Source organism: Cebidichthys violaceus, unplaced genomic scaffold, assembly GCF_023349555.1.
Source record: "Cebidichthys violaceus isolate CVI_PGR_0920_01 unplaced genomic scaffold, fCebVio1.0.p SCAF_14, whole genome shotgun sequence".
NCBI classification, from domain to species: Eukaryota; Metazoa; Chordata; class Actinopteri; order Perciformes; family Stichaeidae; genus Cebidichthys; species Cebidichthys violaceus.
The window spans coordinates 12,548,824-12,620,912 of record NW_027176307.1 but is presented as its reverse complement, the minus strand read 5'-3'; the positions used below and the strand labels follow the sequence as shown (position 1 = coordinate 12,620,912).

General features: G+C 41.4%; 3 protein-coding genes and 1 long non-coding RNA gene across 4 annotated transcripts; 3 read left to right on the top strand and 1 right to left on the bottom strand.

Moving 5' to 3' along the window:
- Window positions 1-31,739: 31,739 nt before the first annotated feature.
- Window positions 31,740-36,127, bottom strand: slc25a47a (solute carrier family 25 member 47a). The gene is made up of 6 exons (XM_068708941.1): window positions 35,974-36,127; window positions 35,424-35,467; window positions 35,264-35,335; window positions 34,050-34,229; window positions 33,532-33,796; window positions 31,740-33,294 (listed from the first exon to the last, which is right to left on the bottom strand). The coding sequence occupies exons 1-6, from the start codon at window positions 36,008-36,010 to the stop codon at window positions 33,011-33,013; spliced, it is 882 nt and encodes a 293-aa protein (XP_068565042.1). The 5' UTR covers window positions 36,011-36,127; the 3' UTR covers window positions 31,740-33,010.
- Window positions 36,128-36,692: 565 nt separating this feature from the next.
- Window positions 36,693-42,817, top strand: LOC137871223 (solute carrier family 25 member 29). Its single transcript, XM_068708940.1, has 4 exons — window positions 36,693-37,090; window positions 38,909-38,952; window positions 39,324-39,407; window positions 39,814-42,817. The coding sequence occupies exons 1-4, from the start codon at window positions 37,063-37,065 to the stop codon at window positions 40,582-40,584; spliced, it is 927 nt and encodes a 308-aa protein (XP_068565041.1). The 5' UTR covers window positions 36,693-37,062; the 3' UTR covers window positions 40,585-42,817.
- A 4,328-nt stretch (window positions 42,818-47,145) lies between these two features.
- On the top strand, window positions 47,146-47,982 carry LOC137870831 (uncharacterized). Its single transcript, XR_011102751.1, has 3 exons — window positions 47,146-47,204; window positions 47,597-47,643; window positions 47,729-47,982. It is a non-coding gene; the product is annotated as an uncharacterized lncRNA (long non-coding RNA).
- Window positions 47,983-51,164: 3,182 nt separating this feature from the next.
- vrtn (vertebrae development associated) lies at window positions 51,165-55,136 on the top strand. Its single transcript, XM_068708281.1, has 3 exons — window positions 51,165-51,207; window positions 51,859-52,190; window positions 52,330-55,136. The coding sequence occupies exons 2-3, from the start codon at window positions 51,879-51,881 to the stop codon at window positions 54,082-54,084; spliced, it is 2,067 nt and encodes a 688-aa protein (XP_068564382.1). The 5' UTR covers window positions 51,165-51,207; window positions 51,859-51,878; the 3' UTR covers window positions 54,085-55,136.
- The last annotated feature ends 16,953 nt before the right edge of the window (window positions 55,137-72,089 follow it).

The following is a 72,089-nucleotide window of genomic DNA, read 5'->3' as shown; positions in this document are numbered from 1 at the left end:
ATGTACTATTTTGCTCATATTGTGCTAAAGCAAAAGAGAGAGCCGCTTAAGGTGCTAAATGACATAAAACATAAATCTTCTTGATTTCAATTGTTTTCATCAGAAAATCTGAAAATTTGCATGCGTTTTTGTGTGATCATCTTGTGTTTCAGACCCTCGTGGGGCATCCCTGACAGGCTGCTGCCCCTTCAGATGTTCAGTGCCTTCATGAAATGTGAAGAGGAGGGCTGAATGCTGAACAGCTTCAGTTACCACATCGAGCCAGAGGGTGTTTATACTGCAGTTACTATGGAGATATACCTCTCCACTCTCTGTTATGTAATAAAGTTTTAAAATTCATTTTTCTGAGGATGAAAGAACAGTGAGCCTCAACCCCATAGAGGGAGAGAGAGAGAGAGAGAGAGAGAGAGAGAGAGAGAGAGAGAGAGAGAGAGGAGTTAACACAAGTGTAGCCATGTTTTTGTATTCTAATTACTTGCTTTCAAGAACATTAACACCATACATGTGTATATATTTAAGTTTCTCTGCAACACGCTGGTGTTCTTAGATGAATGAATAAGCAGCACATGCGGCATATTTGTCATTTGTTTTTGCGTTTGGAACATACTGAATGGATGATCAACAGGAAAGAAAGGATTATGTTTGCGGGAGGAGTTCGAGAAGGTTTATATGGACAGTGTCCAATGAGCATTCCTCGAAGCCGACAGGATATTGATATTGTTCTTTAAAAGCCCCTGCGGACGGGAAATAAATGGAAGCACGAGAGAGGGAGGATGACATGCAACAAAGGCCTCAGAGCGAGATTCTAACCAGGAAACGTCACGGTTATGCGGTCTGCATCTTAGACCCCCAAGCGGCTGCGATCGCACCATCTGCCTACCCTCCGCTGATTTAATTAATATGATGTCATCTCTCTTTGCTATTGCAAATAAGATCTATTGTTCAACAGCAGAATGCCCGAATCTCTCAATATAGCATTACAGTTAAATACAGTGGCAAGTGAGTTAGATTAGAGAGACTAGAGTCCACGTCATCTGATGGTTAAAAACTCCACAGGGTATCTTTAAGGCACTCGTATACGCAGGTATGTATCCATTGAAAAATAAGAAAAACAGAGTGACATGCTCAACATGTTCTACTTTTTTTTTTTCGTGTTTGACAATATGTTGGAGGTTCACCCAAATCCGTATTTGCTGTATTTTCATCAAACCGTGTTGGCTACCTACTACAACCTCCCTGCTGCAGGCTGGTGCTCTGAATCACTGTGTTTTCACACATAGTGTGATACACATTATCACGTTTTAAAGAGTGTCTGCTGAGGGCAACGCGTCACTGAAAAGCTACCGAGCAGCTGTTTTCAAGGCAAAGAGTTGAAGAAGGATTACTCATCAGTGTTCCGGGGAATACATGATTGATTCATGTTTGTTTCAGTGAAATTCTGATGGGAAAAAAAGAAAGAACTTTCTTTCAGTTTCTTATTCACCATCTTTGTTTCCCTTTCACCGTCACTGGGTTTGATCTGCGCAGGAGGCCCGGGGTCACACGAGACCAGGGTGTCTCTGAGGAACATCGGCAGGGAACAAGACACACTGCAGGCGTGTGGACGGGATGGGTGACATGCATAGGGATGTGGGTGGCATGACGTTAAAGGAGGGGAGCAGACGAGACTAAATGAGTCACAGAATAGGTATTAGCCTTCCACGGAGCAGACGGAGAGTTGTAGCTTTCAACCTCAGATCTTATCTGAGGGAAAAAGTTCCAACCACGGTGCCAGCTGCAGTGGCGTATTTCGTCTGCCTGTAGAGTGTTTTGAGAACGGGAACGTGAGGACTGCACACACACACACACACACACAGACACACACACACACACACACACACACACACACACACACACACACACACACACACACACACACACACACACACACACACACACTCCATATGCACAGCAGCATGAAGCAGCACAAGAACGAGGCTTGATTCGTAGTCATTTATGAGCATTGATAAAACTGCTGTTGCGCTTCGTCAGAGAACAGATTCATTTATTTGGCTTAGGGCATGACGTTACATAACGCTGGTGTTAAAGTAGCTTAGAGCGATGAGAGGGGATGACTGAAGATGGCGTTAACTGAACGATACAAGGAAAATGAAAGAGGCGTGTGCTGATAAATCACAAAACGTCCGGGTCGTGGAAAAACAGAATCTCTGTAGCTAGCACCAAGGTCTGAATACTTCAGTCAACTATAACATCTGTCGGATAGCCTGAGGAAAGTGGGTGAGAAACCACTTCATGGTCAATTTTTCTGGATTTTCAGCATCTCACAAGAAGGGGATATTATGGCTTATGGGAAATTTGGAAGAGCATACCATCATTCTTGTAGTTAGTGTGTCGTTTTTGAGAATGTGTGACTTTATTGATGATTTATAATATATATATATTACGTTGGTTTGTTGGGAATATGACAGTTCCCAACCGAGTAGACCCCTGCATCTTAACCACCTTTAGATCAAGGACCATGATGGAAATAAGCCTTGGACTTTTTGTTGTTGTTGTATGTGTTTTAATAAACCACAGAAATATATATTTAACTTCAAGGTGTAAAGAAATGAATATACGGTAGGTTACTCTTACATTACACGTTTTCGGGTCATTCATTTGGCTGAAACTAGTTCAGTCTTTACACCATAATCTTCACACTAGGGAACATGTGAGCCATGTGATGTTTTAACAGACCTGTCCCCTCTTGTCACACTGTGAACTGTTAATATGTAACCGCAACCCACAAAAAGACCACACAGCTGGGGCATGACCATCCGTACAAGAAGACAAAAAGACACGGGCGAGCATACAAAGCTCTGCAAAGCCAGGGATAATACATTATCTAATATTGGTTTTGTTGCTTGAGTCAAGTGTGTAGCTAAATACATACAGTACAATCTGAAACTAGGCCAATATAAATAGATATTGGGAGTGGGGTTGTCACTGATTTTAAGTCTCGGAGCAGGATGCAAACTGTTCCATGTAGTTAAGTAAAAATGTATACAACACAGTAGGGAACCAACTGCTCTTAAAGATCATCAGGCTGAATTCTTACCGCGTTAAAGCCTCCTTTGGGTAACTTAAACTAATTGGGGCAAGTAAGGTAAACACGCTGTCAAGTTTAATATAAAACAGTCAGCAACTATAATCCTGATCAAGGCAGCAGGAATAGCTAGAGACAATCCTGCCCTCCTGCCATGCTCCCCCCGCTATAAATACGTAATGCTGCCAGGATTAGCACCTTAGATACAGGACAGTGATCAAAAAGGTCTCATTTGTTACCCCCCATTCTCTGAATGAAGAGGCTACATTTCCTCCTTGTAACATATGCTAAATGAAAGGGGACTGACCTACTGGCACCACGTGGCCCGGATAAATATTTTAAGACAAGGATATTTTGGGGCACACACGTGCTCCTTTGTCCTCACGGGTCGCCATTTTGATGGAAAGAATGTCATTGTGGCCTTGAGGCTGAGCGATAGTCTGTTCTCAGAATGGTTGTGACTTTCCGTTCTCTCTTGTGTACGGCTAATCTTCCCCCGATTACACGTTCAGTATATAGTCTGCCTGACAGAAAGCTGACTGAAAAATGTAGACGTGGCCGCAGATGGCCTGTCTAAGCTTCATATTGAGAAAGTGACAATTCAGTGTGATTGTCAGCCAACACTTTTGACAACGATAGAGCAGGGTGCTCTGGCATGACGGATGTGACGGATTATTCAAGGCTTTAAGAAAGCGTCTGGTCAACAAAGACATTTGGAAGATAGATAGTTAACCCTTCGATGCGTAAAATCAAACCAATGTGATCTCCCCTGGGCTGTGTCCCTGAATCAGACCGGTGTGATTCAGATTTCACGCTGGAAGGCACAAACAATGAAAAAATGTTCACGGGATTAAAAAAACAGTATGAACCGTCTCCACCAAATATTGCAAAATAAACTCTCAACAGCATTTGGTACTTCTTTGAGTGGGTATTTATTTGATCACGTAGGTGGTCACACTTTGTAAGACATAGCAGCCGTTTTTTCCGCACTCGTGTTTCTATGCGTCTGATTAATGCGTCAAATGATTGAATCGTTGCTGAGAACACCAAGCAGTCCTGCTATCGAGGTAGAATGACTGCATCTGGCAAGTTCCACCGGCTAGTCAAACAAAAAAAAAAAGCAGCATAATATATGATGGGGGTTTATGATCGGGGCGTGGCATTTTCCTGCCTTTTGGACCTTTGCCAATCACGTGCCTGCCTCGTCATTCATTAGATCTTGGGGAACAGAAATGCTCGTAAAACCTGAGAGGAGTCCGGGGTCGATGAGTCTGCGCTAGTGTGCTAGTGTTTGTGACTCGAACCGAACGCGAGCCGCGAGTGGAGAGTCATGGAAAGGGATGCCATTCATACACGGTGTCACGGAGTCCTGTGAAAAACACTATTATTAGCACTGTCTGATGACACAAGGCATTGTACATTCAAATTCCTTCCTACATTCATACGCACGTCAAACTTAGCGAAGTGAACAGTGTAAAATCAGATGGATTCATTTCAGAGGATGAGGCAATGCCTGGTTCATCTGAGGTGAATCTTTTTTTATCAAGGGCATAGTAAAGGCAGTGTGCCCTTTAGTGCCCTGGATTTCCCTTTTGAAATGCTGCCAACATGTGCGTGCCATGACACGCTGCATGACCTGGAATCTATCTGGTTGTACGTGTGTGTACTTTACTAACACAAACAGCTGTTGCAAGTGTTTTGATGTTCCTGTGCGTAAGTGACCATATTACTAATTCTCCTGATTATTTCACTTTCGAGTTCAGTCAGTGTGTGTGTGTGTGTGTGTGTGTGTGTGTGTGTGTGTGTGTGTGTGTGTGTGTTTGTGCATGTTTGTGCCTGTGCCGCGTTGTCCTCTTCTGAACTTCCCCCTATCAACAACCTCAGCGAGTACATTCTGTGTTTGTTGCTGCGTCTTACGCAATCTTTATCAACCAGTAATTCGAAGTTATCTGAAGTAGCTCCCCTCCCTATCTGCACATCGTGTCAGCCGAGCCTGAAGTGCACTCGGTATCCCAGAAGGTTGATTGGAAATGCTGTCTGACGTTCGGAGCAGAACTTCTGTCAAGTCTCTCAGCAAACATCTGAGTCATTAGCGTAGCGTTATGGGAACAGACGGAAAAAATGTGCGGAATCTGATGTAACGTGTTTTCAGGATGAAACATGTTGGCGTCTTACGAAATTTCAAGGCTTTTTTACATTTTAACGGCTTCCGAATGTCTCAAATGTGTCTAATTTATGATTCTTTTTTTTGTTATTTCTGCCTCTGCTCCATGTTTGCCTTCGTATTTCTTTTAAACATTTTTTTTTTTTTTACTCACCTTGTTTCAGATCACCTCACTTCCTGTCTTTGTGTGTGTTTCCCTCCCTGATCAGTTTCACCTGTCCCTCGTTAGCCCTGCACTCACCAGACGTCCCGCTCACCTGTTCTCACTTCCCCTATCAGTCATTCGCTACATGTACCAGCCCGGTTCCTTTGTTCTGTGTCAGCGTGTCAGCGTAGTGTGGTGCTTAGTTGCCTGTAACCTGCCTGCTGCACTTTCTGTCTATTTGGACTTGTCTCACCTGCTGACGTGTTAATAAATCACTTAAATAATCCTGGTGTCTCTGAGAGGGAATTTGCTGAGGTGGTAAACATGCTAATATTTACTATTGCCGCTTGCTACTGAAATTTGCAAATTAGCAACAATTTGCTCAGCAGGAGCAGAAAGTAAGACACTCCTTGTTTCCATAGGAGTGTGTCACCTCTGCCAGCAGACAGGTGATTTCAATTTCATCATATATGTCCCGTCTGTTGGCAGCATAGAGTACACAATGTCTTTCACACCCTTGCCTTTTTATTTCACAAAGTTCACAAAGTTGAGATAAAAGGCAAGGGTGTGACATGTTCTTAATCTCTTGTCCTTAATCTAACAGAGATTAAGGATGAGTCAGATCCAATAATTGACAGACACCCTTATCTCTTTGAGTTTTACACTTGTTCTTGTGCAAGCCCTTGTTTCTGGACGTAAACGGACAAAAAATATACATGTCCAGTAAAGTCTGCCACGTCGGCAGGTCACTTGTGAAGATCACATGCTCCTAGATTGGCTCCTGTTGCTTAGCAAGGGCTTTAAAGTGAAGCCATTCATTGAAGGGGTAGGTTCATAATTTGGCAAATACTCTTATTCGCTAGTTAGACGAAAAGGTTGATGCCACACTCTGTTTAATATATAGTCTGACAAACTGTCACTTTGGAAAGACACAGGCTGTAGCTGATTCCCCTTTTTCCAGTTTTAATGCTTGATCTTCTCATTTGACTGCAGGCGAGCGAAGAAGTGTATTCACCAAAATGCATGTGTGAGTGTGAAGAGATGATTGAAATATGATTGAACTTGTATGGCTGACTCGCTGTATATGCAAAATACTATATAGATGCACGCATGTGAGGAAATAATGGAAGGATGCCAACTAACATACACGGTGTGACCAAGCAGAAATGTTAAAATACCGGTTTCGAGATCAACCAAGACATCAAACTTTGACGCTGAACACTGCATGACGTCTGGCTGACACGCTGCTAATCTCACAAACAGCTGGCCTCCTGGGATTTTATGTTACCTCCGTGTCTGGCTAAGAGTAATGCGCTAAATAAACATAAGTTGAGTCCCTTGATGTCAGAAGACGTCATCAGAAGACACTGGCCAGAAAGAAACTGCTGGCTCACATGTATATGTACTCAGTATATTTATAGAATGTACAGCTCACATCTACAGTGCTATATCTTTAGTTAGGGTACGTCTGAGATGGTCAGAGTGATGTCACCGAGGTTCATTTGTAACCTGCGCTATCTTTGTTCTTTCCTGGATCTGTGCCATGAGGAGTTCAGGCTCCCCTGGATGCAAAGGGATCACTGAACTGAATGTTGCACAATAATATCCTGTTGTTGAAGATGCTGCAAGTATGGATTCTTTTCAACTGTAAAACAGTTAGATATCAAACTTTTCCAGCACTGCGCAAAAAGATGTTCTGAGAATAAGGCTGCGGATGAGTCATGGCGAGCAGCAGACACACATTACAACACCCTCTGTCCTCGTTCTGTTGTGATGTTTATGAGAGCAGACTGTCCTGGTTTTGAGGATGTGGAACGTGTGCTTGATTCAGTGTCGTCGCTTGACCTCCGCTCACTTTAGCTGGGAGTAAATCTGTCAACCTCGTTTGAACTTTATGGATCCCCTGAGCTCGGGCCCACACTGAAGGAATCCTCCCCCTCCAAAACCCACTACAACTGTTAATGCTCACTGTGCTATGAATCTTCACACTGGCTGGAATGAGGCAGAATCCAAATGTTCCATTGGTGTGATTCGCAAGAACAACAGAGAGGGAAAAAAACAAAAACAGGCAGCTGTTTATTGATTGAGTTCAACCACGGCGAGCTGAACTCTGAATTAATTGTTGTTCAGTTACTGTAACAAACTAATTAACAACGCAGATTAAGTACATGTGCCATTTTATGATGTTATGCAATGGCCCTTGGTGGAGGAGGGGCACTGTTATGCCAGGTGGTCTGCAAATACAGCGGAAAATTACTCAGCTGCAACAACCGCAATTCTACGAAGACCCCATGGTCATTTACCAAGAAAACATAGCTTTCTCTGTTCTCCTTTCCCATCCTCTGTCCCCCTCTCAACCCTCCTCTTCCTGCTCCTTTTGTTCAGTCTGGCGGTCACGTCCTCTTACTTTCTTTTCCTGTCCTGATTTCTGGGATGTTTTACATTTCACTGCATCTGACAAAGCAATTCCCATGCGTCATTGAAATATGTGATGGTCTGTTATATGAAATGAGGACAATGCTCTCAACAACATGTTTGTAGGTATCCCGTCATCTGTTGTCTCCCATGCTCCCTGTCTGCTGGTCTTTCCCCACTCACTGGCCACTGTTTTTGGACCCAAAAATGGACTCTCTGAGCCAACAGTGAGGACGTGACCCCCTTTGTTGATGATGATGTGCTTTATTGATGTGGCTTTCAAGCAGTGACATCATAGCGGGCAAACAATTCACCTGAACTGACCCTGGAAAGCACACAAAAAAACTGCAATAGGAAAACACTGACGACCTCTGATGTAACGCTGTTTTAGGGCAAATACGTCAGTAAAAATGATGCGTGAGGGCAATACATTTCTAAATGGTGGCTACCTCAAGAAAAGTGAAAATTGAAGACAATGTGCTTTAAACTTGCATTCTCTCTACTGGCCAGCAGGGGGCGACTCCTCTGGATGCAAAAAGAAGTCAGATTGTATAAAAGTCTATGAGAAAATGTCTCACTTAATTTAATACCACAGTAAACATTGAAAACATGAGTTTATGGTCTCAATTACTATTGTCAAGTCGTCTTCAATACAGCATGATGTTAATTATGATGTAGCAAATTATGATCAAATTTAGAGTAATATTGCAGATAAAGCAGGGAATATTTAGGGCGGGTTGTGATTGACCGGTCGCTGCCGCTGCCAGACAGCATCTCAACATCACTTCTCCACAGTCCAAATATAGTCACTAACGTTTGGTTGCAAGAAACCAAGATGGCGGCGAACACGATCCAAGATGGCATTGGCAAATTGCCGAACTCGAGGCTTGAAAATTGCAGTCCACAACACAATCGGTGAAGTCAATTTCGGAATGCTTTAGAGCGGGGCTACCTTGTGATTAACAGGTGGTCTGGGAGTTGTCCGTGTTTTCGTCTTTCAACTTTAACCCTTTCAGAGTGTGTGTTAAGTTCATGAAAGTTAAGTTTTGATTGCCTATAAATGTCTTGTTCTTGTTCAGTTGTACTTAGTTCCACTCTCACTTATGGTTGCAAAAAGACCAAGATGGCGACGGTCAAAAACTGCCAAACTCGAAGCTTCAAAATGACAGTCCACAAACCAATTGACGACGTCACAACGACTACGTCGAAGTTACATATTGTAACACTCCAATGAAACTCTAAAGGGCATGTTTTGATTTAATTGCCAACCAGATTTCAGACATCCTAATAAGGAACTGCTGCTCAGCCGGAGTTGAAGAAGAGTGTAACTATATGCGCTTCACACAAAGTTGTCACACCTTGGCTGTCTCCAAAATCACTGCCTCATCGAACTGAACTTGGGCCCTAGAGCTTACTGCCATTAATGTGTTGAATGAAATTACCACACAGCAAAAATGAGGCACGGTAATATTTTAATTTGTACAGTTAGTGGAAGGAAGGAGGGGGGGGGGGTGTTAATGGAGCCCAATATGAGCTCATTCTTGCCCCGAGGCCTCAGCAGGTTAATCCGGCAATATCCTTGCATCTTTTATTACTTCATCCCTATAAATATACACTATACTAAACAGTAAATTGAGATTTCAGACACGATATGAATCATCACTATGTTGTGTCATCTCTAATGACGCATGACTGCAATTTCTGCATCTGCAAAATGTGATGCATTGCATGGTGGGATCGTTAGCAGAAAGTATTGTACATGTCATCAAATACTTTATGTGTTATTCAAAGCTACTCGTCTATAAATGTTAAATTAACATTTTGTCACCAGAAAAGCGTTGTTTTTGAATCTGTATCTGTATAAATGCCTCATTTTCTGCCAGATGACCGCATGCTATACTAAAAGGTTTTCCCATCAACTTTCAAGATTCCATTACAAAAGCACTCCCAATGGTAAATGTAAATGCTCACTGGACTCTTTTTTTTAATATAATATTAACACAACTGCAATTGCTATAACTTGTACTGGATACAAATGACACATAAATGTAACCCTCAGGAAATTGAGATAATACGAAGGTTATTGTTTAACGCTGTAACACCTCTCTCCACATGAGGGGAACTTTCACGAGAATCTGCCAGGCGTTACGAATGCCAGTAAAGAATTTATATGTAGCTAGGAAAAACATTCTTGCACATACGTATGTTTTTCCATAAAATCCATAAAATGTGGAAAGCTGCAATAAATTCTAAGGTTTTATGGGAATGCACAGAGTACATTGTGTTGACAACCGAGACCTTTGCTGTTCTGAGAGTAACACACAAGTTGCCAAATAAAATATTTCAGATTTTGTCTACCGTCACAGTTTTCAATTTCTAATCAATTGTTGATACATTTAGTAGTGGCTGTGTGAATGGCAAAGAGCCAACATTGCCATGTTAGTCTTTTGTGACATCCGTCTCCCTCCCTCTCTCTCTCACACACACACACACACACACACACACAGAGACTAGACCAAGAAAAACGTGACTAATACAGTACTTTTATGATACAATATCATATTGTACTGTCATGAGTGACACAAGAATGAAACTGTGTACGTCAAATAAAAATGAAATAATTTACAGATGACCGAGATAAAGAAAAAGCAATGAGCTGCCGCCACCAATTCACAGCGGTGGCCTTTGGTCTCGTCTGAGAGTGCAGGCAAGGGGTAGCAGCTGGGAATTAATCAGCTTTGACTGACCCGATTATTGTAATATTCAAAGAATTTAAACTGACACAGCGTTATTCTTCTGTAAACCTAGCAGGCCAAACCAAACACACAGCTTTCAATATACACTTCATAACAAATAGATCTATCATCACCCCTTAGAAGTGTCTGTCTTCAGTTTCTGAACTTTGCCTTGTTACATTTTGATGCTTTTGTCACATCTGCTATGACGATACGTGGAACTAAAAAGCTCAGATAGATAGGTTGGGAAACACATCCATCATAATACATGTCTCCATACTTTTGTTAACACAGCAGTTCCTGAAATAGTCACGGAATTTGATCTATTGATTTGTGTGCATGGACACAAATTTTCCTTTTTTTTCCCCCCCTGTGTCACTCAGCGCAACTTTCAAATGAATGTTAGGTTTAGGCAAAAAAAACCCACTTTAAGTAACAAAACAAACGTTAAGATTAGGCCTCTAAATCACTTAGTTAGGTTGAAGAAAAACGCCACGAATGCAACATTTTTGTGTAGTTTGTGACCCAACAAAACTTTGGGATACAATCAGCGGTCTCGAACACTGTGTCCCCTCCTGTTTAATACAACGTAACTCTGTCTGTGCATGGTCACATGGACGCCTTTAATCTGTGTGTCCACCACAAAAATCAATCCTAATTACTAATTACGTAATGTGTTGTTAACAGGTCGCGACCTTTTCTTTTATGTCTGTGAGACCGGGCAGGATTGAAAGCACGTTGTGGGGGAGAATCAATCTTGTTCTATTTGAACTGTTTGCAGCTGCATTAAATTGGCAGAGTAAACTAACAAGATTTGACCAGATTTTGATTTGTCACATCTGACCTGCAGGCTTTGAGTTTGACACATCCATCCAATATCAACTTACAATGGATTTACAGTATAATCTCATATTATACTGTAAATCCTTAGTACATTTCTTTTAGATTATCATTTGTGTATCAGATGAACTCAAAGCCTGCAGGTCAGATGTGACAAATCTGGTCAAATCTTGTTAGTTTATTCTTATCTTTATAAATCCATGTGGCTGACATCAGAAAGTCCACAATTCCAAAGCAGAGAGTTTTTCCAGGAAAGCAGATAGAGTTCACCCACTACTTTACACTTTTGTTGTTGTACGAATGTTTTCCACAAACATTTCAGGGCACTTCTCAGATATTGCAACGTGTCCTGCTGTTGTCATGAGCACTTCAAAAGCCTTTCAGTCGGCTTCCTCCCTCTGATGCCTGTATGAGCTCTAGCCCTTCTCTCTTCTGACATTTTCTTTGATGTCAAATATTTAGTTCAGAACCAGAAAAACAAAAATGATGAGGGGTTTCATTTTGTAAACTGGAGTCTTAATGTCTTCCCATATCCCGGTTTGAACTTTGTATCAATGACTTGTTTTATGATATGAAAGATCATGCGGATGACAAAATAAAATGACAACTTCTATATCAATTGAGATTTAAGTTCAATTGTAGATCACTTTTGATCAGCTGCAACATTCTTCAGATGGACACAATATCAAATTAAATTTGCATTGATGGGGCCCTCGTACCTTTGCGCATGTCGAGGGTGCGAGGCCACCTTGCACCTCCTTGACCATCAGACACTGCGTGCACGAGTCAGACGACGTTTCCTCCGTCGTCGGGTCCTTTTGCAGCTTAAACCTTGAATGTTTTGAGTGTCTCTGAATCCTATTTTAAATGTAAGTGAACGCTGTTGTTCATTCCTTTCATTTAGTCACCAGACTTCTGTCACTTTGGTTGTTCATTCCATAAGTCTGTTGTGTTTCCTGTGTGCTCTTCATTGAGCTTAACCAGAACCAGACGACAGTAGAAATAGTTTTTTTGTAGCGCCTGCTGCAGTGAATCATTTGTTTTTATAATTTCAAACATAAATACAAAGCTTTCTCAGTTTATTAGGACTGTCTGTCCAAAGCTAATCTTGAATTCTGCTCATTTATGACTTTAGGATCTCTCGTGGTTCAGGGGATTCAAAATGTTTTGTCAGTGACTGCTGACACCTCACTCCTCTTAGGCCGCGTGGCACCAGCAAGGATTCATTTAATCTGAGATTAGTTTTAATCAGTTAAGAAAAACTAGGTTTAAAATGAGTAAATCCAGATTTAGAATTTACAGAGCTCTGTTGCACAAATACAAACTAACCACTGTTCAGTAACTCCAAGTTCAAACCAAAATGATTCTATTTATATAGAAATGCTTACTTAGTCAAATTTACATAATTCATAATCCTCTAATTTCTCCGTCTTTGAGAAAAAAAATTGTGGCTGAATTAGAGGAGCAATATGACCATGTCAGTGATGACAGTAAAAATAAGTTTTTTTACTGTAGAATGTCATTATTTATTATACAGAACCAGCTCCAACACCTGAATAAACTGAATTTAAAGCTGCAGGACAAAGACAATTCAGTCATATAATTTTTTCTAAAATGAAGTACTTTTGAAAAACATTTTCAAAAGCTTTCTGTAATTTTTTAAAAATATATTTTTAAATCCAGCCCTTATTTTAATTGAAATGAAAGAACATTTATTTATTATTTATAATTCATCCAGTTAAATTTGAAAACTGACGATAAATACTGTTTAGATATTATTCAATTGAACTTTCAGTCAGTTGTTGACTACATACAGATGTTAATACAACTTCTAGACTACTTCAATAATTATGGCACTAAATCATAGTACAAGTCAGACATCATTTTGATGTTCCGGACCTTTGCGTGAGGAAATTCTCTCTAACTGGACCTCCTTGAGTTTGAATTGAATACCCGAGTTAGACGTTTATTTCCCACATGTAGTGTGTGAAGCTGGAAATAATGTATTGCAAAAACATTTCCTGTCTCCACTATTACACACAAACGTGCATTATGTTGCTCTATATCAGGTGTAGACCACATCATGTAAATGTCATGTAAATTGGATGCTGTTTGTTCGCCAGTGGTTGACTGTGAGTGAAAATAGGCTTGTCGACATTCTCAGGCTATGACATTCATCAAGCATGGCAATTTCGGGACAGATTTGATCAAGTCCAGTGGAGTTACATCAGCCTGGTGTTTAATAGTGAATCACATAAAATGGCCGCCACGCCACGGCTACGCCATTCCATCAAATGTAAAGCTTTTGCTAACTTTTAATCACAAAGGTCTTTAGATTGTACTGACCAAATTTGAAGCGTATCTGATAAAATTAAAGTATCACGCTAACAAATGGACAGAAATGTAAGGAAAAATCATACAAAATTAAAAATGGCCGACTTCTGTTTGATTTTAGAGCATGGAGACTTATTTTCAAGTCTTCATGTGATACAATGTAGCGCGCCCTAGTGGCTGAATGGAATGAAAATTTGAGGGTATGTTACAATATGTGATGTGGACATATACTGCAAATTTTGTGATGATAGTTCAAATGGTTTGGAAGTTATGTGTATTGATGTACAAAGCCACGCCCCTATCGGACCCAACCTTTAGGAGGAGTTTAGGAGGAGACAAATGTGTTTTTCCCCAAATTCAAAATGGCAGAACATTTTGGGAGGCGGACTTTAGGGATCGAATTGACTTTTTTGTAGAGCAGATGGAACTGAACCTGTGTGTTGAATTTCAAGTCAACAGCACATACGGGATGAGGGGCGTGGCCTTGCAAAGTTAAAATCAACTCTAGGGGGCGCTATAGAGCCATTCATACCCAAATGCTAGACCCCTAAAACATCACATTTTTCACCAGTCCTGATGTGCATGTCATAATTGGTGAGTTTGTGGGAATTAAAAAGCCCCCAAAAAGACAATTAATTGGCAGAAGAAGAAGAAGAAGAAACGTTACAGTTTCAATAGGTCGTTGCTCGGTCCCCACATATTCTTGAAGATGAACAACTATAGAGCTGTTCTGTCTTTTGTCGAGCACAGTGCTGCCCATGGCGCTCTCTGGCTCGCCAGCTTGGTGCACCATTAGAATGTGAAGGCTGTGCAAGTTAAATATTAATGTTCTCTATTGCAATGAACACAGATTAACCCTTTTAAATCACTTTGCCATTTTATGAGCAGTCTCTAAAAAGACTTGGAGTGTGAGGACTGAGATGTCTTTACAGAGACAGCTCCGGTAGGATTGTGACTTTACACATAAAGGAGTGGCTGGAGCAATGGAGCCATAGAAAAACAAGTAATGTAAGAATGATTTAGCAATCTGTGAAACATGTCATTAAAAGTTAACTTGGTGGAATCTGGATTTATATTGTAGAAAAGCTGCACTGACAGATTTTCTAAAGAAAAGAGCAAAACAGAAAAATTATCACAGATATATCTTTTGAAAGGTACTCAGACACTCAGTCTGTGTATCCTAATTTAACACTACACTACACTACACGGGTGTTCGTGGTAGTTTAATGGAGCTCCGATGCTCTGCACGGGTTCTGAATGTTTCTTCCCTAATGAGGCTTGGGTTGGTGGTCTCCTGAAGAAAAAAAAATGAGAAAGGCCTGTTGCTGGCAGAGTGCTATTTGCAAAAATAAGGCCCTGTATGTTCAAATACAGCAGTTAGACAAACAGGCAAACTGAGCAACGCTGCAGAGGTTGAATCAGGTCAGCGAGACGAAGGTTCATTGAGCGAGTCTAATGCAAGAGGGACTAACCTCCCAAAACAAATTAATTTAATCAAAGTCAATCAACGTTGCTATTTGTATTTTCCTGTGCCAAAACAGAATAACGGTGACAATTAGGAATAATAAGGCCCCTCCATTTGTTCTCACGCCCCTTTACGGGGTACAACTGAAAGCTAGAAACTAAACGACAGTTGGTTTCACAGACGTTTGAATTGTTAGACGTTTGAATTAACAAAGCATTGTTAAGTGGAGCAGAGAAGGTTTTGGAGCATTTGCTGACATGCAAATAACACCAGCATCAGTATGATGCAAGCTGTGTCAAGCCTTTGTATAAGTGAAATGTCGGCTTGTGTGACCTCTATACGTTCCGGTATGTTAACTCCATTGGCCTCATTAAAGGCTAGCCTGGTCCCAGGCATCTGTGACCTTACTTTAACTTTGTCAAGCAAAAACAGAAAGAACATGGACTGCATTACTCTTAGTGTTCATTATCGATTAAAATCTAAACTTGTCTCTAAGATTCTAATGTAAAGGTCACTTAAAAAAACCCAACAACAACAACAACAAACGCTCCATCATTTGATGGGACTCAATTAGATTCGGAACAGGCGGCAACCTCCGCATTTGAAAAGTGAAGCCAATGAGGAAGTGCCTTCATCTTGCATTCTCTCTACTGGCCAACAAGGGGCGACTTCTCTGGTTGCAAAAGTCTAGTTCTCACTTAATTCATTAGCTCAGTAAACCTGAGTTTATGGTTTCAATTGCAAGTTTCAAGTCTTCTTCAATAAAGCATGATGTTTACATAAAACAGGGTATGCTTTAGGGCGGGGCTACCCTGTGATTGACAAGTTGCGACAGCTACCAGAGCCTAAATAAAGAATCTCTACATCACTCCTCCGCAGTCCAAATATGGTCACTCGTGTTCATTGATTGCAAAAAGAAAAACAAGATAGCGTTGGCCAAATCGCCATACTCAAGGCTTCAAAACCGTAGTTCACAAACCAATCGGTGACGTCACATCGACTACGTCAACTTCTTATAAACAGTCTATGGCCACTCATCCTTGTGCTTTGGAATTATGCATGTGTAGCCACCAGGGACTGGTGAGTAGGGCAGGTGTAACCAGTGATTGGTGAAACTCTCCACCCACATAACAGGACATAAACAAAGGCATAGTCATGGCCAGCCCTTGTTGTCTGGGGTCCTACCACTTCCTGGTTTGTGGTGTATGCTGGTATGAAGACATGCGACAGGTATGTTACCGTTGGGCTTAAATTTAACAACTGAAACTGGTAGGCTTTAAACAGATTTCATATTCTTAGACTGTAGTTACAGCTTTTAAATGTTGCTCACATTTTTGCATAGATGAGGCTAGCAGTTGTAGCCTTTTGTTCTCCATGAACAAGTGGCAATCTTGACGTGTTCAACAAAAGTCCAGACTGTGGGACGCTGACAAATTCATTGGGGTAATCTTGCTTTGGTTCTGAACTATATCTTTTGCATTTTATCTTGTCTTTTGTATTCTATTTTGTAATGCATATTGTGAAGTCTTTATTATTTTGGTAAGTTTATGATCAGTATTTTGATGTTTTGGAGAGTAATTGCAATCTTTTCAAATTTCAGAGCCTTTCGCACAATGCCATCGGCCTGGGTTGTCAGCTGCTGTTTTAGGGTTCTTATAACAGTTTTCCTATATTTGCCGTTCCCTTTTGTAAACCTGGGCCACAGCACATAGCGTTTTAGAGTTTTCAAGCAATGTGCAACTTTGCCTAGGCGGTTCGCCACACATGTATGTGGTCTGCTGATCCCAAATGAACTCATTCAACCCTATTTGGCTACATATTTGAAATAGCATGCATCCACCCTGGTCCCTCTTCCTTCCCCGAGGTTGGATGCTTTGTTGGAACTGTGCCACAGCACAGCACACAGCTTGGGGTTAGAAGTTAGGACGGTACCACAGCTTTTTGTCCCTGAGCCAGCCAAGCCTCAGCCTCCTCCACCTCACCCATTGAGGTCGCCCTCTTGGTGAAACACCTTCATCACAACTTCTCGAGTTCTTTCTTCTTTGATTTTCTCTTTCTCAGCCACCCAGTCAGTCTGTGTGTGGCTGAGCTCGGACAAAGCCTCCTCGTGCTCTTCTGTTTCAGGCTTCACTTCCTTCCTCGCTGCGCTGGCCACAATGTCAGTGTTTACTTTAAACTTGGCTCACCAGCTCTCCTGACATGTCTCTCATTGCTCATCCAGCTGTCACAGCACCTTGACCTCCTTCAAATGGTTCTCAAACACAGAGGTGATCGTGTCTTTGTCCTCCTGCCAGGCACCTGCCATCCTTTCATTCTTACATCAATTAAGTGTTAGCTTGCTTCAGTAGCAACCTAAAAATGTAATCAAGTATTGTAGAGTTTGGCTACTTCTTTGCATTTTGTCCCACTTTAAAAAATGAAATGCACTGCTTTAGATTAAACTACCAGCTGCATTAAAAGGCTCCTTAAAGATTAATGAAACAATAATTCAACAGTCAGAACAGGCCCATTCTTCATAAAGGACACTTTATTTTTGATGCTTTAAGTACTGATGCTAACGCTTCATTTGTCACTGACACAATTTTGACGCAATGCGATTTCATTAGTCACATGAATCTCGATAAATATGGCCACTGAGTTGCTGAGGCAATATGCAAAATGAGGACTGAACTTGTAAACGACATAAATACACATTAGCTACACCTGTACAATCTGTTACAATTCAATGCAACAGCTCTGCTGTAAATTCTAACTTTACAAACGTAAAGAAGAGAACAGAAAGACATCTGAATTATAACTCTGCCCAGTATAATGTCATCATGGAATTAATACTTCTACGACAATGTGCTAAAAACAAAAAAAAATCCTGGACATCATAGGCACCATGAAAACTTTGCATTAGATTTTACAAGTAGTTGCTAAACCCTGTTTCATTGGGCACAAAGACACTCATTAATATATTCCTCTATAAATGAGAAAAATCTACCAAACCCATGCCTAACGTAGGTTGTTGTGTCTGTTTCAAATCAGATCCCCTTGTGCGGTCAGAAATAGGAATGTGGGTGAGAACGGAGACAATCAGCTTCAGGTTATTTCTCTCCAACACAGTTTGTTCTGTTCTGTTGAACGGAAGTTAGGCCAACTACTACTAAGATGTGCATGTGAATTTATCCCTACAGATCACAGAAAGAGCTGACCCGGTGTTGAAATGATTTCATTATATGTTAAATTACTTAACAGTGACAAAGGGACGAAGAGTTCAGTCTGTGTGTCAGCGCTGATGTTCTGATGCCAGTTTCTGACAGTCAGAAGAAAAAAGTCTTTCTCCACTATCTGTTTCTGTAACAGGACAGGACTAGTGTCAGGATGTGGAAAACAAGGTCAAAGCATTTAGGCATACATGTATGCACTTAAGTCAATGCAAATTAATGCAATTCCTTTTGTCTTTTTCCTTTTAGACACTCAACTGAAGGAGGTGTCCAACAATTTATGCTCCATCTGCATTGTCTATTTTCTGCCAGACCTTATGTAACTGTGAAAATGATGCTTTTATGTTCTGGGAGATTCCATTCAAATACCAGAGATAAGAAAAAAAAGACTGATGCTGTGGGTTGAGAAAGAACAATGACGCACTGCAGTATCTTGTACCTGTTATTACTCGCATCAAGTCCTACATTGCGTCATTATGTTGCATGACCTCTATTGCAACAAGCTTGTTATTATCTGATAATGAAACTTTAATGCTTTTTTCCATAGTCTGAACCACAGTGTGGTACTGTCAACAATGTCTCTTATCTTTACCTTCTCCAGGGAGAAATGGATGGGACTTCAACAGTTGAATCTAGATGCTTTCTATCACAGCTGTAGTTCCAAAAAAATAAAAATCCTCAGAAAAGTGTAGGGTACAGGCTGTGTCTTGGAGTGGTGGGTTAGCATCTAATTCTCATGTTTTATGTTGCTGATCCACTGACGAAGGCTTCGTGGAACCAAAGTCCTTAAAATATTTGTGTCAGAGGTTTAATGTAAGCTAGAGCAGCGTGCCCCATGTAGACATACAATCCCATCTAAATACAACTGTTTTTGGCTGTGTTTTGAAATATCATTCAATCAGACCCGAATACATTGTTCTCCTTCAAAGAAAACCATAACCCATTGGTCTATTTGACCAGCTCATGCCTGCATTGCGGACGCCTTTAGGTTGAGTGCAGTACCACAATTCATCCTCCAGATGGAGACATAGATGTGTTTTCACACGGAAGGCTGAGACAACACGTTCTCAGTCCCATGGCGTCACGTAACGCAACTTGGTCAGTGCTCCTTGGCGTTTGACAGCGACGCACATTTACTGTGTGTATGCAACGCACCCACCCGCTGCCTTACAGGCAGAGTAACTGACGTAGTTTAAAGAGCGAGATGAGTCCAGATGTGGCAGGTAGGAGGGGAGGTTGAGTCTTTTGTTCAGGAGAACGCTGTCCATTTCCCCATGCAGAACTAAGTGACATTTTGTGACGTGAATCGTTGTTGTTAGTCACATGACTCACGTCCAGTAGTCACGTACGTGGTTAAGTTAAGTCAACCACGCTCTTTTCCTCAACATAACTAAGTGGTTCTGTAGCTTAAACCTAACTTCCTGTGAAGACGGAAGTTTGTTTTGAAAAGAAGCTATGAATGAATCCAGCGTATATTGACACGCCGTCACTGAGACGGGCCAAAGTGATGCTAGAGGGGTAGTTTGAGTGTCATAGTTTGACACCTAATGCTACTCCCTAAGCTGCGTTAATTGACGCGTTGGTGTGAGAATGTGCCGTCTGAGGATAGGCTGAGGATAGATGCTGGTGGAAGGCAGACTGCAAATGCTCCTTCATGCCATGCAAATACATAGACGTCTCGAATCAACACAAAAATGATCCAGAGACATTGTAGTTGCCATTAGCAGAGTTAAGATCCCCTCAAACACGACTTTAGATCACAAGACAGCAAAAGTAAGACATAATTCATGGTTATGGCTGTATACGGTGAAATATATTTTTTTTTTCTTCTTCGACCACAGGTTCAGTCAGCTTTGGTGGTAGAGTCAAAAGAGTTACACCGTTGTAATGTGTGGAGTCTCAGCCTTGGTAATAACACGTCATGTGTGCAGGTAGCATGAAATGGCAGAATCGCCAGCACCACTATGTGTGCAGGCATGTAAACATGTTTTTGCTGTGTGCTCATTTAGTTGTTTGGTGTTGGAGTTGTATTTCGTTGAGGTGAACATTGTTGTCGTGAGCTTTAAACTGAGCTCCTTCCCTTTATGTGTGTATGCAGGCGGAATGTTGTCACATGTTGAACATGTCCTTAACTGTTGCTATGATAAGCACGACTGGCCCCAGTACAGAGTTCAAGAGTCAACCGACTTGAAAATTGGTGTAATATAACACAGGTTTGTTAAAGGTTCCCTCCGCTCAAACATGGGTTGTGCTTGTTGTTCCTTCACTTGCACGTGTTAAGCAGATTGATGTATGTGCAGGGTTGGATCCCAGAGGCCCGTTCACTAATTAATCTGCTGACAGAGGAAGGTTTCTCTGTGTTCCACTTAAATCTCACTTCAAGTCGCGCACGTGCAAGCAGGATTTGAGTCAAGTGTGATGTTGGACCTTGAAACGTTTGGATGTCTTCTGCTTTACTCAGTGTCTTTTGAAATTAAAATGATTTGCATATTTATAGATTCTGAAAAAAAATAAATCTTTAATCTTCACCACCCTTTTGATGGAAGCACACATTTTTCATTAGTTTAAAATTACATCTCACATTGAAAATATATTGATACAAGTTATGTAAAGTGCAAATGTATGGGCTATGTAGAGGAAAAGCACTGCCAAATGGTATTATCTACCAAACCAGCTAGCTATGTAGCTAACAAGCAAGGTATAAACAATCTGTGGGTGAGGGCTACTCAGGTCCAGCTACAATGTTACAAATACAAAGTCATGCATTTAAATGTATTAAGATTTAAATATACTTTAGAATGGCCCCGATCAGAATAATGTATATCATATCATTGGATTATAATTATTGATGTACTTCTGAAGCTGGTAAATGTGGGGCTTATTTTACACTGCCGGGTAGCGGTCAAGTCTTCTCTTTATCCATAATTGTATATCAAAATGTATTCATTAATATATTTGTATTATTGGTCTGAATCGGCAATGTAACTAGTAATTAACATGGCAGTAGAAATACTCAAGTACAAGTAGTCTACCTCAATTGGGTAAATGTTATCATGCTTGTTTCCACCACTGTAAAACACACACACACACACACACACACACACACACACACACACACACACACACACACACACACACACACACACACACACACAATCACAAAGTTGTGATTCCATGTGTTTTTACAACAAAACAATTACAACATCTGATGTTCTCCAGAATCATTAAAGAAATGTCATATAAGTTGTAGAATTTAACACTTTTAAAAGTCATACAAATTATTCCCACTGTTCGAATGAGATACACGGCATAGATAGAAATCCTCATCGAGTTCAGCTCTACTTCCTACGCCTCTCCTCTTCTTCCCTCTGCTTTACTCTGTGAGTTGGTCAACTGGACCACAAGACACAAAAGAGATCAAAGGTCTGATTTATAATCAGGGCGCCATTATCTGATAATGAAAGCCATCACCAGAGGAATGTCACCCATTAACCGTGCCAACTTACATCCTCCATATGTCCAATTCAGTGCTTCATGAGCCATGACTTGAGAACATTGGGTATTTCGAGTAGAATAAAAAAGCACTGGCTTTTTTTTCTCAATCATCTATGAAATGCTTTGTGAGAAATTATTTGTTTCAGCTCACCGAACACGAGAAACAACAACGTGAAAAGCTGACAAGCAGACAGACATGATCATATCGCACAATATAACAACGTTCATATCAACGTTTGTGTCTTGATATTCTCAGTAATGGACTAAAGGAAAGCCGTACTTGTACTGACTTGAATAAAACCAGCCACTACGAAAGTTTTTTACTCCAGGAAAGCTCAGTCTAACAAGAAGACTATTCACCATTATAAGGTGGCTCAGCAACAAAAAAAGGCACACAATGTTCTCACAAGGAACTAAACCAATGCTGCCAGTGCCAACAATGTATAATTGAGCGTCACAGCAAAATGGATGCATTTGGAGAAGATGTGATATATTCTGTAATTAATTGGGCTCAGGACGTTTATTTTGATGTCGAGTGGAGGTCTGCGTCAAGCAGCAGTTTGAAGCTGAGCCGAGGGAAACAAAAGGTTGTGGCCTCATGCGGTCTTCCAAAAGGATACAAGGCTTCTTTGTCAAGAAGCCCAATGTCCTCCTGAGCTCCGCTAGAACTACGGGGTTCATGAGAGTGCAGCAAACCGCCCCTATCACACCTCCAGGGCTCCCACCGGATCGCGTCCCCCCCCCCCCTTACTATAAGTCTGCACAATATGTTCCGACATATTTTTCTCTATATTACACTTGGCTGAACTACAGGATATTTCCTGCACAGTGCCATTGTGTTTGTTGGCTCACTGACTGACTGATTACTGGAGCGGAACCATCATTCATGGTATATCCTGTGGCAAAGTCCCATGTTTGGACTACAATTGAACTGCGTTAGAACTGAAATGAGTGGTCCATCCATAGATTAGTCAATCAAAATGAAATGGTACTTTCGGTTCTTCTCAGTCTTCTTTGAGAGACAACCGAATAGTTTGAAGATAAAACAAGTCCTTTGAAGACGGACATTTGTCCTCTTTATTTATCGAGAAATTCCACAACAGATTCAACAATGACAAACTGTTAGTTGAAGCCCTAAACTGTAAGGATTAACTGTGAGCATAAAGGCTGGTCAGAGCGGTCCATACATACGTAGTGGCACCTGATCATGCAAATGTACCAGACGTTCATATTTCCTTGCCTTGTCCCTACAACCAACCCACAATCTGTTTGTTCAGCCCGATCCTTATTAGCAGCATGCTTGTTACGATTTTATCAGCTTGAACATTTATCCAAGCCCATTGAGGGATTAGCCTCCGTCCTTATAAGGGATTGTTTGTTTAATCTTGTAGATTAGTCCATACTCAACTTTCAATTTTAGAATTATTGCCAAGGACACTTTTCTTAGCTCTTGTCACCACTCCAAACAAAGTGTGCCGTGTACATTTTCTGTGCACTTTGAACGGCTTCGCCTCTTGAGTCAGACGTTACCGTACAGGAACCAGCACAGACGTGACGGTTCAACCCAGGAAAAAACATAAATATCGCCTTCATGAGAGGGTTTGTGCAACGCATTATAACCATTTTGACGGGTTATTCTTTGCCACAAAGATATTACATTTTAACAGGGTTTCCAGTGTTTCTGCTATGATAAAACAAAAAGCAGTTCAATAGATCAGACCAACCCTGTAAAACAAGTGAACAGCAATGAGATATGATTTAAATATGAAATACTCACATAGTTTAGTAAAATGATATAATAATTTATAACGGAATCAGTGGGAATAGAAGTACGTCTCACTCTACGCAAAGACATTTAAAAATCTCTTTTGCAAATGTTTTCATGGTGCATGCACTGGGGTTTCCATTCCTCTTATATCAGGACTAAATGTTTTAACAGGTGTTTATGCATCATAAAGTCATAATTCCATAGAGCGCCCTTCTCTGTATTTCAGTGCAAAAGCAGAAGAATCACAGCTCACCGAGAACTAAGACAAAAGTATAAAGACATCTTTTAGCAACCCGATAGATGTCACATTACAAACAATATGACCAGCTATACGTCCTGATTTGCTCACATGTTCATGTTTCTTGTAATGATCTTGCAGATGAACGTATGTGTGAGGTCACATAATCACTAGTGGAGGTCAGAATCATTTTGTATATCAATATATGAAGCAAATGTGACAGCCTTTTTCCAGCTGAGGATCGCAATGGATATGCGTTTCGCTGCTATATGTAGAGTTATGTAATACTCCAACAAGACTGCAACATGAATAATACATTTGTTGCAGAAGGATAGAGGCTGAAGAGACTGACAAGTTCTGCGATTTTCTGATCTGATGGCCAATTAGAAAGAACGTTGTTCGTCAGCGCCTTACAAAACATTTACAAACGCTCATTTGAATGATTCACATGACTCTTTTCTGATCTGCCGCAGATAACTTTGAAGCGGGTTTGGACACGAGCCCATTGTCCTGCTGAGCTCTGTTGGAGCCCATGCGCCCTTTCCCCCACGCACATCTTTTTTTTTTTCACTGTGAGTTTAACACTGTGCAATGTGTACTTATGGTTTTTTAGGAATCTGGAAACAAACAGCTCTCTCTCGTGTCCAGGTCACACCAGGTCTCACTCCCAACCTGTTAAATAACGACGGTTGCTCTGTTCCCCTTCGACAAGCGAATATTAGACGCTCAGAGCATCTGACGTAGTATAAAGCGGAAGGGGGGGGGGGGGACTTTCGTGTCCTGTGTGAAACTAAAAGTATACATTGACATCAATCGTTAGCCACGTGACTCGTTAGTGTCGTGAGTCAAGTCAACATGGGACAAACAGGGATCTTCATGGTCCTGGGTTTCCCAGGTCAGGACTATTTGACTTGATTTTCTGACCGGGTTATTTGGTTTGATCAGCCACGTGACTCGCTTGTCACTCGCTAGTCACTCAGTAATGGCAGCTGTCAGTCAGTCAACTTAACGTCAACCACCATCTTTTCCTAAACCTAAGTTGTTGTGTTGCCTCAACCTCAATCTTCCTGGGAAGACGGACGTTTATTTTGAAAAGACAAAACTTACACGCCGTCCAAAACTGCCGCTAGAGGGGAACCTAGAGCGTCACAGTTTGAAGCTTAGCCCCACTGAATAAGCATCGGTTTGATGAGCTGGGAGTGAGAAAGTGTTGGTCACGCTCATTTGGTGTCTTCTTCCAACACTTTAAATGAGTAACATGTCAACTCTGACAGAGTTGCCTCTGACATTGTGGTTCCCCTGTCATACCCATACCCCAGTTGTTTCCTCTCTGAGCTGCACACTCTAAAAAAAAATCTATGTTGCCAATTATGCATAAAGTTTTTTTGTTATTCTGCAACTTTATCAAGGTCGTTTTACAAATCTACAGTCTGATGTCTCTGAGTTTTCACTACAGAGCGGACGTAATCATTTCATCATCTTATAAAGTCTGAGCAACATTTACAACATTACATTGCAAAGACTCTCCTATAACTAACGAGGGAAATGTGGAATTTATCTACAGCTTATCTGGCTCAACACATGGTTTTAATATTTCGGGTTTGTTTTTCTTGCTCTTCTCTGCCAAAGTGTCGTCAGAGTCGAGAATCTCCTGCGTGTTTGTTTGTGTGCGCCTTCCACCGTCGCACCAGGCTGTCAGAGGGAGTCGGCGGTGAGAGATGCCCTCATCAAGACTCGCTCCCAGCGCTGCGTGACGGCTCCCTCTATTCTCCTCTCTCTTATCCTTATATCTCCTCTTTCTGTTTTTGCTTCTTCTCCTCTTTACTCCCCCTCTCTCGTTGTCCATCGCTTGCTGCCGTGTTTCTTCTGTTCGTGCCTCCTCTGTCTTTTCCATGCATGCTCATTATCTTGTCTCGCAACAACGGCCTTCCTCCTCACTCGTTTTCTCCCTGTTTCTTCGTGCGCTCTGCGGACCCTTGCACGGTTCAATTCAGTTCACTTTCTCAAGCACTTCCCGTGGCCTTTTATTGCTCCTTTTAAACAAAGACTGGGAGTTGAAGATGCTGTGGCAATCAGTATTGCTGATCAGTGTTTGAGATCAGGCGTAGGGTGGATTCCCTCGCTCTGTGCATGCTGTTGTGGGTGGTATGGCTTCCTGGTTCACAAGCTAGTGCAACATGTGGAGTTGTGGAAGGTGGTGTGTTCTCCATCCGGGTAGATCCACGGTCAATTTAAGTGGTTTCAGTGCTCGACTTTCTCTCTTCACTTCCTTCCAGTCACCCACTGACCCGATTAAGCACATGGGAGAGGTTAGACTTCAGAAATCTCCTTAGGTTTAGGCAACAAAACTACAAGGTGATATTTAGGAAAAAGATCATGGTTTGGGTTTAAACGGACAGGCAGAAAGCTCTTTGATCATCGATCCACATCTTTCTTTTTGTTCCAGTTTCTAACATGTCCCTCGGCTCCTAATACAGATTCTACTTTGCACATTTTTGCATGCAAACCTTATCAACTGTAAGCCTATTTCATTTCTCTCTGTTAACTAAAGCCTGATCATTCTAGGACTCCGTTTGGGAGAATTCTTATTCTGAAGAGCCAATGGCTCCAGCCTGTGTGCCATCTGTTATCTTGTATACCAGATCAAATGACATTAGGCTGAAACAATCAACAAAAACCAAAAAAAAAGACTACATGTCACCACCATCTTGCATTGCTGGACCCTCACCTGTCCCTTGTTACAGAGACATGAGTCAGTATCAAACTAACATATGTTGGTTGTGCCGTTTCTGGACAACTGTATGGCAGAGATTGTCTTGACCCTCACAAAGCTGGAGCCGGATGAACACGCAACATTAAGTGACAGTTGGGGTGAATTAGTTCCAATCACATTGCCATTCCAACAGTTTTCTGCACAGCTGTCCTATTGTTTGGGTCATTTATACAACTAATTTGATTTGCCACAAACCAATGTTTTTTTTTCTTCTCCAGAATGATATGTTGCATGCACTCTGTTGATGTGGTCGGAGCATACTTTGAACAACAATGATACAACATGTTGACTGACCACATCTGGAAGCAACAATGTTTAAAGCTGTTCCTGATGAACCCAATCAAAGATGGGGCAAAATAAAATCATGCATATAGCCATAACATCGCTCCATAATGAATCTATTGGGCACATACTTGCGGGCGGACTTTTCTAGAAAGCATTCATGGCGTTCCACTTGTTTATACGTATGAGACGGTGACAAAAGTCATTTCAAAAAGAGCTTGTGAGAGAAGTGATCCAGGCGCTTCGTTTGAATACTGGTTAGAGGCAGACTGTGGTTTCAGGTAAGCGTGTCCTGTCTTGTGCTTTGAGTTCGTTGTTGACTTTTTCACTGTTCAACTTTCTCAACGTTGTACTCAGAGTGCCTGAACCATAAAAAAAAAGTTCATCATGCTTCAGTTGATATGTTGCTATGCTATGAATGCAGATACATTATGACCATTTTCTGAATTTGCAGAAATGTCAATCAACATCACCTTCATGTTGATGAAAATCAGATAGCAGTATATCTCTCTCTATATGAGACAGGGTTGAACTCTCATACCTGAAACTCTTCTAAAATGTCTAATGTATTTAATAACTTCTCACTCGAATGATATGAGCTTCAGCTTCCATCCGATTTGGGATCAGGTTGCCAAAATCAGTTTTCCCATATGAGGGATTTGCACTAGTGTTTTGGTGCCCAACAGTAAACATAGTCAACAAGAAAAGCAAATAGTGCAACAGTCAAGAAACATAAATAAAGTTGACATTAAATGTGGAAAGAAATGTTCAGTGAACTACATCTGTTTTTAAAATGAGGAGCTGTAAAGTTTTGTGCAGGGGTGTGCAAAATATTGTCCACGGAATGTGCAAGTTCACAGTTCTAAGGATAAACACAAGAAACCAAATCCCATATTTGAATTCTTACATTATGTTTATGAAGTGCGACTGCACAGGACGGCTCCACAGAAACCTGGCTCAGTGCCAGCGTCTCAAATGAAGACATAACTAGAGTGGTGATTAGATGTTATAGGAGAGAGAAAGTAGGTGTTGCATTGATTTACGCAAACTTCACTGTAAATCTGCTTAACTCCTTTTCGGTGCTGAGATATTTGAATGGGGGTAATTGGGATATTTGTGCTGGAGGGAATACGCGAATCCCTATTAAGGGTGTTTACTGCCCCACCTCTGTAATTACTGGAGGTCTCAGGAATTTATGGTGAACTTATGGATCCTCTGAGTTGCTTATTATGGTTTTCCAGCACCTCAAACAACCTGAAAGACCCGGTTTGAATTAAATCTGTCTCAGTTGATGTCCAAACCATGCAGACCGATGAGTTGAAGAATTTGGTTAAATCATTTTTAGTAGATCTTATTCTGGAAAACAAACCACTTACCACAAAACCACAACTTAGCCCTCGATGTTGTATAGCCTGTTGATGTGTTTTTCTATCACATCAAAACTTAATTTCACTTTCTATCTGGCAGAATTCTCTTTATATGCAAATAGTCTCAGGTGGTTTCATTGCGTGAAGGGGAGACCTGAACTGGCTCCCAGTTGTATGCAACTGGATACTTGAATGAGTTGCTATGGATTTTAATAATTGATATTTAATAAGCAACCTATGATTTAATTAGTTAGTCTGTCTCTGCCCAAATAAATACATTTCAACAGCTGTGATTTGTTCTTTTTAAAGAGCGGCTTTTACTCTGAAGAACTAGTGATTGACGATGATCTTTTTTGTTTTGTAATTGAATACATAAACCCTTTCCAGTTAAAATCTATTTTGCTTGTCATTAAGCAGTCCTTCATGGAAGAAGCAAAACAAATGTATTACTAAGCGCAGCATATCAGGCAGATTTGCACTGAGCATCAAAGTGATTTATTCAGCATGTCCTTACCTCTTTCCATTTGGCACAGTTAGTTAGTATGAAGTACAACAGCGCCCCCACTCATCCACCTCCGTCATCACTTCTCACACTTGTTAGTCATCAGCAAGAATTACAGTTCATTTTTCCTCATTTATGCTGCCTTCGGCACTCACTTCTGATGCAAACTGATTTTCCTATTTAGATTCATTTAAAAATACCTATTTCTATTGGATTAGTGGGTCATTTTGGTTAGTTTCTATTTTCCTTTTCCTTTTTTTTTATCGTTTTGAACATTGTGTACTTTCATTCAAACCCCACTCATGTCCTCGTGTCACCTTGCAATAGTTGGGCCTTTTAACGTTTTCTGTCAAGTTCCTTCGTTTCCTCTACTTCTAGCATCCTTGCTGTTACCCTTCCATCTCATCCCTCCCACCCTGCCATGTTCTGCCAATTGATGCCATCTGAGGTTGCAGGCCCAGGCCGCCGGAGCTGCAAATTTACCCAGCAGCACACGTCACTAACAGGGGAGCGCAGAGCTCCCAAAATAGCCCAAACAGCAATTGGTGAACGGGGGCCCAAGTGGTAGTTGTCGAGGACCGATTCTGACAACAAAATGAAGCTTTCCAACATTATGTGAACATCATTTAATTAATGAGTCGCCCTGGTGCTGGTTGATTTATCATGTCTTTGTGCACTTCTTTGGAAAGACAGTTGGAATTTGTAAGATTTGGAATGAATTAGATAATTAGGGCCTATTGATGAGGGCTTCTATGTGATGCCAGAATATACAACATGAGCCATTGAAACATATACTGTGATACCGTTAAAAGACATGAAAATCATCACTGAGAAGTACTACAAACAGGTCACGGCTCTTGTGTCGGTCTTACTTCTTCCCTCGGAGCATGTTTTGTGAGCAAGTACAGTAACATCGACGCACGGCAAACATGTTGAAAGTTGTCTGAAATTATCTGTGAAAAGGTGTCACTTAATTCCGGTCATTACTCGACCAACCGGCCTGTAAATTTATCCAATGAGATCTTTAGATGCTTGCATAATTGCAGGCTGGTGTTGCATAAGGGGGGGGGGGGGGGGGGGGGGGAGACATGCAGTGTTTAATTAAAAGCAGCTCACAAAGGCAACATTCAGGGGTTTTCTTGTTGCACGGCGCAGTCGGCGATTCCTAAGAATTTCAGCAAGTATCCAATTGTGAAAGCGTCAGGTTCATGAAGCCCGGCGGACTGAAATATAAAGAGTTCAGATCAAGCAACAGCACCGCGTTATGTACGGCCAAACCGTTTACCCTTGCAGATCAAAGGCTTTGAACTACACAGAAAGTCTCGCAATTGTTCCGTTAGGTCACTACTTATTAAGACCAACTGATCTTTGCAAGTTATAAAACACGTTCAAGACTGATTATGCAGCCAGTCGAACAACAAATATGCTAAAAAGACACTCCTTTTTCGATTTAGTTTGTTCTTGTTTACAGCGTCTAAAGGCCTGACTGAAAACAGATCTCCTGGGGTCTCACCCAATATGACCCCCATTCATCCATAGAGTAAATCTGTTACTCGTGAAGCAATTAAATCATTACAGTTGAGTTCAGGACTTCATTGCACTCATGGCGGGGCTAAACATCAGCTAATTACACATGTATAACAGATGAAAACATAATTTAACACATATCTCATGTGGACTTCATAACTGTCAGTTCACACAACAAGTTCCCCAAAGGCAGAGAGTGGGAAAGAGATGGAGTTATTGCAGAGATATTGTCTGGCGCTTCACTCTCTCAATCAGCTCTTAAAATGTTTCCTGGATTGCATTTGATATTGCTTTTGGGATCGCGCGATTCAGTTCATTATTTAATGAACAATACTTTGGCCTGTTTGTCCCTCTTGCTAAGTGTTTGATGGGAATGTAAGAGGTGGCTGCTGTGTTCAAGAAGCTTTTACGAGGGATGTCACCCAGGGACATTTGTGGACATTGGTGGCAGATGTTTGATTTTTTTTTTTGCCTTCCCTTTAATACCCTTTCTCCACACACCACATCCAACTAAATCTACATTAATGTACTACATCTAGTAGTGAATAAAAAGTAGTTCCTTGTTGAAACAGATGTTGCACAGTCCAGCTCGAGTCAGATGAAACAGTTGAGTTTAATTATATAAGATGTACATTTTCACACTGCTCACAAAATAGATTTTTGCTTCCTCAAAACAAACGCAATTCCATTTCCTACACAGAACATTAGAGTTCATTAGGATTGGGTCGATCAAGAGCATTTTAAATGATGGAGGCATACATGAACATGGTCTTGGTTGGAGCAAAGCCTGTGCAATTTGGTTACGTGGGTTTGCAGACACTGGTGTGGATGACATTACACTAAGGTGGTGTCCAACTCGTACAGTAGATGGTGGTAGAACCCCACAGAACAGATTAGCACAGTGCCCATAGAAATCTGATCTGTAGGACACATTCCAGCAGCGCCTTGTTGTGAAAAAGTTCATTGTTTTGTGTGTATTTGTATGTATCTATTTCTGTCTAGTCACCTGAATACTTTATAACTACGTGTGTATGTCTGTGTCCCATGTACCTTCAACTGGCACTTTACCATTATGATCGACATTGTGTTACGCATAGTGGTACACATTTTATATTCATGAAAAAACATTTGGTTTTGTCCTGAGGTGAGGGTGCTGCGCGCAGAACACCGCTCACTTCCTGACTGCTGCATTCATTTCCATTTACAGGTGTATTTATAATATAATCATACAAAGATGCTCGAATCTAATATGTATCAAGGCTGAGGTCGTAAAGGAGAATTCTCTTGGTGCATTAATGAATTTCCCATTGTCCAGTGTCTGCTTCTTTATGCATTATTTATCTTTCCTATAGCTTTGAGTCTAAAGGGAATATGTTGTTAGTGGTGATAGTGCATTAATAAAACAGAGATGAATACAGTATTTAATTATCTTGTTTAAATTCCTTTATGATGGGAAGGCACAATACGCATTTTCATGATCATCATACAAAAAAATAAGTGCATTCAACAGCGGCCATTTCTGCATGTCATTGCAGGGTGAACACAGGTGTAATTATTGACAATAATTACAGCCCATTTATGTGAGCCAGGGCCCCCGTCGTGCATGTTGGCTCATTGAAACGGCTGTGACACACTGATTAAAATGGGACCATAATTCATTTTACAACTGTGTCCACCCTGCTGTGAGATGTAAACATGGCTGCTGTTAAAAGGGCCTTTTACACAAAATATCATTTGCATTTTCCCCCTGGTAGAGGAACCCTGATTCCACTGTGTCCCCCACTCTGAGAAACCTTTATCCTCAAAATACCTGCACGCCACTCAGTAGCAGTACTTCAAACTTGTTTTGCATCTTGCGTAAAAAGCAATTCTATAAATGTTTGAGAGGAAGATGGAATGAAACAAACGAATATACAGATGTGCGCCGTCTTCTGATTACAGACAATTTGCTTTGAGGATTTCAAAAGTTTGTCTTAACAGCAGTAGCTATTGTAGCTTTTGTAACAGTGATTAACTACTTTACTGATCATCCTGAGTCCACTGTCTCTCGTTGCAATTCTATTAAGTCAATTACTAAGTCTATTACATCAGTGCTGAAAATATCAAGATATTTTTTATTTCGATTGACCAGCTTTTCCATTTTGCTACTGAGCTGGAAATGAATCATGGATGATATAATGTGTATACAAGCAGCGAGGGACTGGACGGGGACCACAAAGTAAAGTGTGCGTGCTTGCAGCTCATTCATAAACGCTTAACTCAAGGCCTGAAATGGCTCTTGAATGCAGTCAAATACAGATATGCTTTGGCAGTCTAACAACTCTTGAGGTTTCTGGGTGCGCTGCTCTTCTGGTGAAAAACTACACCAGTCATGCAGAATGTTCTCTTCTCATAGGCATACAGCAAAAGGAGAAACAAACTGTAACAAGCAGGCCTGGGAGGCCATCTAGTGGTGAAAGGCTTGCTGGTCCAACATTACCTATTACTGACAAATAACCCCCTGAGCATTTTAGAATACATCACTCGACCTAGCCAAATACTAAACATGGCTGTAAACACAATCGTTCCATGAAAATATTACATTGCACCAGACATTTCCTTGCCCTTATGTATAAACTTACAGTACATCCCCATGAAAAACAGAACATGAGGCATTGAGAATGGAGTCACTGAGTGCCATCTCGGAGAAACTTGGTGACACCCTCGTATGTAACAAACACCACCATGTTGACGGGGAATGCGCGCAGCCAGTTGATGCCTAAGCTCTTGAAGAACACCCCTGCACCCTCCGACCTCACTGTCTCACTGATGCAGTGAAAGAAACCCTTGTATCGCCGCTTCTCCTGCGCTCCGTCCATCTGCAGGCGCGCTTTGATCACGTCCATGGGGGTCGCAAAGGTCCAGCCTACTATTCCTGCGACTCCACCGGCCAGCATCACGCCACTCCAACCTGGAGGAGATGGAAAGTTAAAAAAGGGATACACTGACATTTCAAATTGAAACTTCTCTTCTTAATCCTGAAGGACATTGTACTACAAAGAGGAATGTTGTTATCTGCCTTTAAGCTGCCCTCTGGAGTGCTTATTGGCCTTGATAGTACTCCTCCACAGGGATATAAGCTACATTACAGCTTATGCAACATTTTTAATTTAGATCCGATATTCTAAGAAAATGCGACTTCACTCACTTGGTTTTTCCTTGCCTCTGTCTGTCAGCCATTCACCGAGCATTGCGTAAGTCAGAAAGTACGTGGCGTACGACGACGTGTCTCTCAGCATAAGCGGGAGCGCTCCTCTGTAAAGGCCCCGGAGACCCTCCTCTTTGACAATGCTCAGCAGACAGTGAACTGGACCTCGGTACTTGGGTTTGGGCGTGCTGGTTCCTCCTCGCTTTGACGCCGTCTGACACTGCAGACGCACTTTCACTATGTCACCTGGAGACATCACTGATGTCTGTTGGAGGCAGATCAGGAGAGATGCAAAGGCAGGAATCTCAGAAGCAGATATCTCAAAACCGCAAAGCTATAAACATCTGGGGATACGATGGAAAATGGATTTTATTTGTGTTTTTGCTGGCATATATGCCAAATATACACATGTGATGTAAACTATGCATTGCATTACCTTTCACAGCCTCAATTGCAGGTGGAATGAAACACATTATTGATGCAAATAATGCAGCACTTTTTGTAAAAACATCTGTTACCTGAGCCACCCCCGCCGCCATACCAGACAGGAAGATATCTAGTTTGGTGTTTGGACCATAACCAGCTCCGCGCGCCTGACTCAGACATTGCAGGCAGTTCCTGTATGTGCCGAACACCACCGAAGAAGTCATAGAGATCGTGATGAGGGGCAAGGTCATGCCTTTGAAGAAGCCATGCGCCTGACGACACAAATGAGAAAATACCAATAGAAAATATTAAAAAAATAAAAACAGCAAAATAAAAGCACACAGTTAAAAAAAACGTATAAAATACATTTACAGATGAATCATTCAAAAGCATATAAGGTAGGACAGGTGAAACTATTAAAATAAACTTAAAATCAAGAGGTTGCACAACAGAGCTATTTTGGAAAATAAATACATGAATTAGTTAATTGTCAGGCGAACAGGCAAGTCGGTAAAAAATGTGTCTTAAGACAGGATTTAAAAGCGGAAACGGTGTTAGCAGATCAGAGCTGAGGTGCCTGTACAGCAAACAATCCTTAGACCTTAAACTGGACTCTGGAACAGCTAGCAGGCCTAACCCAGCGGATCTGAGAGTCCCTTTCTGGACAATAGGGAGTTAAAAGTTCACTGATGTATTCTGGCGCCTGGCCATGCAAAGCATTGTAAGTAATGAGTCAAATTATGAAATGGATTCTAAAAGGAAATTGGTAACCAGTGCAGGGAGGCTAAAACTGATGTGATGTGAGAAGAGCGTTTGGTCTTTGTCAGCAGTTTGGCTGCAGAGTTTTTGCACAGTCTGATGTTTGGCTACATCTCGGACACTGAGGCAGGTAAACAAGGCAATAGTCCAGTCGTGAGGAAATAAAAGCATCAGTAATCTTCCTGCTCTTGACCCCCTGGACCATGTGTTACTGTGAGAATTTTTCACTTTGTGTTGATTTAGAATGTCACTGCGGACGAAAGGAGTAGTGTTTCAGAGCACCAGGGTCCCTTTAGAAAACCTCTAATTTTACTGCAGCGGGGGTCTTACAAACTGCTCTGCTCTGCTCGGTCCTGGTTCTGGTTCTCCCGTACCAGCAATACAGCCTGGGCCTCCTGCAGCGCGGTGTCTTACACAATGCTTTATACACACACACACACACACACACACACAACATTGTTCTTGCCTCTAAACAACTTGTCAGAGTCATTTGACAACATTTAGTAGCAGGCACACTTGATATGTAGTCTACACCTGTTCCACTTACCCCTTCTTTTGAAAATGTCGCCGCTACACACTGCCATATCCCTGTGAACTGTCTCTGGGTTTGGATCCGGACCTAAAAAAAAATAAAATAAGAATATGACGTAAAAACGACATCAATTCATTATATTATAATAATAATAATTTATATACAAATAGTGTACCTTCACAGTGTCCAGAGGGTAGCCCACTGCGACTCCACATGCTCCTGTGTGTCCAGAGGAAAGGGAGCATCAAGGACACAGCAGAAACACAGTGATGCACAAGGTTATGGGCTTTAACTGCAACTCTGTTAATCATGTGTAGCTGTGAGGAAGGCCATCTTCATCTCAAACATATGGCCTTGAATAGACAAAATAAGCACATCTAAGAAATGAATTTTCAGCTGAGTAACGTGAGACCTAACTGTATTACCCCATGCATGTGAGATACTACTATACTACATAAGTGTGCATATGACAGGTATTTGTCCAATACTACTTCTACTACTCCTTAAATTCTTCCGGCTACATTTACAGGGTAAAGTACAGATATACCGAGTATAAGAGGACATACAGAAACCGTTCTACAAGACACGTAACGTCACAAGTTAATCGAATCTTCCCGTACACTGTCATATGGTTATCGCTCCATGCTTATGCAGTAGCTAGCCATTTAGCAAACACGCCTGCTCATGCTAACTGACAGTACCTGCAAACTAGCGTCAGCTGTTACCTGCAAATGATCCGGACACAAAGTCAACGATATGCATCCTGTCAGATGGTGGCAGACCAACAGATAATGTTCAGACGTGAGCCCATTCTGCCTCTAGTATGGATCCGTAACCTTGAATGTGTTACTGTTACATATGAGGCGTAGCAGAGACTTACATTGCTACTGGACAAACAGGGTCGTCACATAATCGTTGGTCCCGCCTTCACCCGAAGGCAGCCGAAAGATATAATACATCCGAATGAACGGTCAGTGTATGCAAGTTGTGGATAAAGTTGAACAAAATACACAATTTTGCCACTGTAGTTATTTCATAATAAACCACGAAAAAACGCCACTTTTCAAATCATTTTCAGCGGAACTGTTAAAGCGTATTGCCGGATATCATATTATGTAATTTATTGAAGCTGCACAGTTATGATCAGTACATAATCACACATACACATGTGGAACACATTTGTGAATGACCAGCCGTTTATTGATTCAATAAACACGGCTCTTGGGACAGTCCATTCAAAAGCAACACATCACGAGCGCTATGACGCATTTCAACACTGGGAGCCCTCTGGTGGTTAAGCAGCCAATGAATGACGAGCATTACGTTCGAAGTGGGGCGTCGGCGTCATCTCTTCACTCTGATTGGATAGAGAGGCCGGTAATTCCCGCCTCCCCCATTAATAACTTCCTGCGACGCAAGTTTGCGTGCTATAGAGGGGAAAAAACCCGTTGATATAGACAGGTGGAGAGGGTGTCCGCTTTGTGAGGCCGTTAAAGTGAACAGGAGAGGATTGAGAACAAGCTAAACAATACATTGAAAAACAAAATATACTTGTTAGCATTTGTTGACTGTCAGGGCATAAGACCGGGAATCGGAGCTAGCTAGCCAGTGCTAGCTAAATAGAGACTAACAGGAAGTGTCAGTTAGTCTATTAGTGAGATTAAACAGCTAGGGACGGTGACTGTCAGCGGCACAACGAAGGAAACGGATTTGAAAAAACAAAACGTTTCACAGAATTGCTAAAGGGGCCTCTTCAGTCAACGTTAGATAACGTGACATTTAGTCCTCCAGCTCGGTGACGTTGAAGAGCGGTGATGGACTTCGTTGCTGGATGCATCGGAGGTACGTTAAGTCTGTGTCAGATAGCACTTTGTGTCAGCACCCCCCTTTTATCTTGTATTTTTTGTTAGATTAACGATCAAGTTGACATATAGCCAAACGTGATTTGAGACGCTGTAGCGTGCCCTGTCTGTGGTGAAACGCCCCCCTCTCGTTCTCTTTATAACAGGAGCAAAACACAAACCTCCCTTAACTAATGTGATTCAACTCCTTCACAAGATTACAATTGCATTTTCCAAATTCCACCACAGGTCGGCACACCCAAAGCAAATGCTGTAAATACAGCTGATTGCATCTGACCTGGTGACAGAGTTTTGACTTTGAGGGAGTGTGAAGATATACATAATCCATAATCCAGACGGTTAGGTTGTCATATATATATATATATATATATATATATATATATATATATATATATATATATATATATATATATATATATATATCTCATTTGTAATTAATTGAGTCTACCAGGTCTCTGGTATGTCCAGTTTACAGCACATCACATGGTCTTCTAGGGAAATGAAATATTTACGTCCTTGCTAACCAAGGGTGCTCCAACCTTCTGCATTACTGGTGTCACCCTGTTGAGAATTGAAAGCATGCAAACATTAAGCAAGTGCAACCTGAGCATTCAAGCTATGGCTTGGCAGATGAATCGGTACACACACCCCCTCTTCACAGACCAATCTCATGCTTTCTGTTCTTAACAGAGACCTGGCTTGGCAGACACTGTTGTGTAACGCAGTGTAGTAGAATTTTAGGGAACCGTCTACAGACAAATGGGAAGCTGGTTGTTGCAGTTTAGGACGGCTTAGTTCAAAACAAGTTGAGCTAAGTGGCATCACGCCTGTGTTCATGTTCAGACATCAAACGATGGCTGACACATTGGACATGGTGATGACACATTGGACATGGTGATGCAACACCCTCGTCTTGTTTTCCTGTACTTGGTTCGTCCCGGTGCATCGAGGTCAATGACCTGTAGTCAAACACGCCTGCTTGTGTTCTTTTCCTGGCTTACAGCTGGCACTCAATCCTGATTGGCTCTTTCTTTTTACAAATGGGGCAGGTGACAAAGCAGCTTCTTATGACGGATAAGCTGGCTGCGGTTTGTTTACTGTGGATGACACAGGCGGGCCAGTAATTAAACTCTTTGTTTACCAACTGGTGATGGACATATGCCACTGTTTGTATTATTTAATTTAATCATTACATCTGCCAGTAATGGAAATACTTGCTAGTTGCAGCATTAGATGTTATTAATCTCCTTAGAGTGGAAGATATTGATAAAATCCTCTATGTAATTTAATGTCTCCATATTAATACAGTATATCATGATATAGTACAAAATCCATTGAAAACCATTATCTGATATCATATACAATGAAAATCTGTCATAAAGCCGTTTTACTTATTGATTGGCATCATTGCCGGCATTGAACGCATCCATCCATAGCTACCATACTATTAATAAAGGGCTGACTCTTAGTGGTGTTTGTGGTCCGTCATGCGCTGCAAGATCCCAGGTTATGTAACGTTCAAAGGCGCCCTAAGGGACGTTTTAGAGGGTGAGGAGGCCCAGCGAGCGCTGGCTCAGGCTCGATAAGGCAGTGTTACCGTGGAGGAGATGGCAGCGCGCTCTAAAATTACACAACAGGGCCAGCAGCAAGAGTTTTAGTGGCCTTTTTTTCAAAGACCGGTCGAATAGGCTAAAAAGTGGTTTAAAAAGGCCCAATGTGGTCCAGATAACTGTGTAGAGACTGTCAGCGTAATGAAGACTGAGCAGAATATGTTCACAGTTGTTTCCTTTGTCTCCAGGTGCTGCTGGAGTGTTGGTTGGACATCCATTTGACACAGTCAAGGTGGGGAAAAGTTTTCTTCTCAGGCACCATGTTGGTATAGAACAACTTTATAGACCTTTTTTTTTAGGTAATTCTCTGTTAAAATGCACATTTAAAAAAAAAATACCAACAAACCTAAAAACTGACGCTTTCCATTAGCTGTTAAACAGATATGTCTGTATGTTTTCAACATGTGCGTATTGAATGCCTCGTGCCAAATGTATTTCATCAAGTTGCCATGTCGTCACTGTACATTGTAGACAGCCAACCGGATTTGAACGTGACTCGGTGTTCTTACTCCCTGTCCTCTTGTTATGGATTGTATGTCAGAGGGGGAGCAGTTTTGTTTTTCCGTGGTTCAAACGATCACTGAAGAACGTCTTCTCTTCCAGGTGCGGCTGCAGGTCCAGAGTATTGATAAGCCGCTGTATCGTGGGACCTTTCATTGTTTCCAGTCCATCATACGGCAGGAGTCGGTACGTGGATTTATTGCTAGTAATAGATCACTGATTAGGGCAAACTGAAGGATCACTTGTTTCCAGGATGAATATTTAAGTAGCCTCAGAGCGTTTCACATTTATTAAACCTCTACTGCAGGCACCGTCATTACAGGAAGTCTGTAACTTTCTTTACTTTATAACACTTTGGAGCAAATTCTGCTGTTAGGAGGAGCAAGCTCTTATTTTTCTGATAATGGCTGTTGCATGCTGGGTAACCTTCTTTTTCAAATTATGAGCACAAAAGGTGATTTTTAAAAACCTGCGTTTTTATCTGTTAAATAAGTCAGTTAAGTAAGAACCTAAATGTGTTTGTTTATCAAACACGTTGTAGTGATGTGTAAAACTATCCTGTCTAACGTGACGCCTCTGACCTCCTCCGCAGGTGTTTGGTTTGTACAAAGGCATTGGATCCCCCATGATAGGCCTTACGTTCATCAACGCCATAGTGTTTGGTGTTCAGGGAAACACCATGCGGCTGCTGGCGCACGACACCCCCATGAATCAGTTTCTGGCCGGCGCAGCAGCAGGTGCTATCCAGTGTGTCATCTGTTGCCCCATGGAGCTGGCCAAGACCCGCATGCAATTGCAGGGCACTGGAGAGAAGAAGTCCTCTCGGAAGTTGTACAAGAATTCCCTGGACTGCTTGGCACGCATCTACAATCGGGAGGGTCTGCGGGGTGTAAACCGAGGCATGGTCACCACGTTCATCCGCGAGACGCCTGGCTTCGGGGTGTATTTCCTGTCCTACGACGTGCTGACGCGCAGCATTGGCTGTGAGCCGGACGACCGCTACATGATCCCCAAGCTGCTGTTCGCCGGGGGCATGGCCGGCATCGCCTCCTGGCTTTCCACCTACCCCGTGGACGTGATCAAATCGCGGCTGCAGGCGGACGGGGTGGGCGGAGTCAACCAGTACAGCGGCATCGCCGACTGCGTGCGTCAGAGCGTCAGGAGAGAGGGCTACATGGTGTTCACGCGAGGCCTCACCTCCACGCTGCTGCGAGCCTTCCCTGTGAATGCAGCCACCTTTGCCACCGTCACCCTCATCCTCATGTACTCTCGGGGGGTGGAGGAGGGACCGAAAGACTGCGAGGCGGTTCAGCCGAGCCACCACGCGCAGATACAGCAGCAGGCCCAACCCTCCAGCCTGTGACGGCACAGAGGCCTCAGCCTCGACCCGGGCGCTTTACGAGCGCGGAGAGACAAAATACACACACAAACCCTCTGTTACTGTCGGACTCTGTCTCGCATCAGACCAGTCATTCCCTGTTTTGAGTCAAAAAAAAGACCCGGTTTATATTATTTTTACTTTCATGTCAAAAAGGGAAATTTATTATTTTTGCAATTATTTAAGTTTCAGGTTTGCCTCTGAAAATGCAGACTTGTTTCGGGGGACGGTGGGGACGGTTTTTACCAGCAGCTTTTATCCGTAAAAGAAATATCTGACATGACACTGATCTGAACTTGTTACTGATCCACTAAACTAGGTAGTGTGCAGTCTAGGTTGATGTCTCTATTACATATCTGTTGAAATGTGCAGTGCTTAACTCTCCTTGTACATAACATCGATTTAGATTATTTTCTTTTTAATGTAGATTGGAAACATCTTGCCTTATATGAAATATATAATATGGTATGAATACTTTTATTTTGGGAAAGGAAGCTGAAGCACCTGTTTGTACCTGCACTGTATCTTGAGAGAGAGAGAGAGAGAGAGAGAGAGAGAGAGAGAGAGAGAGAGAGAGAGAGAGAGAGAGAGAGAGAGAGAGAGAGAGAGAGAGAGAGAGAGAGAGAGAGAAGCATTTAATATGTGAGCGGAACTTATTAACGTGCGTCTGCTTTCAAACCAAAAACGTATTGCAGCGGAACTCTACTCCTCACTACAGCACGTCCGTAACCAGAAACCCACCTGTGTGTGTGTGGAGACTGTAGATGGCGTTGTGGTTGGTGTGTCTTGTTAAGTAGTCCGTTTGACCAAACTGTGAAGTTTTATCATTGTAACTTTACTGCTGTATCAAAGGCCTGATCCAGAAGTGGAACATGGTGCTATGTGTGCCACTGCACTTTTTACTTTTTTATATATAATTCAACTCTCATATTAACGTTTAACTGAGTCTGAGTTTTCACGTCCGTTCTTGTTGGGGAAATTTGAATTACACCGATCCAACAACGACAACATTTCTACCCATAATGCACTAGAGCGCTTCAATTTAAGAATCCCAACTTCTGCTTAAACCTTTTTAAGTAGCTATGTTTAAAACGTGAGGGGTGAAGGATTTCTATAATACCTTTTAAAGGTTGAAGAAAAATGGCCTCTGGATAAAGATCATTTCTAACTTCAGTTACTTATTGAGCAAAAAGATTTTGACGATATTACTTCCTGAAACTTGACTTGTGTGCCCATGGTAGATAGACTGTACCCAATCTGTATTTGGACTTTAATACAACGTCTCTATATCTGTTTAATAATGTCCAGGTGTTGTTAATGAGCGGGGGTCGTCTGCGTGTGTGTGGGGGGTCAGTATCCGATGTTTCTTTTTCTCTATTTTACGCCTGAATGTTGAATATCTCGCCGTAAAGCAATCGCATCTCTTCCTCGGTGCAGTGAATCGTCCGCAGGTTGCTGCTGAATGCTTCATCGAGCTCCGTCTGAAGTCGTAAACCGAGCAACAAATCGGACCGCTGTTGTCATTCGTCGGGAAAGAATCTCTCGACGGGCTGTCTGAGAGCAAAGGAGTCGCAGATGCACTAAACCTTCAGTATGTTGAATGTAACACTGGAATCACTCGCAGGTGTTTTTAAATGAGAAACTATCTGTTTAAATTTAAATTGAAATGTCTCTAACTTTATTTGTTCAATGCTGCTGAGAATGTTTGAGCGCTCCGAGGCTGTATTCTGGTTTGAGAAGAGGAAGTGGAGCTCTTTGGTACGTCTGTAGGCGTCGCGTGCGTTTAATCGATGCTTCCACCTCTAGAGCAGTGACCGTTACCTCTGACTCCACGGTAGAGTTCAGCTTCGAACTTTTGGCGATTGACCATTTTGACAGCTAACGTGTAGTCCGGCTGATGTGACCGATGCAATATGTACAGTAACTGTATTAATGTGAGATTGTGGTGATGTAAATATATATATATATATATATATATATATATATATATATATATATATATATATATATATATATATATATATTTCAGTCTAATGTAGTCGTTTGGTTCCCTAAATGTCTGAGTTTAAGCGGTTTTTGAAGTCGTTGTTTGACCGGTTTGATTTAGCTGTTACACTGGAGAGATTGTAACTGAGACGTGATATTTTTGTAACAGAGTCATACATTATCTATTTGTCTAGAGGATCTGTACAAATGGCTAAATAAAAATGATTCAGCAGCTGGTTGTCTATATGTACCCTCGCTACACTTCTACTGATGAATACAGTATTCAACACTCACAGAATCTATTGTTCTTATGAAAGTAATCCCCATAATTATCAAATGAGAACAATGGGCCCCTCCTGTGAAAAGGATTCATCTTTTCTATGTTGAGTCGCATCAACTGATGAGACCTCAATTTATTGTTTACTGCTACTAAATCATATTTAAGTCATATTTGTAAATGACACATGTTACAACACTTATGTTCTTGGTCTATATATAGATATACAAATAAAATGCCAGCTATCAAGTTCATCATCACAAAAACACAAGTTCCTGTGTTTGCTATTGTCAGTCAGGGATGACACAGCATCTTGTGAGTGTAATCTGGGTTTTCATATGAAAACTCATGAGCTCATATGTTTGTTTGTTTTTTTTCTTCCTACACAGATTTATTAATAAACCGGATTATTTGAGCATTCAGCACGAGCATGTGCAATGCTTCCTGCTGTCTGTCAAAGGAATGGCGTGTAGCAATCAGGGGGGCTCTGTTGGCACAAGTGGAGAATAATATTATTGAATATGCGCGGGAGGAGTTTCAGTTGACCACTAGATACCTGAGCTTGCACGGCAGCTGTACGCAGGATCGCGTATCGCATATAGATCACAAGATACGAAGAGGAAACGAAGTACGACAGACGTACAATTGTTGTTGATGAGACGAGATGTTTTCGCTCTTCTCCTGACTCCTGAGTTTGACTGAGAGCTGGTTCATCCAATAGACTGCCAAGTATTTTTAGAAAGTGCCGGCACCTTTCCAAACAGTTTCCAATGAAGGCCTCTCTGATGGTTCTGTGTATCAAACCATCTGGCGGGTCAGGTTGCTAGATGCCGCCAGAATCCTACGCACTGCACCTTTAACATCCAGTGGGTGCGTCAGGAAAGAGGAAACCTGGCAGCACTGCTCTCACTGTTCTGGGTTAAGCTGTACATCTGTTGAATCATATAGTATCTTACACTGTATATTTACGTCATCACAGCTGAACTGTCCAATCAGCTGGAGTCACTATGTGTGTCTCCAGCTGATTACAGAAGTCGAGATGAAGGAACTTCGAGACAGTCTTTATCTCTTGTTGGGATTAATGGAGAATCTGTAAATCAGGAACACAGCACAAAAACAAAATGTCACATTGAATCATTCACAGTTTGTGGGAAGCATTGTGTCTTTGTACATTGCACTTGGGATTTATTTACAACAATAAGAGCACTTCGGGATTAAACGCTGTGAGGGGGAAGCTGGTTGCCGTTTTAGTTTGTCAGCACTAAACAGAACTCAACACCAACACCGAGGGGCCACTTGTTTCTAGGAAATGAAGATTGCATTTGCAAATAACATTGCCTGCTGTAAACCTTTGGATGTATTTGAAAAGCTCTTCAAGATAGTAGAAAAGGGTGGAAGCAACCTCCAGTGTAGCTTCCAGTGAGAGAGAGAGAGAGAGAGAGAGAGAGAGAGAGAGAGAGAGAGAGAGAGAGAGAGAGAGAGAGAGAGAGAGAGAGAGAGAGAGAGAGAGAGAGAGAGAGAGAGGATCACTTGTTCTGGAAAATATTGTCCTTTAAGGAGCAATTACTTTAGATTAAACCTGAGTGCCATCTGCTGATGGACAGCGGTAACTGCAACTGCAACTTGTTGGTTAATAAAAGAAGAAGGAGGAGAATCTGTTGGCAGTGAGGTCTGTTGTCGAGTTTTCCAATGTTTTGATGGTGCGACCACCGCAAACACGAGTCAGTTCAGCTCTATTGTATTGGGGTTAAAAGTATAAAATGTTTATTACGAATGCAAAAACCCTCAGTAAAATTACAATAACTATTTTGCACAATATTGCACATCTGCTAGTGGAATTTGCTTTTCACTAATATTCATGAATTTATCTTCTGTAAAGTCGTCTAGAGGGAACAGTCCTCATCAATGAACTTCAGAAATCTTGTGAGAATAAAATACATTTCCTTTGTTTAGTATTTATGTATTTATTTGTTTAGTTATGCTGGTTTACAAAGAGAAAATGTAACGTCTGAAATGTTTTTTTGTTTTTTTTTACAGTGATTCACTCTTAATTGAGAGAACATTTTCATTCTTGACTACGAAAATCAAATCCTTTCATTTACAATTTAACAAAGGATACTGGGCATCACAGCTTTCAGCAACGTCCTGTGTAAAGGGGCCTCTATTCAAATGACCCCCAATACCTTCATTGTTTTTACGTCTTCTCCTTCCCCTTGTTCTTCTGCTTCTTATTCTTGTGTGGAAATATAGTTTCTGAAAATATCAAGTATAAAAATAAAAAAAATAAAAAAGTGAATTGACTCATTTCCACCAAACACCAAACCAAACCCTGACTTAAAACAGCTCTATTGTGTCGTATGCATGTGAAACATTGTCAATCAGATCCGACGACTGTTAAGATTTTCCTTATCTGGCTGAGGAAGTTGGCAAATGCAGGAAGTGACACTTCTATTGACTAATGTTCAGGGGAACAACAGTGAACATAGGGCACCCTTTCACAGTGCACATTTGCACACAGTATGGCTGGAATTGTCCACATGGTGATGAGGCTGCTGCTGTTATCTTTTATCACAACGGGCAAGTGCAACATTTACCCAATCTGATCTCTGTGATAGTTTTATAATCTAACACCTCGTAGAAAAATCTGACCCTCTTCCTCTTTCTTTCTCCAGGAGGAGATGGTCTGATATTTGCTGAAGGGGCTTATGACATTACAGTTCCATGCCAGGAAGACCTAGTCTGCTTTCATATATGGCAGCTCAACACGAGCCAAACAAGTGATTACATTGCGATTGTCAGTAATGGAGAGATCCAGACGGCTACATCAGAGGGAAAGGACTCCAAATGCACTCTGCAAATCAAAGATCTCACAGCGGAGGATGTTGGACGTCATCGCTGCCAAAGACCAGATGTCTTCTCTCACAGTGAGTGCCGTCAAGATTAAAGCCTCACTGCTGTGTCGATGCATACAGAATTTATATCACCTGATAACGAGAAAGCTGAAAAATAGACTTCTATGCTGTAAACAGATAAATAGATCAAACAAATGTTTTTTTTTTTTGTCTTCTTTTTCAGCCTCCCCAGAGTGGACCCTCGTACCTGGCGACACTTTGTCTCTGCGGTGTATTCTCCTCAGCTTTGTAAAGAGGAATTGCTATTCACAGCTACACCAGGTCCGCCTGTCGTGGGTGGATGAAGCCGGCGCTGAGATACAAGAGGACTCACAACATCAGATCAAACGGGAGTCTCGTTGCGATGTCACCCTGGCTGTCACTGTTCAAAGTCCCGAAAACAAGAAGTTTAGGTGCCAGGCGACTGTGGGTGAAGAAGTCCAAACTTCAGTGGAGTTGCAGGTCCGAGTCCCAGGTCTGTATGATGTATTCTTACCAGTAGGCTCCATAGCTTTTAAATGCAAGGATTAAATAATAACAAATGGTATTTTCTTTGAAGCTTTTAAAGGGAAGGGAAGAGGAATCCTCATCGAACTAGAACCTGGAAATCAAGGTACAGTATTATTCTTACAAAAAAGCTTCGTCGCTCATGTCATGACTTTTTCCTTTTAAAGATATGCTTAATAACCAATAAATATCATTGAATATGTAAATTGATATTCCTACAGCAAAAAGACAGAGATTTGAATAATGTTCCAGCTGATTCTTTTTACATTCAGGGCATCATCTGTATTATTATACACATTTTGCGTATGCCTATTGAGTGACGCTATTATACTAAAGGGCACTAAATAGTTTCCGGTTCATTTCAATTTAAATATTAAAAGAAACACACTTATTTACTGTTTTGACAAGAGTCCAATGGGAAGATCGCTAAAACTTTCTACATTTGTGCATTAAATATGAAGCTGCAGACAGGTATAGTTGATAAGATATCTTATCTTATCATGAGCGAGTTAACCTCAGTTCAATCCACAACAGTATTGCGCTTGGCCCAAAAATACTGCAAATAACCCCACATTAAGACAAATTAAACGTCAATTCCTGAGCTTCAACGGTGGTGGAAAGTGATTTTCTTACCGTTTGACACAATCAAGGTAGCTGTTTCCTCTTCTATACAGGTTTTACTTAAGCTAACTGGCTATAGTTTCATATTTAGTGGAGAGACATGATAAGTGGTTCCAATCTTCATATCTAACCCTTATTCATTTAGGGTTCGATGAGAATTTGGAGGACGTGCTCCATACAGAAATTTGACTTGTTTAAATGATTTTATTAATTTGCATTCTCAGGTGGCAACCAGGACGCGATCGGCGCCGCTGTGGGTGTGGTGGGATGTGTGGTTGTGGTCGGGTTGGTTGCATTGTTCGTTGTGAACAGAAGAAGAACAAGTAAGTTCTCCTAAACTTCCTGAACCTATAGAAAGGGTCTGTTGAAACTGCTACCGTGGAATATTGTCTCATACCTGTAACGCGGACTCGCTCATCCATCCATCCATACAGGCTACACAATCACTTCCACACACACACACACACACACACACACACACACTCCTTGCACAATGTACTTTGTGGTGTTTGAGGCAATCACTTACATACGTGAGATGTGCTACAAATACCCTACAAGTTCTGTTTTCACCGCTCCGAAACATGATGGTTCATATTTTGCAATTGTAGAGTTACATAAGTGAACTTGAGAAATCTACACCAGTCTGTAGTCTTGTATTTAGTGGCTATTTTTACACAATAAATCATAAATGTGTGCATTCCTATCTTTATTGTAGGGAGCCAGCTGCCGGATGAGTCTCGCTCCACGACCAGTACCAACAATGTAAGTCAATTATCTTTCAAAAAAACCAAAAATCTTTTGTGCTTTTGTGCCAGTTTTGAAGTTAAAGTGCCGTGTGTGTCTTTAGGTTATGGACGCAGACGATGTGGTCTACGCTGACGTCATTTTTCCCGTTGACCCTGACAGAGTGTGGGTCCATGAGTGCGAGTCAACTGAATACGCCTGTGTCCGATACAAATAGTCCCAACATATGAACTGCAGTGTATCATTCCTTTGTTTGTTTGCGAGCTCCAACTGTGCTCCTGCCATGTGTTTTCATAACGTCCTTTGCTCCACGCCAAATCCCTTTAATGTAACTGTAGTCGTCAATTAACAAGTATTTTGCCCTTTGACTCAGCCATTTTGCATTTTAACGTTAGAAAAATGTTACATGAATTTGAATAGTCTACCTCAACATGTTTGACTTCTCTTTTCAGATATGGTAATTAATGCAGCAAAGTATTTCCTGAATGAATGAGTACGTGTGAGGATGTTCTCACTGACATCAGCATTAATTGTTATTCACGGTGTTTGTTTGACAACATGTCTTCAGGAAAAATAAATGTAAAGATGACAATCTTGGCAATTAAGTCTGCAGTTTTATTTTATTGAAAAGCCTTACAGTAGTTGTGGAGAGAAATATAACCTAACTTTGGTGAAACATTGTGTTACATTTAAAGATAATATGCGGTCCTGTTCATGTTATTTCCCTCTATTGTTCGACTGTACAAATCAAGATCGAACGGAAATGACAATCTGAACATCCCCCTTTTTCATAAATTCAGACCAGCAGTAACTCTGCACAAAATCCTATTCGGGATATTGGACAAGCTGGTAATCCATCTATCTATCTATCTATCTATCTATCTATCTATCTATCTATCTATCTATCTATCTATCTATCTATCTATCTATCTATCTATCTATCTATCTAAGCAGCTGTTGAATCCAGTAAGCAAACTATATTATACTGACTGCAACTGGTCTGTTTTTCAATTGCTGTCCAAACCAGGTGGAGGAACTTGGAAGAAGTGGTGGCCGGCAACTCGATTAAAAAAGCAGGAACATAATAGCTCAAAGAACACTGAATTTGTTGTGCAAAATCTTAACCAGTCACTGTTTCTGAGTGCCATTGTTCAGTGCCATGGTGTTTCTGCATGCGATAGTGTTTCGGCATTCATTACAAACAATTCAGGTGGTCAACGTGCTGAATTAAATAGTGTGGAGATCACTTCAAGCTTCATCTCTTTCTTCTTTCCCCTGCCAGTACACACAGAGTCACACCTGCACACACACACACACACACACACACACACACACACACACACACACACACACACACACACACACACACACACACAGCCACAGCAGGTGAGAGACTGCCGGAGCCGGTCCCAGTGTTGCCCTATTTGCATTTTAAATGCTTGCAGCCAGCCCACTACTCTGTTCACAGTGCAGTGCAGCACAGCTAATCTACACACCTAAGGCGTGTGATTGGCTACAGCCGAGAGTCTGAGGGGGTTGAGGAGACGGTGAAGACACAAACATTGACAAGAAAAGGGGGGAGATGATAAAAGTGGAGAGGCCGCACCAGGGTGGGTTAAAGGTCCCTTGTTACATATCACATGGAAGATGTTCATTTCCTGATTTCATCCTTTCAAGGATGCAAAGAATAAAAAGCATACCGGCTGCCTTCACCTGAAATATGTGCTATTTATCAATTTAGATTGTTTTGGTGTGAGTTGCCTTCTCTCAAAGAACTCAAGGAACTCTGGTTGAAAGAAATAGTTCCTACATGAAACTGCTCATATAGTCCCATTGCATTGGAGAGAATGCAGACATCCCTCCGGCCGACATCTCCAGCTCTCTGTAACTCACACTATAACAACCTAGATTAGTAATTAGCACTGCAGGTAAGAGGAATGATATACGATATGTCCCTTTAAGGTTTGTCAAAAGAAGTGAAAGGGTGAATAGAGGATGAAGGGAGCATTTTTGATTGCCTCTCAAAAGCTCTCAACATGGCGACACCTCGTATTATCTTAATGTACATAATATTACTGTATATATTAATAGTAAATTGTAAAAAAGGCTTTGATACATCTACAATGAAATCGGTTTCAGTGTGACCCCTCTGCCACTCCTTTGACACAATGTTTAGACACTTTCTTTGACCTTTCCTTACAAAACACGTCGTCATCCTCTTTTAAAAATTTACAGTAAATTTTGTTTTTAACAAACTGTGACTTACAAAACATTTCAGGTCAATGACGGCAAGGGAAGGAAGCTCTTTTTCAAGACAGAGTTCTAAATTAACACACATATTACCATACCTTTTAACAAGTGGGTGTCTATACGCAGTGTCTCAGCTTGCAATGTCAGAAATACAAGCCAAAGTGGTGAAATCGGGCCTGATCTTTTGTAACCCCCCCCCCCCCCATCCACACACTCACACGTTGTCTAGATAGCTGATTAGCTTTTAGGTCAAAGTCTTGAACCTCAGTGAACTCAGGCACCAGCTTGTCTGCCAAGCGCTTGGAGTGGACAGATCAGTGGGGGCCAAATGCTGCTGTCCCCTGGTGTGTGAGTGAAAGAGAGAGAGAGTGTGTGTGTGTGTGTGTGTGTGTGTGTGTGTGTCTACAGTAGTGGGGCAATGGGGGGTTGGGGACAGTCACTGGGATTGTTGTGCGTGTGTGGAACAAAAGGCCTTGATTACTGAAATCCTGCAAAAGGCAGGAGAGGAGGTGTTAAAAGTGATAGAGTGGAGAAACAAGCAGCGCCGGAGCCCTCCTCTCCTCTCATGAAGCCCATGTCCACACCCTGCCTGTCTGCACATATATTGACTTCAATCCACAAACTGTCCGTGGAGCGCAGACTGAAGAATAAATAGGAAAATCAATTTGTGCCGGTCTAAATTGCTGCAAATTTGCATTAAGGATTTGAAGAGTAGGCTAGCAAGCCGTGAAAGTAACCTCAACATATATTTGTCACCACATAGGGAACCCAGATAGTTTAAAACATAACCCTTATTGTCGTTTCACACACTTGACAATCCTTGAAAGTGAACTGATGACATCTGCAGTTGGCTCTGACAAAAAGGGGGGAAATCCAAAAGCGTGTTGATGAAACATGAAAGCACCGATACCTGTTCACTTACAAGGCTGCCTCTGTGCTCTGGAGGCCCCTGACGCGTCGGCTTTTGTTAACACTTCACATTGAAATTGACCCTGGCTGAGGAGGAGCGAAGAGGGGGAGGGAAGGAAGGAGGTGTCTCTCGACGCAGAGACAAAAAAAAAAAAAAAAAAAAAAAAAAAAAAAAAAAAAAAAGCGACTCGGCGATTAACAATTTCCTGAAGGGAGGTGCTGCTTATCACTCCCAAAAGCTCCAGTGCTCACCGGAGGACAGGACGCTCTGGAGCTGCGCGCATACAATGGACTAAAAACTGCCAGAGAGAGAGAGCGAGAGAGAGAGAGAGGGAGATCCGCACTCTCAGCTGTGAAACCACCCCCCCCCCCCCCCCTCCGCCACAAACAAGTGACTTTCTTTTTAAGTTTCTGGACGATCAGGTAGGACAATGTTAGTTTCGAATATCGGTGTGCTTTGCGGTTTCTTCGTTTTAAATCGCGCATTTATGTTATGTTTATTTGTAAGGGGGTAATAAGTTAAAACGCCTGATTTAAAGCTCGCAGGTTGGGTTGAGTGTTTAAAATGACAGAAACAGGACCTATTAATCATAAGGCAGCACAAACTGTGCCCTGTAGGTAATGCCTTTTGAAAGTGATACTTAGTTTTAAATATCACAATATGCCATATTTTGCAGCCACTTTGCAATTAGAAAAAAAAACACTATAATCAAATTGTACTGGCTTTTGCTTGAATGAAACAAAAACTGTCTGGACATGGCTCAATGAGGTGAGTGACAGAGCAAATTGCATTTCTAGATCAGTTTAATTGAGCAGGAATTGATCTAGTTCAATGAATTTGGAACATGTGAGATGTATTTATTTAGTTCTGACACTAAACTGCACCAGCAGCGCTGTGATTAAGCTGCAGCTGTTGTTTGAATGTGGATAGAGCACAGTAATCTACATAATCTATTCTACAAATTACAACGGCGTGAACATATTCTCTAAACTCGTCCCCTTATTGTTTTGTATCGCTAAACTTCCCTCTCCTCCCATTACCTTTTGTTCACCATCCCCCCCTTTTCCCTCCAGCTCTCACCAGATAACCAGGTATGATTCAGAGGAAGGAGGTTGTGTCGTCTGTTCTGGGGCATCTCCAGGAGGCCACAGAGAGCTCCGGCCTGGACGCCCTGACCAGAGTGGCCCTGGAGGTGGACCAGGTCCTCGCTCCCTTCCAGCTCCCAGAGACCCCCTGTCAGGATTTCCCTGTGTGGACGGGCGTGGATAACGCAGCTCATGGCCTGTACCCACCCGATGCACCTATGGGCCTCCTGCCTCTAAAATGCAATGGAGAGGGCAACCTGCTGTTTGATGCAGTCAGCATGCTGTTAGTGGGCAACACTGGACTTAGCTTGGAGCTACAGGTGAGCAGTGATGGTTTATAATCTTGAGCTGTGTGATCTAAACGTACACTGTTGCACTTATATAATCAATACGGTCTCTTTCTATCTTTTAAGATGTGCACTTTGTAATATTAATTCATATTAATATTGCTCCTCACAGGTACGGACAGTAGTGGAGATGGTGCTGTGGAAGAGATACTACCTGTCTTGGATGATCGATTCAAAAATGATGCTTCAAGCTGTTCGCTTCAGCCTCTCTGCTGAAGAGTCTGAGGACATGCTGAACCTGCCTGTAGCGGTCTTGGAGGCCATCTTTGATGCAGATGTCAAAGCGTCCTGCTTCCCCGGCTCCTACGCCAACATGTGGCACGTGTACGCGCTCTCATCAGTCTTACAGTTCAACGTCTACTCCATCTACCCCATGTTCAACCTCAAGATCCGACCCTATTTCAACCGCCTCATACGTCCAAGGACCTGGCCTCAAGACTGTGTGACGCTAACCCTCCACATCATGTGGTCTGGCGAGCTGCAGTCCGGGTGGTCGTTCAAGCCGAACCACTTTGTGGCACTAGTCCAGACGAGTGACCTCGTGATTGGAAGCCCCAACAGCGAGCAGAGGGCGTCGCCGATTAAGAGCGAAGAGCTGCTGAACCAGGACTTGCAGCTTTCTTACCCGGGTCTGAAGGACAAGTACAACATCACCAAGAGGACCTTCTACCGCTGGAAGAGGCAGACGCAGGAGCACTGCAAAAAGTCAGCAGCCAGGTACGAGGCAAAGTATTTCCTGCAGGCCTGCTACTTAGAAGGCAAGCTCATCCCGCTGCACCAGTTTAAAGAGTTTTTCCCTGAGATATCACGGTCGTCGTATTACAACTGGAAGCAGGAGTTCCTGAAATCCGGCGGTAACGTCTCCACCTGCTCGTCGACCGGAGAGATAAGCCCCGGAGAGAGCACGGAACAGGAGGCCTGGTCTTCGCCCGAAGCCAAGCAAGAGGAGCCGGACCCCCATGACAGCATGGTCAGCATGTTTGGCCTCAGCCTCTGCAAGCTGGATCTGGAGCGGGCCCAGAATGTAGCTCACATGCAGGAAGCTAAGCGCTGTCTGCAAAATTGCATCGCTATTAACGCCTCTCTCCCCTTCCGGATCTTCAAAAAAAATTTCCCGGGGATCTCCAGATCAACCTACTACAACTGGAGGAGAGAGGCCATGCTGTTCCACGGTGGTTACAAAGGCAGTGTTGGCAGCAGTGAGGATAGCTCAGATGCCGACAAGAGCCAAAGTCCAAAAAGTCTGTCGCCAGTCCTGCCTAACGCCAACCAGCATTTCGTGTCCAGAGCGAGAATCTTCAGGCGAAAACACAAAATCTTCAGAATGGCGTACATGAGTAAAAAACAGCTCCGGGATGCTGCAAAGCTTCATGTCCAAAAGTCCAAATGGTCCCTGACAAAGTTCAAGCTAAAGTTCCCCTCCATGTCCCCTTGCTTTTACTGGCTTTGGCGTAGCAGTCAGAAACGCAAGAAGAAGATTGTCACCCAGAACGCAGAGATCAACCTCCCGGAGAGTCTGGAGATCACTGCTACGGAAGACGAGATGACGCAGAGGAGGATGGATAGCCAGCATGTGCTCCCATTTGTTGAACGTCCTAAATATCTAGAAACGCCCCCCCTTGATGCCCTGAGTTCAAAGCACACCCTTCTCGGCATGGCACCCATAGAGGAGCAGATGTTCGCGATGGATCTTGTGGCTCTGGCCAACTTCAAGGCCAAGGCCAAGCTGTTCCTGCAGCAACGCTTCGAGGAGAAAGCCTTCCCCACGTTCAAAGAGTTCAGGTCCTACTTCCCCTTCACCCCACGCTCGACGTACTACATGTGGAAGCGGGCTTTGCATCACGGGGTGTCACTGGTTCATGGGTAAATGTATAAAAGCTTTTATCGAATAAAAGAAATTGGATGTCAGGAGCTACTCGACTGCTTTGTTGGAGAACTTCTCAGCCACAAACGCCTCATGCATCTCTCTGCCTGTGCATTTAACTGTAAACACACTACCTACACATTGCAGTCGCCATGTTTTCATGTTCTAAAAGACTGTTGAGTACACTGGTTTAGCATCTAAATGCTTTGTGTCCTTCCTCTGCCCCTCCACCTCGGCTCATTCCTCCCTCCTGGACATTTGCACATGTGTGAAAAGAAACCGAGTCGTGGGGCAGTTTAAACCCTGCATGTCGCCCTCCAGGCAAAAGGGCAGTTCAAAGCTGTTGTTCAATGGCATTTAGTTTGAAGCCGTTTCTCCTCCATTCTCTTTTAATTCTTGCTAAGCATTGTACTTTTTTCAGTTTGCATTGTAGTGGGATTATTAATGCTTAAATGTATGATTTTTTATTTTTTATTTTTTTTCTTCTTCCTCCCTTTTGTTGATGTTTGTGATATTGATCTGGGAGATTCCTGGAAGTTTAACGTTTTTTTTATTATTTTTTATTCTTTGAATGTAAAGAGCTGCCAGTATTTGATGTTAGAGATGAGTTTACTCTTTTCTCAAACGTCCTCTGTAAACAGGGTTCCTGTCCCTTTTCATACTTCTACTTTTGATTATTGAATGTTCTCACAATTTTGTGCGTGAAGTTTTAGGTTGATTGTCTCAAGATTTGGGCGTTTTTTTTTTGATGACATACTGAAATGCCTCCTTGACTTGTGATGTTGACCACTATAGAAACTGAGTTTTGTCACGCTCACACTGTATTTGCACTGAAATGGTTCCCATGACACTGTCGAATGTATTGCCTTAACCACCATGCACCCTTTTGTGAAGTTTGAATTTTCCTACAATTCTATTTTTGAAGAAAAAAGAAGTGGTTTACATGGTTTCTTTACTTGATAACTGAATATTAATGATAATAGTTAATTTTTTTTCTGCAACGTTCATTTCTAAACTACCTATTTCCTTGTGATATTGGGGAATATTTGCCTAAATATGCAATGTTTTTCAGTAAATAAAGTTCCAGTTCTTCTTCTCACGACGCTAACCAACGCATTTATTCCAACCCTAAATACCATATTTCAGTTTGTTTCTATGTCTCTATTTTATTTTTCTTAATCATTGCATGTCTGAAACTGGCCGCCTGCATTGCAGTCAGTCTGTAGGTAAGGAACTGTGTCCCGTTGGGCTGTAAACCATCGGCCCTTTGCTTCGAGCTTGCTTGAAAAGTTCTCATATCACGGGGTATTTAATGCTGCTTCATCATGTCAGCTCATTTACTCAGACCATTAACATTGTTAAAGCCACCAGTTGTTTTATGCTCCACAATATCTAACGCTGTATATCATCTCTGTAATTTTCTCGAATCAATTGGTCCTCTTTCCAAGTCAGTGAGCCCTTGTTCTTGGTGAAGCATACCAATAAGCCCTCCTAATCTCATGCCCCATCAGCTGCATGTTGATTTGATTCTCTGTTGGGATAGATTGGACAGTTTAACACATCGCACATTAGTAGCAGAGTTCTGCAATACGTTATGACCCAAAAGACATGCCGGGTCTAAGTTAATTCATGTTGACAACCAGTGTGCTGAAAATAATAGAACAAATCATTCCCACTGTGTAACCGAGCCAGCGGCTAAAGAATAGAAATGAGCTTTGAGACTGGTTTTGTGGTTTTTGCCCACTGCCATTTCTCCATGTAGCCAATTGTGCTCATGTTAATGAAGGTAATGGCCAAGAGTAGACGGGATGGAGTACAGAGAGAGAGAGAGAGGGGGGGAGGGTCTAATTGTATGCATGGGATGGAGGTGTTTGAGATAAGGCCAAGAACATCCAAGAGTTTGGGGGGAGGGCAGGAGGTGTAGAGAGAAGGCCAGGGGGCCAAGCCATTGTTTTGATCAGGTGATACCGGTGACTGCACCACTTAATGTGTTTGAGTAGAATTTTACAGTAATACGTCTGGATAGTCTTCCTTGTTTTCACCTGTTCAATTCTAAATGTCTCTAATGCGAGACACTACAGGCAAAAAACATCATTTGTCATGCCTTGATCAATTTTGAGGTTTTGGGCTGTTTGACTTTCATAACATGTTTTCTTTCAGACTAGTGGAAAGTTAACGTTTAAAATATACATTTAGGTGTTTTTGTATTTTTACTACTTTGTCTATTTACGTCCGTAGATTTATTTTAAAGTCACCAAAAGTTAGCAATAGTTCATGCCTCATTTTCACATTCAAACATATAAATACAAATTTGGAAAAATAATTGTCTTTGTAGACAATCGACAAGCTACATTTTTTTACCTTATGCACCTATCTTCAAATGTCATGTATTTTAAAGTTTTAAAGTCTCAGACTCTGAGCTAGCTAATTCTCCACTTCAGCAGCACTGACACACACCTTACTATCCAGTTTCATTCCTATTTATATTCTGAAGGTTATTACAGAGGGGTTTGTTTATATATAATTTATAATCCGATTCACAAGCAAGGACCAACAAGCTGATTTATTAAAGGCTAACGTGATTGAGATTTTTTTTTTTTTTTATGGCCTTTGGGAAGTATTTTCTGATTTATGGAGCGATAAAAAGAAATATTCAAAATTCCCTCAGTAAAAACCTATGATTGTAAAATGTCAACAAAGTGAAACAGGACCTGAACCTGGCTTCATCCAATGTTCAGAGTTATGTTCTGGAAATGTATGCTAAATGGTGTAAAAGATAATATCTCGTTTGCATATTTAAACATACGTTTTCAGAAAACTCGTAATCAAAGTAAATCAACTGGGGAAGTCTCATGGTGGTTTATATTAGTTCATTGTTCCCCCATTCACCTGTGTCTCCCCTTAACAGAATGTATAAATATCAACAACCATTCATATACCTGAGCATTTTTTACTTCATTCAGTTGAGCCGGCACTGAACTCAACTGTTACTTCAGTTTTCTTTCCACCTAAGCATATGAAATGTCACCTCCAGTTACAGTAAAATTGAACTCCCAGATTTCAACTTCTTGTATTAAATATATATTTTCCTTTTCTGAATTAAAGGCTAGGCTCCCGTTTGTCCACAGGTGGTTGTAATGCTTCAGCTGAATTTTTGAGGTACTTTTTACATTTTTACTCAAAGTGTCAGGAGTGTAGTTACAGTTAGAAATCTATGTGTTTGAAGGAGATGACAAAACTGATCTCTGACTCTGACACAGGATTCTATAAAGTAATATATTATCATTCATTGCAACCAATGCAAGGCAAACACTAGAAATACATCATTCGTGTTACCAAGCTATCTGCCAGGAATAGTTTTATTTAGAGTTGAAAAAGGTGAACTTATCCTTTAGGTGCTCTGGTGACATATGAAGTGGTATACAATGTGATATGAAGTACACATTACTTATCATAAACTGGATCAGTCAATAGCCATGTAAGAACTATTGACAAGCAATTAACACATATTTCAACTTTAAACAGTTTATTTTCATGTCTCAGCATCTCCGGGGCAACTTGGCATGAGCAAATATCCGATGACGTCTTTGTGGTTTCCCCCCCCCCCCCAGTTTGCAATCTCCATCTTCATCACTTATGATAGGAGTAAGTCTCACTGGCGCCGAGCTATTCTACATTGTTTATCTTAAAAATAGCATGAAAATAATGAGGGTTGGCAGGTGGGAGCGAAAGTCTTCAAGGATTAGCATACTGCAGTTGGTTCAGAAAGACAGAGCGATAAAGCAGAGAGGCATCTCAAGGATGCCAAATTTTCTCGGTAAACAAAACAGACCTGTGAGACTCTCGAGGCTCGTGGTTTGCTGCCAATTACCCTCCGTAGGAGCAGCGATGAACTCAGAAGAACTCTGATATTTGACCCCAGGTTGCGTAAAGTGAAGAAGTGGAAAAGCAATGCAATTTCAAACTGACATTTTTGAAATAGGGGGTCATTTTCTAATCTACCCTTCCACATAATGACCACAACTCCAAATTGAGCCATCTCTAAATGAACCTCGTTTTGTACATAACTATAAATGTACAGATCCCACACGTGTTTCACAACAATAGCATAAGTACATCTTATGTATAAAAATGACCTCAGTAAGTTCCTTTGTTTCAAACACATGTCGACAGTTTGCCCACTAGGTGGCAGTGGTCTGCTTCATAAGCTTCCTTGGTTTCGGTTGCCTTTATAAAAAGACTCATTTATGGCACACGCTTTTGGTTTGGACCGAAAATGTGTTACTGCATGTGCTCAGGGTGTGTAGTGCAGATATCTCTGGTGATAACTCCATTAATACACATTATCCAACTCTGCAGCCAGTAATGCAGAAACCAGATAACGTCTGGGAAACAAACTGCATAATGAGGGATTAAAGAGTACAGGAAGGAGACAAGTAAAGAGGCGACATCTGTGAGATCTAGTTCGGGATTATTTTGTCCCAGAATACTCCAAACTCGTTCCCTGTATTTGTTATTTAATGCAAGTAATGCAAAACTAAAATAATAATTTGCATCAAATGCCAAGATTTAACTGAGCTAGAGGTAAGATGGTAGATACAAAGCTTATTATGGGTCTGGCACCCCCCCCCCCCCCCCCCCACAAGTTTTCTATTCGATCCCTCAAACTAAAGTTTTGTTTTGTGCTGTTTTGTAATTAGATGCTGCTAATAGTTTCTTATTTGTTAATTAATCTGTTTTATAACAAACGTATGAAATGATTCATAGCACATAAATCTAGGTAGGGCATGTCTAAAGGAGCAACTCCTCTTATGTAATGACAGATCTACATTTTTATTTCTTTTTTGAAAGCAGTTTTACTGGTTGAACCTCGATGGATTACCCATAGTCTGAGACCATTTTTAAAGATACACTTCAATCATCATAAATAATATCCATATCTCTGTCGTTGCCAGCTGGTACAGCTGAATGTGATTCAGCATCATGTCACATTAGCTGGCAAAGGCAGAACACTGAACGTGTAGGCTTCTGTCAGCAGCATAAGAAGATGCACATTATTTCAAGATGTGATGGTGAAAAGGAGAGAGATTAAACCCGGCCAGTCACACAGGGACAGAGTGACTATATTTGACTTAAAAATGAGGCTGATGTGAATTAATTTCCCTCTCGGTGAACGTCTTGAGGAATAGGGGTTCTGAATTGTTCATGTCAGTCGAGGAGACAAGAAGCTTTTTGTGAAATTTTCCACGAGTAACGTACAATTGTTATGCTTCATTTTGCACAATGTTGTGCCTGTGAGCAACTTGAAGGCATTCTAATAACGCAAACCATTGGAGGAAAGCATTAGTTAATTCAATAAGAAACTATTATTTACTTACTGCTGCCTCATATTGCTCCGGTCAATTTCCTCTCACATTCATTCAAGTTATTTACCGGAGGTTTGCCATTGTTGTTGCGTCCAGAGACTCCCATTTCATCAAACGCACACAAAGATATAGGTTCTGATCAGAGACCGGCATTGACAACCTCTGACTTGTTTTTCTTGCAACTGTTTCACGCTTTGTTTTTTGGGCTGAATCAATAATTCGGTGAGTCTTTTCTTTTTTTTTTTTGCTGATGAATGAAGGCAGACAGAGAAAGTGAGTATGTTTGTGTGTGGAAGACAGAGCGATATGAGGGATTAAAAAGAGCAGTTAAAGCAACTCTGATCCCAGTTGCCGCTAAAGCAGCAGACCGCATGTCGACTGATGATAATCAGGGCTACAGGTCGGGTAAATAAAGGCCTTGATGGGTTATCCATGTGTGCGGTCACATAATCCTTTGTGTATGTTTGTTCTGCGGTCTCGTACAGTGCTACAAGCTGTTCAATTTTGATTCAACGCAAGCCAGCCTTTATCCCTCAATGCAACATCCACACTGCAAGTCAGAGAGCAGAACAGCCGGACTGCTAAGTTCAATAAGGTCGGATCCAAAGATAAGAAGGCAGAATGAAACTTCTATCCATCTGTTCATCCATCCATCTTGGGGCTAACCCTGAGAGCTCTTGGGAAAACCGACTTGAAATGAAGGCAACAAGAAGATAATCACATCAACAAAATGTCTCTTATTCACTTGGTTGCTGTTTTGTTTTAATATGTTTTTTTCATTGAAACCTCATCTGGTTACACAACAATCAGTGTGTTCAATATTTTTGACATTTTTGGCAATTCACTTATTTGCCTTTTGTGCAGAGAGGTAGATGATTAGATTGATACCACATTCCCATCAGTCGGTTCAATAGGAAGATACAGCTAGCAGCCTGTTAGCTTAGCTTAGCATAGAGACTGGAGAAAGCCAGGTAAGTGAACCCGGCTACCAGCACTCCTAAAGCTCACCAATTAACACCAGAGCTCACTTGTTTAATTCATACAAAAAGTGCTCCCTGCCAAGAAATAGTTCCCCCCCCCCCCACATAACCCCGTAAAACCACAAGTTGTAATTTTTACACTTTTTTGTACAAATTAAACAAACAAGAATTAACATGATGGATGAGTTTTAGAGGTGCTGATAGTGTAACAGTCTGGCTCTGTATCCAGAGCCTTTGGACTATATTGCTTTATATCGTTGTAGCTGTCTATATTTGTTCTGTGATCAGATTTAGTTTTCCTTGTTCCTTGTTTCATTCATACGTTTAGTCCTTCTGTTTTATTTTGATATACTCACCTTAATTAAGTGCCATGCTTAGTTTTACTTCCTGCCTTTGTGATTGCCTGCCCCGCCCCGATTTGTTCCACCTGTGTCTAATGAGTATTTAGTCTGTGGGATTCCCGTTTTTGTGTCAGTTTGGCGTCGCTCCTTGTGAGCAGTGTGTCACTTGCTCTTCTCTTGTGTTCGATCATCACCCAGTGCTTTTAGTTTCCAGTGTATTGCTTGTGACCAGCCTCTGTGGATTTGCTTTGCTGCCTGTTTCCTGGCTGCCTGTGGACGTTCAGCTTGTAAGCCTTTTCCAATCGCTGTAATCATCCTGCTGCTTCCTGATCCGTCTCTGCGTTTGAATCCGAACCTGTAATTCCTGAAACGTAACAGATAGGGGGATTTTGTTACCTTCGGATGGAGTCAGCTGGAACCCCCTTTTTCCCGGTCTTTATGCTAAGCTAAGCTAACCCTCTCTTGGATGTAGCTCACCGTACAGACATAACAGTGCCATGATGTCACACTAGTTTGCATGGTTAAATGGTGAAACGGGCAGAGTTCAAGCACGCCCATCGATGACATGCCCTCAGCTGCCTAGCGCTCGGTGTTACTGTGTCTCCCTGATAAGTGTGCTTGTCAAAATGGCGGGAGAACTATCCTCCACATCCACTACTGATGTCCTCTTTTCATCCCCTGTGCCAATAAGAGAGTCGTATTAGTAACCTCAATGAACCTCCCGTAATGACCGTGTGAACTGTATTGTGAGCTGGGTGGGTGTAACACAGCTGTTGATTCCCCTAATGGTTAATGTCCAGGGTTGTGATTACACTAAAAGCATCGTGACCATTAACCATGAACTCATTTCAACGAGAGCTTCTGTCTGCAAAATGAGCAGATAAGAGCTAATTGCCAGATTTAGTGTCAGTACAAGAAAAGACGAGCAACGTACAGGGGGATAGAAGTCAGGGCGGGAAATTAGCGTTTGGGTAATAACTGGCTGTCTGCATTAATAACTCCGAGCAAACACTTTAATTCAGAGCTTTTGCATTTGTGACAGCAGCGTCTACACAACCTCAAAGTTGTTACTATTAATTATCTTGTGTCTTTTTAATGGAATGTGAAATAATCCAGAAGAATTCTGATTCATTTGTGTCTTAAAATGACCCGGCTTTGCCAACTCTCCTCTTTGAGCTTCCACCTTCCAATGAGCTGAGTTTGTTCTTGTGTTTCGAGCAAAGAGTCCTGAGGCAAGAGCGGACAGATGTTTTCAGGTAATTAATAGCGATGTGTGCTGTTCTGAGATCAGCCTATTTCAATAGCAGTTCAAAAAAAAAAGCTTTAACAGAGAAGCGGCAGAGTTTTAGACGAAACAAACCTCTGTAAAGCCGACTTGAATCAGCCGAATCAAATAGTCCCTTGTGTCGATTTATGTCCTTTGCTGACTGTATCAGGCTGAATTATTGCAGGTGTTGTAGTCCTGCTGTGTCTCAAGCTTCAGTCAGACCGCCTCAGGGCTGTAATAATTAAAGAAACGTAGGGAACTATGAAGATCTTAGATGTGCGCTTGGGGACATTTTTTTTTCACCTACAGGCTGAGCATTCTTGTGAGAGCTTCATTCCTTGTGATGAGGGTGTGAGGCTGCGTGTAAGGGATTCTATGCTTTGCACACAAACAAGGTTATGGATTTTTTTTTTTTTTACTCGTAAAAAAAATACTATTTCTTATTCCTTGCAACATAATCCATAACCAAGACATATCTGGTAACTTTCATTGCACAATCAATCCAATGAGATTACAACATTAACATTAGGGCTAAGGCTTCTCTGTGTTGCTGATAATGAAAATACATGGCGTAAGACTTGCAAAGTACATTGATCCTATCAAAAAGACTGTCATGCCTCATTTCTTGTCATTTCTTGGAATGTAATGAATCCTTTTTAATCACGACACTCTCGTGTAATCTAAAATCTTCATATATTAATAGGTGCATATGCTAAATCCAGAAAAAAATTCCCCTGTAACGTTAAGGACTTTTGAGGATTTTTGAGGATATTTGTAGGATTTGCGCTCCACAACGCAGATGTTAGAATATGTAATGGATTGTGTGATAAACTTTTAATTTCATATGACCAACACAGAACGTAAATGTCAAGCAAAAAGAGTAAAACACACACTCCTCCGCTGTAGACTATTCCTGTTCTAACTCGGCACTAATCGCATCTATGGAAACATCATCCGGAGCTTTTGTTTGTCTCAAACGTTAGGGGTATATTAGTGCTTATTTGCGTGCACTGTCACCATGCCAGCAAGCTGTATAATAATAGATGATGTGATTCTGCAGTTCTAATAGGTTAAGCATACCAATATACTGATGCAAATGTGAGAAAATTAGCTGTACTTTCCAAGTACCCGTGTGGTCTGTGTGTGTGTGTGTGTGAGTGAGTGAGTGAGTGAGTGAGAGTGTGCTGGAGCAAAGGCTGGTCCCTCTCACCATGCTGAATTATAGCTGTGTCACTTCCAATCAGGTCTGTAATATTTCACACAAAGGCTGAGGAGTCCCAAATCCTCTGTCTGAGTGCATTTGTTCATCTGCCTGCTCTAAAAGCAGAACTCTTTGATTGTATCTGGAGAATTGGACCATATTGCTTCTGAAAATCATTAAGGAGGAAAAAAAATACCCAAACTTCTTTTTAAAATGTAGAGCAGGTAGATATAGATATAATAACACTCGCCAACCATTTGACCGTAATGATATGGAGAATTTCAGATTTCAGTTTCAGAGACTTTGTTTCCTGCATTCATGAAAATAACAAAATAAATAGTCCACTGAAATAGCATTTTTATTTTGAGTGCTTTTAACTTTATTTTTAATTCTCAGGAAAGAATAAAGAATAATTTTGCCCTCTGGCATGAATCATTCATTCTTTCATTTATTCATTTTTTGCCCCTGCCCCTTAGAGAGTCTCTGCACGCCGCTGTGCTCTGTAGTCATCTACAAATGCTTTTTGTAGCTAAAAGTGCAATGCTTTGCAGGCGGACCCAGTGCGAGAAGTCAGGTGCGTGCCAGGAAATTACATTTGGTGAAGTGGTATTGTTGTCCGAGTGGGAACTGTAAACTTCTAGAGTCATATGGCTAATATACAAAGTGCAGTTGTAGAAACAGGTTGTGACAACAAAAAGGAAGCAGGGACTAGGACTAACAGGGACTGTACAAAATCCTCTTACCGTGCCCCCAGTTGGATATAAGCGGTTTTATATATAATACCTGGGCTGATGTGTACAGGTGTTGGTTTGCCTTATATCTATTATAACAGGGGTCACTAATAGGTGGACCGCGGTCCGGATCTGGACCCAGACGCCGTTGTATCCGTACCCTGGACCTAAAACCGATAGATAATTGAGAATTATTACCTTTTGACGGGTTAGAGTCTTTAACCAAGAATGAACAGACTCTTATAGGTTAATTCTTCCCACGGTTTAAAACCAGTGTGTCTCATATGTTCAGAGACCGTGACGATTATTAAGAGGAAATGGTGCATAGTTACAAAATCATTTCACCTCAGGTTGATAGCAGACCACCTCAAGGTGTTACTTTAATCTGAAATTAGACAAATTGGCTCATGAATGTGATTTGAAGTTAGCTCATGCATGCGATTTTGAAGGACTTTTATTTTGAAATGCTACATCAGAATGTCCTGGTTCTGTCTGAGTGACACCTTGAGATGGTCTGCTATCAACCTGAGGTGAAATGATTTTGTAACTATGTACCATTTCCTTTAAAACTAATCTGAAATTAGACAAATTGTCTCATGAATGTGATTTGAAGTTAGCTCATGCATACAATTTTGAAGGGCTTTAATTTTGAAATGCTACATCAGAATGTCCTGGTTCTCTCTAAGTGACACCTTGAGGTGGTCTGCTATCAACCTGAGGTGAAATGATTTTGTAACTGGACCTTTTGGAATTTTAATTGAATACCCCTGCATTATAAGATCCCTTCCTGAATAGATTTCAGGATCAGCAGATGAATTTATTTGTAGTTCAGCTTTTGAATTCATCCTGTGGTTGGTTCGTTTGCTTTCATATCACAAAGAATCGCAGCAGAGTCCACTTGGAAGAGGACCAAGACCCACTTTTCCAGTCTGGCCTTGTTGTGGACACTAAAGCTACATCCACACTCTTACTTTTCCATTTTGAAAAACATATCTTTTGCTGCCTTTACACATCGCTCCGGAGTTTTAAAACACCAAAAACGAAACGCTACCGACGGCGTGATAGTTTGAAAACTCTGGTGTTGTGTGGACAGGCAGAACCGGGGACGTTTGGAAAAAGATGATGGAGACACCCTTGTTCGTTACTTGATTGAGTCTTAACAGTCTCGACGTGTCGTTCCCTGATTCGTCACGCCGCCTGAAGAAAACATAGAACAACAGCTTTGATAACCGATTGAATACCAGTGGTTAATTCAACATGGATAATAGATTACAGGCGTTGCTGACGTTGTCTATACTAGCAGCTGTTGTGAAGCTAAATTCAACATTTTTTAATGCTACTACTGCCTACATGCGAAGGAAGCAAGCTATAATTGGAGTGCTTTGCGAGCGTTGGCATTATCAGCCCTAGTAGTTTGAAGTCACGGTTTGCGGCTTTGAGGAGGGCGATGGACACAAACCGGAGGACTTCCCTTTTATTCCTTTCTCTTTCACAATTCTGAAGTTCACAAATAAACTGTCAACAAACAAAAGCATAAATGCTCTCCAGTAAGACAGGGACAACCAGCAGAGCTATGAGTTTGACAACAGAAAACAACAAAACCGAGAGGAAACATGAATGAACGAATGACCAAATTTATTTATTTATTGAAAATTTTGAATTTGAATTTGAATTGCAAGTGTTCATTTTAGAGTGAATTTGATGTGTGTGAGTGAGAGAGATAGAGCAAGACCTGCAGCATTGTGTAAGTTTGAAAACTTTTTCACAAAATTTGTCTCTTTGAGAGGAAGATCTTAAGTATCAAACACGACCTTTTATTATTAAAGAGTACTATAATTTGTGTCGTATTTTCTGGAAGCAAGCGACCAATCTGCTTCCTGTTTACAGCGGCACCAGCATGCCCAGCGTACGTGAATAGTCATGTGATATTCGTTTTCAGGCGTGCTAGCATGGACGGAAATCATTTCTAAAACGATGCTGAAACGCCCGTTTTCATTTTAAAACCCAGTTTCAAAACAGAAACGCTTTAGTGTGGACGTAGCCTAACTTCCTCCCAACTGCTACAGAGATTCTAGGCCCAAGTACAAATATACACAGTTAGATGGATTTAATGCAGGATGTAGAATGATTGCAGGCAGCTCAAAGGGTCGGGACGAGCAAATAGATTTGTCGGATTGATTTTAAAATTGACTTGAAACAAACCAAGGAAGTTACAGCAAAGGATACTATAGTTTCTCAGTTGACTTTTCTGCTTGTGTTGGCTTTAGTACACAAAGATGGCCGCCTGATATTTGAGGTTAAAAGTAAATATAGTGAATTTCATGCAGTCATGCCAATAAAGCATGTAGAAAACCAGAGCATGAACACGTTTCTTCCAATTGAGAATTTTTCTCTGCTCTTTGCAAGAAGGAACAACACTTCAAACAATATTATATTTCACCTACTGAATCTGCACCACAATTGTATTTCAGTAATCTACAGTACACCTGTATTTACAACTGCATCCGAAGCAATCATAACCGCCTGTCTGTGGGCTGAAAATCAATTGTTTTCTATATAAATATAGTCACTACAGCTCCAGGAGAGGAGGAAAGAACATTGAAGAGGAGGGCGTCGCTTTGTTTTCATTAACTGTAAATTAAATGGCATTTCCCCTGCAGGCTGGAGCTTCAATCTGTCTTGATTTATTAGCTTTGGAAACAAACTCTGGGAGCCGTGCAACAGATGACCAACCGATCCCCTGGGCCAGGTGCTTCATTTGAAGCAAGCGGCGGCAGCAGCTCTGCACTGCTGTGTCCAATCCGTAAGGTTTTATCTGTCAAAAGAATATTGACTGCATTAGTCATTATCAGCCGAGAGTGTCTCGGCAAGTAAACTCACACTCAATGAAGTCAGCTATCAAAAGCAATACTCTAGAGGATGTCTGGGCACAAGGGGTGGATCCCAGTGCAATCACAGGCTACATCTCTCTCTGTCTATCTTCCTTGTCTTAAATAATCGCATGTCCGTCTCTCCGTCTGTAGCTTTATATCTTTTTAATCAAGTCTTCGTATACTGCTGTTCTCTGCTCTTCTAGAGGCAGAAAGCGAGAGAAAACAAGATGATATCAACTTCAGAGCAATCAGAAATGTAGTTATTACATTCCAATAAAGAAGACTCTTTGGATAATAAACACTTGATGCAAGTCTATACATGTAATACACTTTAACAGCAAGAAATGGTTTTGTATTGACGGGTCACAATAGGTTAAACTGTGTTTTGAGACGAGACGAGCTGAAAGGAATCGTTTTAAATTTTGTGAAATACACTTCTTCGCTTTCTTGATGAGAGTTAGCTGAGAAGATCGCTACCACTCTCATGTTGGTGTGCTAACTGTAAAGATACAGCCAGCAGCCGATTAGCTCAGTTTAGCATGAAGACTGGAAAACGGAGAAAGATTGCGAGCCTGGCTCCGTCTAAAGGTTAAAAGATTTGCCAACCAACTTATCAATTTAGTTTGAAGTGAGGTGTCAAATGTCTCCAGACAGTAGTTAGGGTCATCCTGTACAGGAGTTCATTGAAAATTGTAGTTAATAAATATGAAATTTATAAGAATTTAAAAATCAAGACATCTTCAATTAGTTACATGTACAGTGAAAATCCAGAAATCCATTGTACTTTTCAGAAAACCTGATATGGAAGCTGTTTTATAAAATAACGACTGATGGTTTTATTTGATTATATTTGAAAATATTGCTGCAATGCAAGTTTTTCTTTGTCCATTTTCATCCCGGTTTGCTGTTTCTCCCTATTTCCACTCTTAAAGCTAAGCTAAGATAAGCTATGCTAAGCTAAGCAGCTGCTGGCTGTAGCTTTATAAGAACACACAAACATGAGAGCGGTATCAACCTTCTCATTTAACTCTCAGCATGAAGTGAATGTCCCAAAATGTCAAACTTTTTGTTTTATTAAATGTGGTAGAATAACAAAAACTTTATTTCTAGCCTCCTTGGTATAGTCGAAATACGACTGTATTGTAAACTTTTCTCTGCCTTTCAAAAGCCTTTCCCAATCCCTTTTGTTCATATAAAAGACTCAACAATTTAGAATCTGATCCTTAATGAGATGTAATACATCTGTTGCCTGCTTTTATAACCTGATTTCCCCACAGATATCACTGAACATTTATCTCATCTAGTCTTTTACCTGTTGAACTAAACAAAGTCTGGGAAGTGTGCCATGAAGCGCTCTCAGGAATTACAAACATAAAAACAGGCTAAAGTTTTCTTTCATCCAGTTGGTTTTCTGTCTCATGACTATGCCTATCTAGTGCCTTTGTTTACACTGAGATTGTATGATTTATTTGTGCTGCATATCCACCACGGCATCGTCGTCTTCCAAACAACACAGAGGAAGAACAAAGAAACGTCTCGAGATAAACACAAATAAAGAGAAAAAAGCAACTTAGTCTGTCAAATGAGTCTTAAAATATATATTTTTAATGTTCCAAAGTTTAAACTTCAAAGAACTATCATATTACTCTATTACGAGATGCAAAGTCTCCATGAATAGCATCCTCCAAAATGTCACATAAGATGGTGAGGAGAGACAAACAAAGCTGCAGAGAGCATTGAAAGAGAAGAAGAGCACTTGGATGATAAAGGAGTCTATTGTTACTATAGAGACCATAATGCTTCCTCGTGACTAAACCAAACAACCGAAAAGAAAAGGATAAGCAGGATCTCTTCCTCATTCGTTCCACAAAGGCCTCGCTCCGTTCCTCTCGTGGCACAACGTGGGGAAGGGGAAGAGTTTGAACATGTTCCTCCTCTTCCACTGACGTTTTCTGCTTTTCCCCAACGACTCATCTTGGCCTGAAATCATGGCGGGGTCATATAACATGACACGATACGATGTAGTACAATACAATACGTTATGCTGTGATAACTTATGACATGATAAAAAATGAAGCGAAACAACACAATGCGAGACGATATATTACCGAACAATTATGATGCAATATATTTTGCGATGTATTACATTGTGGTATGACACAATGTATTGTAATACATTTTGATACAAGATACAAAACGTTAGGACAGATTCCCATATATTCCGAGACAATACAATACATAATGTCCTCTACACTAGGTGTCCTTGGCTTCCTCTGCTTGCCGGCTCTTCATTGTTCAGGTTGGAGTATTTGTGTATTTATCACTTATAAACTCATCTGGTCTCCCTACTTTGTCGCAGCTTAAGAGAACGGTTCATTTCTAATATATTAGAAGTTAAAATTCGCCACATTGTGCGACAAATATTTCGATGGAGTACGATATGATGGATCACAATATATTACGCATATGATACATTATGATATGATATGTTATGATACATTGCGATACGACACAACAGCAACAGCAACATGGCAAAGGTAGTTCACTTCATCGAAGCTATACTGTACTATATATATATATATTAAAATTTAATTTTAATATATATATATATATATATATATATATTAAAATTACATTTTAAAGATGAAATTATAATTAATCTTAATTTTATTTCTACTGAATAGAGCTTGAACGCATCATAATGTAACTCAATGCAACCTCTGCTAACATTAGTTAAACAAAGCTATTACCTACCTAAACTATCTAATACTATTTTAAATAAATACACATTTCTGACATTGAATAATTTTATTTCTATGCTAGATTTTGGTTGATTCTGCAGACCATGCTTCAAAGCCATACATAATAGTTGTCCTTCCCCAATTACCTTAAAGGCGCATACGTATGGCTACTTATGAAGACGGCAATCAGTTACGTTTAGAATGTACAGATGACTGCAATTACCATTATGCATGATGTTGTTGATGTGCATTGTGAAATGGAGGCTGTAAAACAAACAAACAACCACTCCAACATGCTTGTAAATCCTTGAGCATTTAATGAATGATTCGAGGAGTGATTTCTTTCCAAGTTGAGTACCGTTGATTCATCCATCCATGCATGGGCACAATGTAGAGGCATACAGTGAACGGTGGCTAAACATGCACCAACACGCTCACGGTGTAAAGCAATTGCCTGCGACGTTGTGCGACATGACAACCGCTTGACGCAATGGCCCCTGAAAAACCCACTGTTGGCGGGGGTCGAGAAAACATAGTTCATCAACCTCTCAGAGAGGAGGCAGAGAAGAGGCAAGAGGCAACCTCACTTGTCGAGGCTCCAAATTCACGACACACTTGAATATTCAAATCCTCAACTCGTCCAGTCAGTAGAAATTGACTCCCATTAGCGGGCTACTGCACCTTCTCCCTAATCCGTTTGAACTCCGTCACTTAAAAGATGCGATGAAGCCATTTGTTTACTACAGATTGCCAACAGCTGGAAACACTTTAACGGAGGAAATAGCAATGATGTTGCTCCAGTCTAGCAGAGGACCGATGACGGGGAATAAAACTTGGAAATCGGAAAATAAAAATACTTAGAAAATGAAAGTGTTCATATGATTATCAGCATTTGCACTTGGTGTATAATCTGCTTTATTCATGTCTCAACATAGATACATTAGTTAGACCTAAGTTATTCTTGTGTATATGTGTCTGCAGTTGGTTTGGTTCTTTCAAACATTAAATATTATTTAAGATAACCAAGTGCTTTGCGAGCCATTCCTGTTTGGACTTTCTGTATTTTCCTTTGCAATTGTCTGCTTTGATGGTGGATTAGTAGAATAATCTTGAAAAGAGAGGTATGCACGTCTTCACATGTTCTTAATAGACAATCTCAAAGAACCAGACAAAAGCAAACACCCCAAGATTCCAGATCTTGATCTAACATTAGGTCTGCGTTTTCACTGTCAGATGGTGGAAGCTGGGTGGGGCACGGAGGTAAATTGATCCCAGGTTTGATGGAAAAGTCCTCTGTTGCTCGCAGGGATCAATCCAATGTCGCCTTTTGAAGATATAGCTAACACTGTTTAGCATTCAAAAAGCAGCTCCCTCCGAGAGAACAGAAGAGTGCAAATAAGAGAGCGGTTCATTTCTATGCCCCCCTAGTAACACAAAAGCACCTTATCAAAAAATCCCAGACAAAGGCACAGCGAGAGGGCCTGGGGCGTCAATACCTGTCCCTAAACCTGAACCAAGAGACTGCTGTCTTCCTGTCTAATTGGCAATCAATCTACACTCACAGAAATCTTGGAAGACCTTCCGTTCCTTCTTTCCTCGCTCCTCCGTGTGATTGTATTTGGAAATTATAGGCTCTGCAAAAAAACAATGAGTACATTATCAAAACTGTCGTGTGCTAAACAATTTGCATATAGTTTGCAAATCAAGTCAATATAACATGCTGCTCTCAGCTAAGTGCACTTAGCCACATCGAAAGAACGCCACAGATTGTCAAATGCTGTAGCAAATGTGACATTTTGCATTGATCTGATGCCACAATGCCACACTACTTAACCACAGAGGTGAGGAGAGGCCGCTGGATATTTAGTTGCCTCCAAATTTCGACCAGCTACTTAATAAGCCTCAACGGTGAATGTGTTTTTTCCCCCTCAGGGACCCACGATGAAATGTGAGATAAACACACAACTTTAATTTTATAACATCGCCGCATACACACACACACACACACACACACACACACCCAACTCCCCCATTTCCAGCATAAAAAAGGATGCTAAGCCAATACCGCTCCTCGCTGGATGTGGGCGAGCTTAGCGTAGCCACACACCTAGAGTGGAGTGAGGGGCCCCAGGAGCAGGGCTTTAAGAGCAGCACGCCACCTCTGCTCTAAAGCCAGGACGGTATTGATGCTAATGGGGCAGCCCTGCAGCTCGCCACCTGCATAATCTCCTCTAATACCCTCACCACCCGCAGCTGTTTACGTTTCCATTTGCCTGAGTTATTCCTCCACACATCCGCCATGTTCGTGAGAAGATGCTCTCTGCAGCCACTTGCAGAGGCGAGACATTCCAGCTGTTGACACAGTAAAAGAAGTTATTGTATTCTATGAGAGAGAAAGAGAGAGGGAGGATAAACTTAGAGCCACCTGCTCATGATTATGCATTTCTATGTATGTGTGTGTGTGTGCGCTGAGGCGCTGAAAACCAAATAATCGTATTGTATATAGAC

Excerpts from the sequence above, each read along its gene's own strand:
- slc25a47a (XM_068708941.1), bottom strand. The coding sequence starts at position 36,010 with ATGCATATCGTTGACTTTGTGTCCGGATCATTTGCAG. Across the intron at positions 35,336-35,423 it reads ACCCTCTGGACACTGTGAAG|GTCCGGATCCAAACCCAGAG; the intron begins GTACACTATTTG and ends ATTTTTTTTTAG. Across the intron at positions 34,230-35,263 it reads CGACATTTTCAAAAGAAGGG|GCGCATGGCTTCTTCAAAGG; the intron begins GTAAGTGGAACA and ends TTGTGTCGTCAG.
- LOC137871223 (XM_068708940.1), top strand. The coding sequence starts at position 37,063 with ATGGACTTCGTTGCTGGATGCATCGGAG. Across the intron at positions 38,953-39,323 it reads ATCCATTTGACACAGTCAAG|GTGCGGCTGCAGGTCCAGAG; the intron begins GTGGGGAAAAGT and ends CTTCTCTTCCAG. Across the intron at positions 39,408-39,813 it reads CCATCATACGGCAGGAGTCG|GTGTTTGGTTTGTACAAAGG; the intron begins GTACGTGGATTT and ends CCTCCTCCGCAG.
- vrtn (XM_068708281.1), top strand. The coding sequence starts at position 51,879 with ATGATTCAGAGGAAGGAGGTTGTGTCGTCTGTTCTGGGGCATCTCCAG. Across the intron at positions 52,191-52,329 it reads GACTTAGCTTGGAGCTACAG|GTACGGACAGTAGTGGAGAT; the intron begins GTGAGCAGTGAT and ends TGCTCCTCACAG.